At 35.2% G+C, this 60,948-nt stretch overlaps 2 protein-coding genes across 3 annotated transcripts in view; one reads left to right on the top strand and one right to left on the bottom strand.

Annotated features, from left to right (window-relative positions):
- Window positions 1-2,040: 2,040 nt before the first annotated feature.
- LOC131842791 (lysosomal alpha-mannosidase-like) lies at window positions 2,041-37,208 on the top strand. 2 transcript variants are annotated; one of them, XM_059191360.1, is made up of 15 exons: window positions 2,041-2,146; window positions 4,263-4,365; window positions 5,206-5,287; window positions 6,137-6,322; window positions 6,989-7,194; window positions 8,950-9,086; window positions 18,090-18,223; window positions 19,778-19,870; window positions 20,696-20,825; window positions 22,024-22,102; window positions 22,788-22,908; window positions 31,419-31,524; window positions 33,502-33,592; window positions 34,058-34,647; window positions 35,306-37,208. In XM_059191360.1, exons 1-15 carry the CDS (start codon window positions 2,069-2,071, stop codon window positions 36,509-36,511), a joined length of 3,342 nt encoding a protein of 1,113 aa, XP_059047343.1. In that variant the 5' UTR covers window positions 2,041-2,068; the 3' UTR covers window positions 36,512-37,208. The 2 variants fall into 2 exon arrangements, with proteins under 2 accessions (XP_059047343.1, XP_059047344.1); XM_059191361.1 differs by lacking the exon at window positions 18,090-18,223 and adding an exon at window positions 15,791-15,924.
- A 2,246-nt stretch (window positions 37,209-39,454) lies between these two features.
- LOC131842785 (lysosomal alpha-mannosidase-like) overlaps window positions 39,455-60,948 on the bottom strand; it is a 25,746-nt gene continuing 4,252 nt past the window's right edge. The window contains exons 3-18 of the mRNA XM_059191352.1: window positions 59,938-60,025; window positions 57,510-57,568; window positions 56,736-56,862; window positions 55,183-55,388; window positions 54,150-54,283; window positions 52,494-52,630; window positions 51,654-51,743; window positions 49,205-49,334; window positions 48,049-48,124; window positions 47,535-47,655; window positions 45,617-45,707; window positions 44,932-45,022; window positions 43,501-44,303; window positions 42,097-42,442; window positions 41,106-41,246; window positions 39,455-40,354 (exon numbers count right to left, since the gene is read on the bottom strand). Of these exons, the coding sequence (XP_059047335.1) occupies window positions 39,573-40,354; window positions 41,106-41,246; window positions 42,097-42,442; window positions 43,501-44,303; window positions 44,932-45,022; window positions 45,617-45,707; window positions 47,535-47,655; window positions 48,049-48,124; window positions 49,205-49,334; window positions 51,654-51,743; window positions 52,494-52,630; window positions 54,150-54,283; window positions 55,183-55,388; window positions 56,736-56,862; window positions 57,510-57,568; window positions 59,938-60,025 (3,422 nt within the window). The 3' untranslated portion in view covers window positions 39,455-39,572. The remainder of the gene's footprint in view (window positions 40,355-41,105; window positions 41,247-42,096; window positions 42,443-43,500; window positions 44,304-44,931; window positions 45,023-45,616; window positions 45,708-47,534; window positions 47,656-48,048; window positions 48,125-49,204; window positions 49,335-51,653; window positions 51,744-52,493; window positions 52,631-54,149; window positions 54,284-55,182; window positions 55,389-56,735; window positions 56,863-57,509; window positions 57,569-59,937; window positions 60,026-60,948) is intronic.

Genomic DNA, 60,948 nt, shown 5'->3' with positions numbered 1-60,948 from the left:
CAACTGGTAATTGAACTGATTTCTAATTATAGTTAAAGTGTAACTCAATAGAGCGCGGCATGGTGACCGTACTTTTTTATAATTAGCGTGACATACAAACTGACAGCTTACCTGATGATAAGAGCTAACTGCGTAAAAGGGAATAACTACAAGAAATCTTCTATATCAGGGGCGGATCTACCTAAGGGTTTTTAGGGCTACAACCCAGGGCCCCAAGGATACAAAGAGCCCCCAGTCCTCACTGAAATTTAGATTTTTTTTTCTTTTCTTATCTGCAGTCAGTCCCAGAACTATGAGCAGATTTTTTGGGTGTGGGATCTAAGAATGTAGTGTCCACCCCAGCGGGAGAATCTACTCCTTAAGCATACTGCAATCATTACACAATGTCGCTGCTTTTTGGTCGCTTGGGGTAAAGTATTTGTAGTAATTGAGCAGCCAGTTGATTTGGGTGGTCACATAGTCGCTTTTTATATTTTTCTTTACAACTGAGGATCTCCTCCTTTACTGTCAGTACGCCAAGTTCCTTGTGAATTTCGTTGTTGGTGATGTACCAAGGGACATCCGATACTGTTCTCAGTATCAGACTTTGGGCCCTTTGAATGATGTTTATATTTGACTGTGACACACTTCCCCAAAGTTGTAAGCCGTATGTCCATACAGGTTTTAGAATGGACTTATAAATCAGTAGTTTATTGTCAATAGACAGTTTTGTATTTCGACCCATAAGCCAGTAAAGGTTTATATTTAGAATGAAAAAAAAATATCTAGAATGTTAAAAAACCTATCATAAGGTTGGCAACCCTGAGATCAGTCAACTCATGCAAGGGCGCGTCTATCGAAAGGAACGGGGAATTTCTGGTCGCTTGTTTTTGGTCGGTGTATTTTTTTAGTTGTGTAATATAATTAGGTAGACCACTAAGTAGATTTAGCTCAAGACTACTTAGTACTACAGTTAAATCGTTCATTATGTATTCCATACAGAAATCAGTCACTCATGTCTGTCACCGTACAATTACGTTCCATTTTACCAGAAAACTGAAAAGATCAAAAATAATATTACTTTAAATAAAAATGCATAAACTAAAAATAAATTTATTTCTATTTATCTATGTCTTCATTATAACTATTTCATTAATATATAATATTTGTTAATGTACTATTAGGCTGAAAATGAGTTTTAAATTACAAGTAGGAGTCATATACGGAGAAAAGGAACGGCGGGATATTTTTATTGGATCGATTCGAATGGTGACTATTTCAAATTCAAATTCAAATTCAAATTCAAAAATCATTTATTCATGTGAAAAAAATAACAAATAACGTCTTTTATATATTTTCAATTGATTATCGTAAAAAATTAACGCTTTATAAATATTTTTAGTTAAGTAATATATTTTTAATTTAGTTAAAATATTTTTCGAAAAACAACAACTTTCAATACAATTTTTAAAATGGAGTTTGACTTTTTGCATTTAGACCACTGTTAAACTAGGGGCATTGCAGGTCTAACTTTAGACCATAGACGAATCACGATTTAGAGATAAACTTCATTTTGTAATAAGGAATACATTGGTGAATGGTTTATTACTAGTGCTAAATCAGGTTTATCTTTTTGTAATAAGGCCTCACAAGTTCGCGATCCGCCCCTGTTCTACATATATAAAATTGAATTGCTGTTCGTTAGTCTCGCTAAATCTCGAGAACGGCTGAATCGATTTGGCTAATTTTAGTCTTGAAATATTCGTGGAAGTCCAGGGAGGTTTAAACGGTGATAAAATATGAAGAAATTGCATGTAAAATAGTAAAAACAAGAATTATATTTTCTCACACAAACTGCTGATACCTGTCAAATAGTGTGCGTTCAGAAATTTATTGCGTAACTAAACTTCAAAAAACTTTTGACATATATAATTTTGGGATCAACTAGTAATAAATAAATAAATTACTCTGGACAATTAACACAGTTAATTAACATAATTAACAAGTGCGAGGAGTCGAACCCGCGACCATATGATCAGTTAGATGATTGTTGTAGATGGCGCTCCATCGTGTGGTCTTGCTGCTGTCCATGTGTTGGAACATCCTGGGTGTTCCACACGGTCATGATTGGAACACACCGCGGCCGGGGGAGAAGTGTGGTTATGAGGTATGTATCACTAACAAAGTATAAAACAAAGTCGCTGTCGCTGTAGTCGTAATGCTGTTGGCCGTAGCTGCCCTTTACACCGGTCGCCCCTCCGATCGATCCCCCGTTCAATTCCACATACACGTCACTTACTAATCATTACATAGTATAAAACAAAGTCGCTGTCGCTGTCTGTCCCTCTGTATGCTAAAATCTTTAAAACTACGCAACGGATTTTGATGCGGGTTTTTTAATAGTTAGAGTGATTCAAGAGGAAGGTTTATATGTATAATACATGTACATCCGTGCAAAGCCGGGGCGAGTAGTTAGTTACATAGTATAAAACAAAGTCGCTGTCGCTGTCTGTCCGTCTATATGTATGCTTAAATCTTTAAAACTACGCAAGGGATTTTGTAACGGATTTCCCTATGTGTATAGGGACGGACAACGTGAGCGACTTTTTTTTATACTATGTAGTGATGATGATAATACAAATTTGTATGTATGTCCCCGTTATGGAAGCAACGCCGCGGGATTGAAATAGTCGCTTACGAGATTGTAATACAATTTTGTATGTATGTCCTGTTATCTCTAGCAAACAAACTGAACCGTTTAGGTTAAAATGTTATCAACACTAATGTATTTATATATAACAATGTTATTGTGTTTGATTACGGTTCATTATACTATAGTATCTGGGCGACAGAGATTAGCTAGGTGATTTTTTTTATTACTGTTGTAGTTTTATTTAATAACTAGCTGTGTCCGCGACTTGGGCCGCGTGGAATTTACCTTTATTTTTCTAAAATAAAAGTAGCCTAAGTTGCTACCTGCCAAAAAAAGTCCCGTCAAAATTGGTCCAGCCAATTTAAAGATTAGCCGGAACAAACAGATACACAGACAAAAAAGTTAGAGAATTTATCTAAAATAAAAGTTGCCTAAGTTACTACTTATTATAATAGCTATCCGCCAATAAAAGTCCCGTCAAAATAGGTTCAGCCATTTCAGAGATTAGCCGGAACAAACAGACAGCCAGATAAAAATTGTAAAAACTGTTATTTTGGTGTATGTACCGTATTTATATTCATACGCCTGTAGTAAAAAACGGTTATTTCAATATTACAAACTGACACTCCAATTTTATTTATATGTATAGATTGGTCACATTTGGGGGATGCTAAATTTAGGTGGACGTTAGCAAAAGATCTATTGTAGTCAAGTTTGTCTGATATTAGAATAGTTAAAAAAATACATCTAGTATTTTCTTATATCTAGTATGTTGGTATTTCAAGTAATAACACTGTTACGAGCAATATGTGTAAAAATTTAGTTTCATAAATTAACGAATTTGATATGAAATTGTATACACCGTTGTTACCCAATATACGGTTTCAATGAGTCTGGTAGGATAAGGAACCAACAAAACTGTCTGGCAATTTAGGAAACTCAGTTTAATAGTTCTCTGAATAATGTATATAAATTTCAGCTTTAATAAAATAACGTAAGTTTATTTATAAAATAATATACTATAGGGGTGTCTGGTGGGGGGTTGGAACCACACTAAGTGTCTGGCAATGAGCAGCGCAAGTTATAATACTGTTACGACCAATATGTGAAAAAAATGGAGTTTCTTAAAATAATGAATTTGATATGAAATTGTATACACCGTTGTTACCCAATATACGGTTTCAATGAGTCTGGTAGGATAAGGAACCAACAAAACTGTCTGGCAATTTAGGAAACTTAGTTTAATAGTTCTCTGAATAATATATATAAATTTCAGCTTTAATAAAATAACGTAAGTTTATTTATAAAATAATATAGTATAGGGGTATCCGGTGGGGGGTTGGAACCACACTAAGTGTCTGGCAATGAGCAGAGCAAGTTGTAATAATGCTACGAACAATATATGAAAAATATGAGTTTTAGAAATTAACGAATTTGATATGAAAATTTTTACACCTTTGTTACCTGGTACCTGCCAAAGGAACCACGATCCAGGTTTCATGTTTGGGGATCGTTCTTACCTGTGTTGGGGACACACATACAAGAACTTTCACGTTTACTAAAATGACGTATGTCTGGGCGTCGTGGGCTCTTGATTTGTAGGGAATAATATTTTCTTTTTTTATTGTAGAGCTGCACTAAGGCAAAGGAAGGTTTTCTAAACGTTCATATAGTACCTCATACACACGATGATGTTGGATGGCTTAAGACTGTGGACCAGTACTATTATGGAAGTAAGTAGTTTTTTATATCGCTGATTGAATGCATTATGGAAGTAAGTAGTTTTTTATATCGCTGATTGAATGCATTATGGAAGTAAGTAGTTTTTAACATATAGATATACCACTTATAGATTCGTAAAAAAAAGTAAAAATATCAGAGTGAAAATTTTGATGAGCTCTCCTCTCCTCTTTCTTTGATGAGCTCTCCTCAGGTATTGGACCCGAAATAAATGGGATAATGAAGAAGCAGATGATGATGATGATGATGGTATAGTAAAAAAGTTAATGGTCCACCTGATGGTAAGTGGTAAGCTTGGTTCTTTCACACAACGCCATCTAGTCCCAAGCTAAGCAGAGCTTGTGTTGTGGGTACTAGACAACTGATATAAATAAATAAATAACCCTGGACAATTAACACAGCGCCATCTAGTCCCACGGTAAGCAGAGCTTGTGTTATGGGTACTAGACAACTGATATAAATAAATAAATAACCCTGGACAATTAACACAGCGCCATCTAGTCCCACGGTAAGCAGAGCTTGTGTTATGGGTACTAGACAACTGATATAAATAAATAAATAAATAACCCTGGACAATTAACACAGCGCCATCTAGTCCCAAGCTAAGCAGAGCTTGTGTTATGGGTACTACACAACTGATACAAATACACAGATATTTTTTTTTCGTAAATACATATTATACATAGATAACACCCAGACCGATACAAACAATCTAACTCATGAATACAAATTTTTGTCACATGCAAGGAACGGAACCCGCGACCATCGGAAGTTAAGCTGTGGGATAAACCGCTGAACTACCGTGGCCGTAACCGATATTGTATTAATTTTAGGTCGCAATGACATACAGAAAGCTGGCGTGCAATATATTTTGGATTCCGTGATCAAAGAACTATGGGAAAACAGCAATAGAAGGTAAGTAAAGTAACGTATTCTTCTTTATCCTCTGTAACGTATTCTTTTTTATCCTCTGTGTTCAAAATCTACCCTGTACCATCGTAAGCACAGATTATTATATTAGAGTCCGTTAGTTTCTGTTCTCGCGCTTTTCCTTCCCCCTCCTTACCTTGACCTATGACAGGCCATGACGCGCGCGCAGTTTTTGTATATCAAAATAAATTAAAACTGAGTTAAACCTACTATGAAACTAAAAAGCTAGCGAAAATATCTTCGAGACTCTGAAGACCAAGAAATCCGCAGAACCATACAGGTACGAGACAGACGCTTCCACATAAAGTATTTTCCCTAACACTCTGTAATATATTCTTCTTTATCCTCTGTAATGTATTCTTCTTTATCCTCTGTAATGTATTCTTCTTTATCCTCTGTAATATATTCTTCTTTATCCTCACCTCTTTCCGTTACGCGTGGTCCCAAATCTTGAGGCGCCATACATTCCGCTGGTAAGCATCGTCATTAGAACCCTTCTGATCGACCCCCTTACAATTCAAACGGGGATCGATGTTACGACGGCCTGAGCCGAGATTCGAACCTCTCGCGGTGCCCTCAGACTAGCGTCTGTAATATATATCTATGCATATATATCAGTTATCTAGTACCCGTAACACAAGCTTTAGCTAGCTTAACTTGGGTCTAGATGGCGCTGTGTTAATTGTCCTGAGATTATTTATTATTATTATTATTATATATTAATATATATATACATTTGAATATAATTGATCTTTTTTGTTTGGTTTTGTTTATATTGTAATACTAATTGTTGGTACTGAATAAATATTTTTCTTTCTTCTTTTTCTCTTTCAGGTTTATATACGTAGAGACAGCGTTCTTCTGGAAATGGTGGACGCAGCAGTCTGATGCTGTTCAGCGGAAGGTCCACGCGCTGGTGCGCCAGGGTCGGTTGGAGTTCGTCGGCGGGGCCTGGAGTATGAATGATGAAGCCGCAGCCCACTACCAGAGCATCATCGACCAGTTCACCTGGGGCCTCAAGTTGGTGCTCTCTGTTTCTTTTCTCTTTAATCAACTTGTACATAACATTATCTAATCTATCTAAATATATATAACTCAAAGGTGACTGACTGACATAGTGATCTATCAACGCACAGCCCAAATTACTGGACGGATCGGGCTGAAATTTGGCATGCAGGTAGATGTTATGACGTAGGCATCCGCTAAGAAAGGATTTTGATAAATTCTACCCCCAAGGGGATAAAATAGGGGATGAAAGTTTGTATGAAACTTTGTCAATTTTAAACCGATCGGAAAGGCTTAGGGGATGCCTACATCATAGTAGCTTTATGTATGCAAAGTCTCAGCCCGATCGGTTTAAAATTGACAAAGTTTCATACAAACTTGATGAAAGTTTGTATGAAACTTTGTCAATTATTTATCCCCTTGGGGATAGAATTAATCAAAATCCTTTCTTAGCGAATGCCTACGTCATAACATGTACCTGCATGCCAAATTTCAGTCCGATCCGTCCAGTGGGTTGGGCTGTGCGTTGATAGATCACTATGTCAGTCACCTTTGAGTTATATATATTTAGAAAAGCATCTATTCAAAAGAGCAACACAAGTTTCTTGCTCACTCCTTTTGTGCTGAATCTAGTTTGAATAGAGTTATAATAATTTATGATTAAACAATGGATCTTTCTAGAAAGCTGAACGATACCTTCGGATCCTGTGCCTTGCCCCGTGTGGGATGGCAAATAGATCCATTCGGCCATTCCCGGGAGCTTGCCTCGTTGCTGGCAGCTATGGGCTACGACGGACTGTTCCTGGGCCGTTTGGATTATCAGGACAAGCGGGCCAGGCTGGCTGAGAAACGGATGGAGATGCTCTGGCGAGGGGATGATGACCTTGGTAAGTTTTATGTAATTAATCTTATATATAAAACTAGCTTTTGACCGCGGCTTCGCTCGCGTTAATTTATCCCCTTAGGAGTGGAATTTATCTAAATCCTTTCTTAGAGGATGCTTACGTCATAGTAGTTTTATGCATGCAAAGTCTCAGCCCGATCGGTTTAAAATTGACAAAGTTTCATACAAACTTTCATCCCCTATTTTATCTCCTTGGGGGTAGAATTAATCAAAATCCATTCTTAGCGGATACCTACGTCATAACATCTACCTGCATGACAAATTTCAGCCCGATCCGTCCAGTGGTTTGGGCTGTGCGTTGATAGATCACTATGTCAGTCACCTTTGAGTTAAAACATATATATATATATATATATATATTAGATTCTCGCTAAAGTTGTGTTATGGGTACTAGACAATACAAATACATAGTAATTTTTTTTTCGTAAATACATACATATTATACATAGAAAATACCCAGACCGATACAAACAATCATGCTCATGAATACAAATGTTTGTGCCGTGCGAGGAATCGAACCCGTGACCATCGTGAATTTTGCTAGACCGCTAGACCAACGAGGTGAAATATATATATTTAGATATGTTATATTCCTCCGAAATGGCTTGGTGGATTATTATGAAATTCTATATGCATATTCAGTGGGTCTGAGAATCGGCTACAATCTATTTTTTATATCCCTAAGTCATAATGGTTGTCCACCCCTAACATTATTATTTATTTTTTGGACAAACTTTTATAAATAAATTACATACAATCCAAAATTATCACCCTTCTATCAGCAACCTGTATTTTTAATAGCGATTTTAAATTATATGCAAAACAATGTCTTCGGGTTAGGCAGTTAATAATGATCATAATAAACTCTTTATTATGCATAAAAAAAAGAATAAATGATTACAAAAAAGAAAGAAAGAATGCGAACATAAGACGGATCGCTGAAAGCGATCTCTTAATATATAATCTCTCCAGGTATACTCAAATAACACTTCATATTAAAGTCCAATATAATCTGTATATATCATGTTATAATTCAATATAAATTGAAAATAATTTAAAATTTAATTTACATTTTATATTAATATTTAGGATGATAGGGATTAGCAATTACTATAAATAAAGGTCTAGCTTTTATTTATAATAATAATAATAATAATGTCTCAGGACAATTGACACAGCGCCATCTAGTCCCAAGCTAAGCAGAGCTTGTGTTATGGGTACTAGACAACTGATATAAATACATGGATACATTTTTTTTTAATAAATACATAGAATTTACATAGAAAACACCCAGACCGATACAAACAATCATCCTCATGAATACAAATGTTTGTACCGTGCGAGGAATCGAACCCGCGACCATCGGACGTAAAGCGGTGTGCTAGACCGCTGGACCACCGAGGATGTCAAAATATAAAATAATCTTTATTCAAATATGACATTAGAAGCACTTTTGAATCATATTTTGATTCTACCATTCTACAGCTCTTTTGAATAGATGTTTTTGCTCGTCTATAGTAGCAATGCAACACGCAAGTTTCTTGCTTCTTCTTGTGATGAGTCTGCGTTTCGAATGAGTGGTAGAATCAAAATATGACTATTCAAAAGTGCTTGTAATGAGTTTATTTGAATTAAGATTATTTCTATTACGTAGGTAGTTAGGTACACTCGCAGACGTGTTTTTAGTCTTTTTTTTTTTAAGTAAATTAATATAAATTTTGATTGACTATATTTTCAGGTAAAACATCGGATATCTTTACCGGAGCATTGTACAATACATACTCGCCCCCGCCCGGGTTTTGTTTCGATGTTCTGTGCAACGATGAACCTATTGTAGATGATGTTAATTCTCCTATGTACAACGTCGACAAACGGGTGAGTTATAAGTAACTAAGTAGTAAAAGAAAGGCGACGCCGTGATAAACTATATTGTGAATATTCTATATGTGAATATTCTATTCTATTCTATTGTAGATGATGTTAATTCTCCTATGTACAACGTCGACAAACGGGTGAGTTATAAGTAACTAAGTAGTAAAAGAAAGGCGACGCCGTGATAAACTATATTGTGAATATTCTATTCTATTCTATTCTATTGTAGATGATGTTAATTCTCCCATGTACAACGTCGACAAACGGGTGAGTTATAAGTAACTAAAGTAAAAAATAATTTTGACGCCGTGATAAACTATATTGTGAATATTCTATTCTATTCTATTCTATTGTAGATGATGTTAATTCTCCCATGTACAACGTCGACAAACGGGTGAGTTATAAGTAACTAAGTAGTAAAAGAAAGGCGACGTCGTGATAAACTATTACTTCAAAATCGGGCCCCGCGGTCTGCGCACCTCATGCACCCCTATAGTTTTACGTATCGCCGATCGACCGCCAGCGCTCGCTCGCTCTCCCCGTACCACGATATCACGATCACGCGTCCGTGTCGCAATGTATCGCGTGAATCAAGTAGACGAAGCTTCGGTCCCCAATTGAACAAAACTATTACGGAGTCTGGTGGAGGTGGACCGACGATCTGGTCAAGATCGCTGGAAGGCATTGGATGCGAGCAGCGCAGGACCGATCGTCGTGGAGATCTTTGGGGGAGGCCTATGTCCAGCAGTGGACGTCTTCCGGGCTGCGATGATGATGATGATTACGGAGTCTTCCTGTTTGTTTATATAATTTATATTTATGAAGGCACATTGATATTTTAGAATTTACAATACAGTGGAACTAACTACGATACGAATTAATTATAAAGATTCTTAAAGTAAAGAATTAAATAGAAATATTGAGGTAGAGTTACATATTTGCACACGATTATAATTAACGTAAACTAGTGCTTTTATTACTATCTTTGAAAGAAACACCAAAAAATAATCTTTGTGTTTTCCGTATATATTGTAATTGGTAATTACGACGTTTATTTATTTGCCAACGACATTTTTTTGAAACAACTAGATATTTTAATGTATACTACATTAACGTACTTACGTTAAATGAAATGTGAATTATGAAATCAAACGTGTGAGTTACTTAATAACTATATTATATTATACTAGCTGTGCCCACGGTTTCTCCCGTGAAAATTATAGCCTACACGTTACTCTGATATGAGCTATACTACTTAATAGAGTTACTTAGAATAGAATAGAATAGAATAGAAAATCATTTATTCAAATAAACTTAATTTAAGCACTTTTGAATAGTCATAACAATTTGTTTTTTATCTACCACTCGTTCGGAAAGCTGTCTCATCACAAGAAGAACGAGCAAGAAACTTGTGTGTTGCTCTTTTAAATAGTGTGAATACAAACTACCAACAAGCACTAATTTTTTGGGTCAAATATAATCATGCAATAAGATTAAATCAGTCGTAGTGATAAGAGCAGACCAGTCCCTACAAGCAGCACTCGTTCACGAGTATGACGGATGAGCCAGCCATCACTGCGCTCGACCATATTTTAGGGAGCCCATTGACCCGGCCCACCACGCCGCCACATGTCTGGACATTTTATTATATACCAGCTGTGCCCGCGGTTTCTCGCGTGAAAGTTTTAGCCTATATGTTACTCTAATGTGTAAGCTATGTTACTGTAAAGTTTCATCAAAATCCGTTGAGTAGTTTGCGTGAAAGAGTAACAAACTCACAAACTTTCGTGTTTATAATATTATGAAATCAAACGGATGAGTTACTTAATAACTATATCTAGACACGCGGTAGCGTGTCAAGCCGAGTTTCAAGTAAACTGGCCTGCAGCACCGTGTGTATATTTACACGAACCATTTGGAGCCACTTTTGACCCCCTCATAACTCAAAAACTCTTTCACACAAACCTGTCAAATTTGGGTCATATATTGAGACTTGCGAGATAAATATGTGTTCCAAATTTCATAAACATATCTCAAACGGTTATTTAGATATTAATGTCCAAAAATCGTCAGTTTTATCACTGATCAACTATAGATCAAAATTATAACCCACTTCCAGATGACCTAGGAAGTTCAAATTTGGTATGCAGATAGGTAATTAGGTGAATATAAAGGAAAAAATCTGAAACTGGTAAATTGTTATCATTTTACTACAATTTTTCACTTTAATTGATTCTATTTCAACTTATACTGGACGAATACTAAAATTCTATGAAAACGTCGATAGCCACCAATTGACATTGATCCCTGGCGAAAAATCTCATCTTGTACTGGACGGAAAGTAATATTGTATGAAAACGTCGATCATTACCAATTTACGTTGACCTCTTTACATCAGTGTCGATAACTAGCAAACTTCAAATATTGCATTGAGCGGTAAACACTAGTTGCTATAATTTAGATTCTGTCTAAAATATACTCGTACTTATAACTAGGAGTATAGTCGAATTTCGTATTTATTATGTTATTAACTGAGATTTGGTATTAATTATTGTTTCAATATTTAGCGCACATCGATAGTGTAAAATCATTATTTTTATAAATAATTAATAAATAATAGGCATTTCGGTATAGGGCGCCGCAGCGGCGCCGTGTGGGAGCGGTGCGATAAAACGTTGACGCGAACCTGTCCGAGCGAATGGCAGCCGCCCTCATGTCTCAATGTCTTGTTTCTCGATATCTAACCTATAAGGTTGCGATTTATGCTACGAAATTTATAGCTTTCTTAAATTATACTTATATATTTGTAGTTATATTATTATTACATTATTTTAGTAAATACGTATGGTATAGACAATAGTTTAAACCAAAAATTAATAACAATTTTAGTATAGTTATAAGTAGGAATGTATAGTTAACTCGAGAATGAGAACTCATTGGTAACAAATTGTTTTCTTGAGAATTCAATAGATAACAGTCAATTTGTTACATAATCGTCTTTACGAACTATAACGTGTCAATACGAAGTTTCAGATATTAAATAATGTATATGTTGACAGAGAACAATTCCGTATTTGCTTAACATATGCTATTACTATCCACAAATCACAAGGCCTTAGTTTTGGCAGTCCTCTTCTCAACATAGCCTCCTCTATATTTAATAAAGGGCAGGTTTACGTTGGACTCTCCAGAGTTAAAACCTTAGATGGAGTACGTCTTAACAATTTAGATCCAAGTCACGAGAGTCTTGTAGAGTACAACCATCTGTGGACGTTATACCGCCCCGATTTGCCCAAAAATTCCTGATACTGAATTGGCATTGCACTTGAACATTTAAAAGTTACAAGAAAATATAGAAAATAACACAAAAATAGACAATTATACCCCGTAAATATACGAAAATACAGTAATTTATCAAAAATAATTTGGTATTAATTTAGTTATAAATAAGTACCTCGTATAATTTATGTACAAAAAGTAATGATATCCCATCAAAAACATAAATGTGAAATGATAGCCGAGTTTAATATTATGATATATGCCTTGATTGTTGACTTCTACGACAAAAGAGATGAGATCTAAATGGGTGCCAAGTTCAATGGTCTGTCCTGAAATGTATTTATAACAATATAAAATATCATTTCTTCTTATAACTTAGGATAATATACTGTAGCCTAAGTTCTGACTTGGCCAGTTCTCATATACCAATATTACTTTCGATTGCTAGTTACTATTAATATTAAAATAGGAACCGACAAGTAACATGTTTAGAACTTTCGAAGGCTACAGTATATTTCGTATATGAAAACTAGCCAAGTTAGACCTTAGGCTACAGTATATTATCCTAAGTTATAAGAAGAAATGATATTTTATATTGTTATAAATACATTTCAGGACAGACCATTGAACTTGGCACCCATTTAGATCTCATCTCTTTTGTCGTAGAAGTCAACAATCAAGGCATATATCATAATATTAAACTCGGCTATCATTTCACATTTATGTTTTTGATGGGATTTTATTATACTAGCTGTGCCCGCGGTTTCTCGCGTGAAAGTTTTAGCCTATATGTTACTCTAATGTGTAAGCTATGTTACTGTAAAGTTTCATCAAAATCCGTCGAGTAGTTTTTGCGTGACATCCATCCATACTCACAAAATTTCGCGTTTATAATATTGGTAATGTAGGTGAGTTCACATTTATAGATTTATACATTTTATATTATACTAGCTGTACCCGCGACTTCGTCCGCGTGGAATTTAACTTTATTTTTCTAAAATAAAAGTAGCCTAAGTTTTTTTATACCAATTAGGTGGCAAACAAGCATACGGCCCATCTGATGGTAAACGGTTACCGTAGTCTATGTATACCTGAATACACCAGAGGTGTTACGCGTTGCCGACCCTTAAGAAACCTTAATTTTTTTAATGTTTTTAAGTTACTCCTTAATACATAAGCTACCTACTATAGCTTTAAAAATTACCATTTTCTGTACAAACTTTCATCCCCTATTTTTACTTTAAGGGTAACAATTTTACAAACCATATTTATTTATACTATTTAATGAACAGCCTAAAAATTAGTTTCAAAAATGACGATATTTCCATAGAACCCTTTATCTCCCTTTTCAACCCCTTACGACCCTTTATTCGCGTTAAAAAGTAGCCTATGTCCTTTCTCAGGGTCTAGACTATCTGTGTACCAAATTTAATTTAAATCGGTTCCGTAGTTTTGGCGTGAAAGCGAGATAAACAGACACTTCCGTAATAAATCTATGTAGGTCGCAGTGCTACAGGTCCAAGCAACTGACAATACTCCAAACAACCCAATAAAAATGATAAGAAAAGGTGGCGACTCACTAATGATTACTTGAATGACGAGCGTGCATGGCAACAGTCGTTCATGCACGGGATTTTCATTTAATGTTAGACATAGACACCTATATAAATACCTATACATTGTCAATAAACTGGATTAAAAAAAATAATAATTCAATTGAGTTTCTTGCCAGTTCTTCTCAATTGGATCTATATACAGAACTGGACGGTAGGGAAAAAAATTCTAATGTAAAAACTTGACGTTCATAAGCGGCTAAAATGTCCTACATGAATAAATTATTTTTGAATTTGAATTTGAATAGTTGTTCATGCACGGGATTTTCATTTAATGTTAGACATAGACACCTATATAAATATACATTGTATATAATAATAATAATATCGTAGGACAATTCACACAGCGCCATCTAGTTCCAAGCTCAGCAGAGCTTGTGTTATGGGTACTAGACAACGTATAAATACATGGATGCATTTTTTTGTAAATAAATACATATTATACATAGAAAACACCCAGACCGATACAAACAATCATACTCATGAATATGTACCATTTAACATCAGATGGGCCGTATGCTTGTTACACACCATCGTAGTATGAAAAAATAAACTGTTTTTTTATCATATGTACTCATTTGTTTATTGTATATTAAAGAAGGTGTTACATATGAATGTGGATGGTTATAAGGGCAGTGGAAGGCCGAAAAAGAGATGGATGGACTGTGTGAAAGATGATATGGTAAGAAAGGGAGTGAATAAAGAGATGACTGCGAACAGGGATGAATGGAAGAAAAAAACATATTACGACGACCACAAATAAATGGGATAAGGAAGAAACAGATGATGACTATTTTGTTTATTGTCAAAGTCTGTGGTCAAATCCTCTAAATATATATAACTCAAAGGTGACTGACATAGTGATCTATCAACGCACAGCCCAAACCACTGGACGGATCGGGCTGAAATTTGGCATGCAGGTAGATGTTATGACGTGGGCATCCGCTAAGAAAGGATTTTGATTAATTCTACCCCCAAGGGGATAAAGTAGGGGATGAAACTTTGTATGAAACTTTGTCAATTTTAAACTGATCGGGCTGAGACCTTGCATGCACAAAGCTACTATGACGTAGGCATCCCCTAAGAAAGAAAACAAAAGTAAAGCCGTAATTAATAATAATACTTCTTAACGCGAACGAAGCCGCGGGCAAAAGTTAGGACTATATAAAGATGATGTAACTGTATCGCGGTGGTTATCACCTCACCACTGTATCGTTATATATGATGTGATGAGGTGTCGCCACATAATATATTGTTTATTGTAGTATGTAGGTAGTGAGTATACAGCTGTAATAATTGTCCTATTTATTGTACACTAGCTGACACCCCGAAATCCGTTTCGCCACAAAATTAAAAACGTCAAAGATTTTGTAGTTTAGTTACGCAATAAAGTTCTGAACGCCTGTTTGACAGGTATCAGCCGTTTGTATGGGAAAATCAGATTGTTATTATTACTATTTTACATGACACAATTTCTTCGTATTTTATGCCTGGACTTCCACGAATAGTTCAAGACTAAAATTAGCCAAATTATTTCAGCCGTTCTCGAGTTTTAGCGAGACTAACGAACAGCAATTCATTTTTATATATATAGATTAGTAAGTTTATTTGGTAGTGTGCTACATGACTTATTAGTGACGCGTACATTCCACGCGGAGTCGTAACGTGGACTGACTTTACACTGAACTTAAATCTATGTTATCTGGAGAGGTATTAATGGAAGGGTACCATGTGTTGATAGAAATATTAATATTATATTTCTATAATATATTAATATTACAAGTGTAGGCACATAACATATAAACTCATTTGAAGGTTGACGACTTTATCAACATATGCAAAAATATATCAAAAGGCTATATAACGAGTAACATCCTGATCACAATGGGTGAAGATTTTCATTACCAAGATGCAGCGATGTGGTTTCAAAATCTAGACAAACTGATCGAGTGAGTCTGCTGCATGCTTCTATAAGCATGCGTATGCATGCATAGCATGCAAGTAGCATGAAGTTGGCGTGAAAGTAGCATGCATGATTTAAACGATCGTTTAGCTTAGGGTGGGCTTCCGGTTAAGCTCACTGCTTTACTTCCGATGGTCACGGTTCGATTCCTTTCACGGTGCAAACATTTGTATTCATGAGTATGATTGTTTAGTCTGGGTGTTTTCTATACATATAAAAAAAATCTAAGTATTTATATTGTATATTAGCTGTACCTGCGACTTCGTCTGTGTGGAATTTGACTTTATTTTTCTAAAATAAAAGTCCTAAGTTACTGCTTATTATATCAGCTACCTGCTAAAAAAAGTCCCGTCAAAATCGGTCCAGCCATTTCAGAGATTAGCTGGAACAAACAGACAGACAAAAATTGTAAAAAATGTTATTTTGGTATTGTACCAAAATACGTATTTATATGTAGTAAAAAACGCTTATTTTAATGTTACAAACAGACACTCCAATTTTATTTATATGTATTTATATGTAGTAAAAAATTGTCTTATTTTAATATCAGTTACAAACACAAGACTGCTTACCAATTTTATTTATTTATTTATTTATATCAGTTGTCTAGTACCCATAACACAAGCTCTGCTTACCGTGGGACTAGATGGCGCTGTGTTAATTGTCCACGGTTATTTATTTAGTAGTTTTGCATTCCTTACGTACTAGGTGACAGAGTTCATTGAGAAAGTTCGCAATATGTCGGAGGCGTATATGACAAATAACATTCTTGTGACCATGGGAGATGACTTCCATTACCAAGAAGCTGGGATGTGGTTTCATAATTTGGATAAGTTGATACAGTAAGTTAAGCTTACGGCTAGATGGCTCTGTGTGGCTTGGGCAGTGTTATTATTATTATTTCCACATATCACAGCTATGCTGGTGATTTGTATCGAGAATGGGCTATGCTAAACCTATTGATTATTTTCGATCTGATTTGTTTTTATTTTTTTATCATTATCATCGTTATCATCACCGTCATCATCATCATCACCACCATCACCATCACTACCACCACCATCACCATCATTACCAACTCCATTATCATCGTCCTCTAATGGTTTCACAAAAATATCACAACTCCACACAACATAAACGCTAAGTGATATCACTTCAAGTGTTACTGCATTTGGGGGGGGGGGGAGGGGGATTCGGACGCCATTTTCCTTCTTCCCATCTTTTTCCTAATCCTTGTCTCTTTCTCCTACTTACACTCTTCGTTCCTAAAAACCTGCAATTTCTCTGGCGTTGGATGTGCTCATATTCATGGAGACGTGATGCGTAGGAATGAAGATAATATTTTAAGGAAGGTGTTATATGAATGTGGATGGTTATAAGAGCAGTGGATGGCCGATAAAGAGATGGAGGGACTGTGTGAAAGATGATATGGTGAGAAAGGGAGTGAATAATGAGATGACCGCAAACAGAGATGAGTGGAAGAGAAAAACGTTACGCCGATCACAAATGATTGGGATGAGGAAGAAGCGGGTGATGGATGTGATGGTATGTAAGTTGCAAATACGCTTATTCACCATGCCCTAAAAAAATATTTTGTCTCATTGCTTCCTGTCAATGTCTGTTATTTGGACTCCTCAATTACTTGCTGTAAGGGTCTCTAATTTGGACTCCTCATTATTATTATTACTTGCTGTAGGGATATATTAGTTGACGGCCTCGGCGATCTAGCTGTTTACTTTCAGTGGTCGCGATTCGATTCCTCGTACGGTACAAACATGAGTATGATTTTTTGTAGTGTTTATATTATACTACCTGCGCCTGCGACTGCGTCCGCGTGAAATGACAATACTCCATATAACCTTTCGTCTTCCCCTTCAACCTTTTACAACCCTTTTTTCTGTTACAATTATAAAAGAACAATGGTTATAAACAATCGTTTTGTTTGTTAGTAGTATTGTTATACTGTGTTAACTGAAACCCTTTCTATGTGGGGATATAACAGTTCGTTCCGGACGAAACTTTACATACAGATGCATGACATCTTAGTCATTTGGAATGGCAACGCATAGCCAACAGTTGCCACTCACCATCAGGTGGGCCGTCTGTTTGTTTGTCATTGCATTTACATCAAAAATATCTGATATTTGACAGGTGTCAGAGTTTCTGAGTTACGTGGAAACCCAGTCACAGAGATACAGAACTAACAATGTTATATTGACCATGGGTGGCGATTTCACATACCAAGACGCTTCCATGTGGTACATTAATTTGGACAAACTGATCGAGTGAGCATTCTTTATATATATATACATATATGTTAATGACCAAACCCGATTTCAGGCCAGAGTAGTGTACCTGAGACAACCGGGTCATCCTATGCATGTTAGGATACACTAGTTCAGGATAATTTAGTTTGACATTTGTTCTTAAAATATTAGGATGTAATAAATTAAATGACTATACATTTACAACACTTGTAAAACATAATCAATAAGTAAAATCAGTACTTACCACTTTTAATTCTCTTTGGATTTTACATGTAAGTCATGGACTTTTTAAAGGCAATATTTTTCAGAAATTATTCAAATAAATTTAATTGTAGAACTAAAATTATTAAAAACTGGATTTCTAAAGATAAATTACTTGAATAATTCAAAATCTGCCAAAGCCAAACTAGTTCATCCTATAATAAAATAAATCCTTTATACCGAACTAGTATATCCTAAGCCCAACTGAGTATATCCTGCCCCGTTTAGGATGATCTGGTTTAATCTAGGACGGACTAGTTTGTCCTGAAATTGGGCTTGATCGGTAAGATATTATTATTATATGCGGTGAAAAGGATATTTGTAGTTTGTAAACTGATGAATAACTTTCAAATTAATTTTGAAAGTAAGAATAAATATTTATTCAGTGCTATTCAACAATTAATTAACCTCTAAGTATAATACATCTCTCTTATTATAACATGTTTTTGGGTGTGTAATGTATATGTATTTAAATAGAAACTATTTAAGTATATCTGTCAGTAATTTATTATTCATAACATAAGGTCTAGTTTGGGACGTAGCGTGCTAAACAGCTAGGTTACCGAGACCGTAAAAATAAAAAAAAATCTCAATTACTTACGAACTAAATATTCTAAGGCATATAATTAGTAAAAATCACGGGATCTTACCACGTTTTATATTTATTGAGTTCCCGTTGTTTCAATGGCCATGATCACGGGTAGACAGACTGACAGTCATTTTTACTATTTATACGTATAATGACCGCATTGAATTTAAAACTAAATACTAATGTTTAGTATTAATACTTTCATAGGAATTTTGAGGTTTGCATGTGCTCTTGGAATATTTTTTTGTGTTTTATTTATGCTTTTGCGGGTATGGTGCTTGCTTGCTTGTTTTTTTTATACGTATAGTAATTTGTTTTGTCAATAGGTTATAGCAATTTTAGTAATATTTACCCACCTCTCCCTCTGTGACCAACTGTGACAGAGGGGGAGAGACTATGTCACAGTTGGTCACATTTTAATAATTAAAATTTAGTGTTTTAATACTAAAATTTATAAACATGTAACAAAATATGAGAGGGTTTATGATGATGGGATTGGTTCTGGATTGTTTTTTTATATGAATTTTGTTGTTTTTTTTACGTAAAATGGTTCCAATTAATTGCCTACATTCAGACTTTATCATCAGTTGAAGGATATTGGATAAACCGTTAAATTTAAGCAGTTTTTTTATGGTACCTAATGAATATAAATTTTATCTAATGATTTTTTGTGAGTTAATGAAATTTTTTTTTTCTAATATAATGATGTGGTTATAAAACAGATATACAAATTTGAAGGCCGCCAAAGAGAATTTGAATGTCACACTGTTTTATTCAACGCCCAATTGCTACCTCAAAGCTGTCAAGGACGCCGAGTAAGTACAATCTTTCATTTATTCACCTATTCATTTGTGATTTTTTTCATTAATTCATTTATTTATTTAAATATATATGTTTATTTATTTACTTTGAGGTTACGTAAGTACAATCTTTCATTTAATAATTTGTGAATTTTTTCATTAATTAATTTATTTATTTAAATATTTATATTTATTTATGTTTTTATTTATAAATAATGTGTATTACACACAAAATTTTAAAAATAAATAAGATTATTATTATTACTATCGTTCGTGAACTCTTTATTTAGTTTATAAATTACTTCATTATTTTATTAATTAATTCTTCCATTAACTCATTCTTTCATTAAATCATTAATTAATTCCTTTATTTCATTTCATTTGTTCATTTATTCATTAATTTGTTCATTTATTAATGTATTCGTTCGCTTATCATTATTCACTCACTCATCACTACGTCCGTATATTCATTTACATATCGAAAGTCATTATTGTTATTAGACCATATACGCTTATATAACAAAAAATGGAAAATGGTGATAAGGTTTTTTTATTTTTAAAACAGTTTTCTTTTATGTATGATGAAGGAATAATGCTCTCACCTGCGCTAACGATATATGCTAGCATCATATGAGATTAGCATGAGGTCAGGATGTCAGGTCAGTTAGCCCATATTGGCAATTTACCATGATGGTTTCCAGGACACGGGCTGATAGTGTCAGCAACACCCCTGGTGTTTCAGCCGTCCATAGCCTACTATTAACCGTTTACCGTCAAATGGCCTATATGCTTGCCATGTCTGCAAACCATCGTAGTTAAATATACATACATGTGTTGCAGTCCGGTGTTGCCTACTAAACAGGACGACTTCTTTCCGTACGCGAGCGACCCCAATGCATATTGGACGGGGTATTTCTCGTCCCGCCCCACTACCAAGTACTTCGAACGTGAAGGGAACAACTATCTACAGGTATTTATATATATTATACTTCATAGATATATTGAAATTCAAATTAAAAAATCATTTATTCATGTAGGTCATTTTAGGCGCTTATGAATGTGAATTTTTTTTATATTATATTTTTTCCCTACCGTCCAGTTCAGTATATAGATCCAATAGAATAGAATAGAATAGAATAGAAAATCATTTATTCAAATTCACTTTTGAATAGTCATTACATTTTTTTTAATCTACCGCTCGTTCGGAAAGCTGTCTCATCACAAGAAGAACGAGCAAGAAACTTGCGTGTTACTCTTTTAAATAATTTTATTATTACTTTACATTTTTAAGTTTAAGTGTGTGACTACAAACCACCAATTAGCACTAATTCAATTAAATACTCAAATAGAAAAATATTGAATATATAACCAACTGGTTAAACAATTAATAAGAGGAAATCAGTCATAGTGATTAGAGCAGACCAGTCCCTACAAGCAGCACCCGTTCACGAGTATGACGGATGAGCCAGCCATCACTGCGCTCGACCATATTTTAGGGAGGCCAATAACCCGGCCCACCACGCCGCCACAAGTCTGGACATTTTAGTGAGCATGACTACTCAAAACACTAGACCACGTCAAAGCTACTCACAATTGCCATCTGATAGTTATAGTATTCACATTTTATATAAGAATGCATGCGGCAATTAATACAAAACCGCTACGCTTTCATATTTCTAAAATCAATCAATTAAATCAAGAAAGCAATGAGAAAATAAAACAATTGAGAGGAACTGACAAGAAACTCAATTGAATTACTTTTTTTAAGCCAGTTTATTTACAATGTATATTTATATAGGTGTCTATGTCTAACATTATAATTATTGTATTTATTATTTATATTATATTATTATGTTGACTTCCGCTACCATTAGTATCCCCTCGATCGATCTCCCGTCCTTTACAACTTGACCAGACGGGGGACGAGTGTATAGATATCACTCCAAACCAAAGGAAGGACTTATGGAGCGGCTGAAGGCCAACTCCAACCTGACAGATACGACTTTAGTCTGAGGGCACCGCTAGGGGTTCGAACCTTTGCTCAGGCCGTCGTAATTTCGATCCCCGTTTGAATTGGATGGGGGATCGATCGGAAGGGGCAACGTGACACGTAATTTTTATATGTAAAGATAGGAAATAGCTACTAATGTAAATATTTATTTATGTAGATGGTGAAACAGTTACAAGTGTTGGCTGATTTGCCAGATCACAACCTTCCGGTGTTGGACGAGCTGAGAAGTGCTATGGGTAAGTCAGATTTAACCTCTGCCCTCAAATAATAATAATCGTTGTCTCATAAAAACTAATACAATTGCTGCTTATCTATACATCTATACATATAAATAAAATTGCAGTGTCTGTTTGTAATATTGAAATAACCGTTTTTTACTACATGCATATATGAATTAATACGGTACATACCTACACCAAAATAACATTTTTACAATTTTTGACTGAATTATGGATTCTACAGCCGGAGGTTGTAAAAATCAAAATCCAACCTTTTTCTTAACTTAAATTTATTAATATAAAATAATAATTACAATGCTTATAGTTCGATGTTAGAACAGAATATGATCGATTTATATAATTCTATAAAAATGAAATGTAACTATAGGCATGACGCGATATAGCGTGATGCTCATTGCTGATCGAGCATTTGGTGCCGCGTGCACTGTTTATTGGAGACAGTGCAAATGCAGCAGTCCTCCTATACTAGGCTTGCGTAACAACTGTCTGTCTGTTTGTTACGGCTAATCTCTGAAATGGATTCGGATTTTTTTTGTCAGGTAGCTGATGAAATAAAGAGTAAGTTAGGCTATTTTTATTTTAGAAAAATAAAGTTATATTCCACGTATTTATATGTATAGATTTGATGCAATAGAGTGTAAATATATAAACCATACTGATGGTAATATCTGGTGACATTCAGGTGTCATGCAGCATCATGACGCGGTGACCGGAACAGAGAAAGAGCACGTCACTCATGACTACGAGAGGCTGCTGGACCAAGCGATTGAAGACGCGCTGATCATCGCCAGGCAGGCTTTTAAGTGAGTTGATACTCATCTTATATATAAAAATCTCGTGTCACAGTTTTCGTTCCCATACTCCTCCGAAACGGCTTGATCGATTCTCATGAAATTAAGTGAGCGTATTGAGTAGGTCTGGGAATCGGCCAGCATCTATTTTTCATCCCCCTAATGTTAGGGGTAGATCACCCCTAATTTTTTTTTTTATTTTAAGGCAAAACAACGTTTGCCGGTACAGCTAGTATATATATATATATATATATATATAAATATCCCCTTGGGCACTTTGTGGCTCAGACGTGCCGTATAGGTAGTTTTTTGTTGATCCTTTTTCACTTGTTGATCCGGAGGCCTTTTGTTGATCTAATGCCAGATGACCATATGTAAATGTTGCTCCGTTTTGAGCCACAACTGTCACGACGAGTAATAATAATAATTAAGCGATTTATACACGATTTTATACAAATCCACCTTTTTGGCATACGACCACTTCTTGATCCAATTCAAACGGGCCAATCAGGGTGCAGCATTTGCCAAGGGCTTCCTCATTGGCACGTTTGGGCTACTACATTATGGCTACAGTAACTTAATAATGTCTAGCTAGTATTTCAAGAATAATAGTCTATCTAATCTAAATATTTATAGAAATCAGTCTGGAGTAACGTGACTCCAGATCAAACCTCAATACTTGTTATTTTTTGGACGGGAATCTTTTCTTTTGTAACAACGTTACTGAGCGAATGAAGAGAAGACGTAACGGCGGATCCAGGGGGTAGCGTCATGGAGGTCTTGGGAGTCATGGGGGGTCATAACTCTCCTCCCCATTAGGATTTAGGTAGACTACTAATTGAACTAAAAAATAATGAAACAGCTAAATTTTTTGCACGATCGGAGTGTTGGTGCAGTGGTATTAATTATAATTAAACATTGTTACTTAAAATATAACAGTTAAAGTACTATAACACTAAAAGCAAAATAAGTATTTTCAAAATACCTTTACAAAAAAAAAATACTTTTTGAGTTTTTGTCCAAACCTCAGATATTTTATTTATTTTAGGTATATCAATCATTACATAGTATAGTATAGTATAAAACAAAGTCGCTGTCGCATCTAACAAGTACATAAATAAAGAAAGAAGACTTTTTGGCTCTGAATATATTTCAAAAATCAATTACTTTTGTTAATCAATTTATATACTCGTTCTTATTTCATAGTACTTGTTTTGATCCGAATATATACAGATACCGTAACGGTCTATTAATTATGAATTTATTATACCTAACCTAGATATTTTATTTTGACGAAACTCCGTGTAGTATCCGATAAGGGTATGCGAACCCTAAGTATTATTTCAAAATGGCCAGTAATTTCGAAGAAATAAGCCTTTGAATTTCAAATCAACTTACCAAACGGACGCTCAAGGTTCGATTCCCGCCATAGAATTTTTATTATTATTTTTTTTGTTTTGACTTTATTTTATATTTTAAATTAACTATTTTAATAATTAAATGAATTTAATCGAACAAAAAGTTGTCAAGTATTAAATAAATTTTAATTTACATTAACTATTATACTTTCTAAATTGTAAAGCAGCTAACAATTATAGTAAGATCTTATAAATAATTAACACAACAACATTTAAAATGTATTTTCTTTATTATTACAAAATATTGTTTGTGCATGCTATAATAGTTAATGTCACTTAAAATTTATTTAATATTTAACAACTTATTTTTATCGATTAAATTCATTTAATTATTAAAATAGTTATTTTTAAATATTACTTTAAAAAAAAAACAAAAAAAAGTCCCTCGAATCGAACCCGGGGTGTCTGTGTGGTAAGTTGGTACACAGGTACACTCCTAACTAGTAAAATTAATTTAATACTTAACTACGTTTTTCTCGTATGAATTAATTTAATTATTAAAATATTAAATTAAAAATAAACAAAAAGAAGTAAATAACAATAGTCAATGGTGGGAATCGAACCCGGGATGTCTGTGTAGTAAGTTGGTACACAGGTACACTCCTAACTAGTAAAATTAATTTAATACTTAACTACGTTTTTCTCGTATAAATTAATTTAATTATTAAAATATTAAATTAAAAAAAAAACAAAAAGAAGTAAATAACACTAGTCAATGGTGGGAATCGAACCCGGGGTGTCTGTGTGGTAAGTTGGTACACAGGTACACTCCTAACTAGTAAAATTAATTTAATACTTAACTACGTTTTTATTATAAATTAATAATCGTATAAATTAAATTAATTATTAAAATATTAAATTAAAAAAAAAAACAAAAAAATAAATAATAAAAAAAAAGTGTAGGATTGGAACTCAGAGTATCTGTGTGGTAAATTGGTACACAGGTACACTACTAACTAGGCCATATTGGTGTTGTTTGTTATGGTGAAAAAACTAGTATATATATAAGTTACACGTACAATTTCAAAGACTTATTTCTTCAAAACTACTGGCTATTCTGAAATAAAACTTTAGGGTTTGTATATGTAATGTTTGCATATAAAATATGATTAAAGGTTACCAGTGTATTTACACTTTTACTGAACAAACAGAGTTGTTTAGTACTGAAAATATTGTGTGGAAGCCATCAATTACTTTCAGTGCACTTATAGCTTTGATCTTTTCCTAATTATTATTATTAAGTTTTAAAGTGGTTGAATTTTGCGTAGAGTGTTTTTATACGTTATTTCTAATTTACCATTTATTTTAAGTTTTTTAAACTCTATTCATCGAGACCAATCTAATGAGTCCAAACACGATATTTCTGCTGTAAGTTTTCGAAGAGTATGTTCATCATCTGATAATACTGGTGCCAGTATGAAGTCAAGGTTAACAGATAACTAATTACTCTTATTTCGTCAAAATCTTTAGATTACGTATAATAAATTCATAATATCGCTACCTATTCGAATCAAAACAAGTATTTTAGGTACTTCATGTACTAGTATATAAATTTATCAACACACAAGTAAATGATTTTTTAAATATATTCAGAGCCAAAAAGTTTTTGTGCATTTAAAAAATTTTGCTGATACGGAGTCACTAATGCAGGAAATTGTTGAAAACATATATATCGAGTACAGGTACTATCGACGAATACTTTATCTAGGGAACACGCGGGAACGCGGAACGGCAACATGTTGCCGTTCCGCCACGATACCGTTATAGTGGTAGAAAGAGAGAGACAGTGGAGTCAGCAAATGTATCTACGGGTCGTGGCTGGATCAACATAAATGTGCAAAAAAGTGCGCGTATATATATATATATATACACTTGTCTTTAATTCAAAGGAAATATAAATAATTAACGCATCACATTTAAAACAGTAATAAGTACGTAATATTATCACATTATCAAACAGTAAGTACGTAATATTATCACATGGTAACAGCACGTATTATGGCAAAAATAAACATCGGCTGATTTGAAAAGATTTATTATAGTAATAATAGTAATCTCAGCACAATTCACACAGCTTCATCTAGACCCAAGTTAAGCTAGCTGAACATTGTGTTATGGGTACCAGACAACTGATACAAATACAAAGATTTTTTTCGTAAATTAATATATATTATCTATACATAGACAACACCCAGACCGTTACAAACAATCATACTCATGAATACAAATGTTTGCAGCGTGCGAGGAATCGAACCCTCGACCACCAAGCAGGAATCAAAGCGGTGTGCTAGCTAAATCGCTAGACTACCGACAACTAGCTGTACACGCGACTTCGTTCGCGTGGAATTTAACTTCTTAAATAATAGTTTTTGACTACGAGCATATGAATATAAATACGGTACATGTACTAAAATTTATTTTTATACAATTTTTGTCTGTCTGTCTGTCTGTTTGTTCCGGCTAATCTCTGAAATGGCTGGACCGATTTTGATGGGACCTTTTTTGACAGGTAGCTGATGTAATAAGGAGTAACTTAGGCTACTTTTATTTTAGAAAAATAAATTTAAATTCCACACGAACTAAATCCCGTGTACAGCTACTCATCAATAAAAAAAACACGTAGGTATCTCTAATATATTATACACTAGCTATTCCCGCGACTTCGTCCGCGTGGTTTTTAACTTTATTTTTCTAAAATAAAAGTAGCCTAAGTTACTCCTTATTACATCAGCTACCTGTCAAAAAAGGTCCCATCAAAATCGGTCCAGCTATTTCAGAGATTAGCCGGAACAAACAGACAGACAGACAGACAAAAATTGTATAAAAATAAATTTTAGTATATGTACCGTATTTATATTCATATGCTCGTAGACAAAAACTATTATTTCAATATTAAGAACAACAGGCTTCAACATTCTCAAGTACCACAAAAAAGATGTTTTTTCTATCGAATAAACCGTTTTTATTAAAAACAAGCTGTTCCCGCGACTTCGTCCGCGTGGAATTTAACTTTATTTTTCTAAAATAAAAGTAGCCTAAGTTACTCCTTATAAATCAGCTACCTGCCAAAAAAAGTACCGTCAAAATCGGTCCAGCCATTTCAGATATTAGCCGGAACAAACAGACCGACAGACAGACAGACAAAAATTATAAAAATTGTTAATTTGGTATATGTACCTTATATATATTCATATGCATGTAGTAAAAATCGGTTATTTCAATATTACAAACAGACACTCCAATTTAATTTATATGTATAGATTTAAAAAAAGTAACAGTCATAAGGCTAGTCGTATGCCTAATATGATTTATTTATTTATTTATTCATCCAAAATAATACAAATTGTGTAGGATAATGTAATAGTAACATTACAGTAAAATTTTGTCAACAACATAATAGTAACTTAATCATCTCGGTATATCTATAGATTAGCTGGCCCCAGCGACTTTGTCCGCGTGAAATTTTATTTTATTTTTCTAAAATAACAGTAGCGTAAGTTACTCCTTATTACATTAGCTACTTGCCAAAAAAGTCCTGTCAAAATCGGTCCAGCTATTTCAGAGATTAGCCGGAACAAACAGACAGACAGACAGACAAAACTTGTAAAATATGTTATTTTGGTGTATGTACCGTATTTATATTCATATGCAAGTAGTAAAAAACGGTTATTTCAATATTACAAACAGACACTCCAATTTTATTTACATGTATAGATGTATAGATTAAAAAAAAGTAACAGTCATAAGGCTAGTCGTATGCCTAATATATATAATAATGTAATAAATTCATTTAAACAGAAATTGCGGGAACATTATTTAAATTTGATACCTTTTTTGCTGTCCTCCTTTTTTCACATCTTTCTATTATATCCCTATAGTTCTCTCTATATTTTCTGTTTTTATTACTTTCAATTTGAGACTGTACTTATAATTTGATTATCGGATCATTATGTATTTATTTATACATTTATTTTTTTTATAGAAATTTATATTTTGCTTATCTTTATTATCTTTATAAATCTTTTTTTGACATTTCTTATTTATATTAGTGCACCGCCAATTATCTTTCGCTGCACCACTCATGGTTGCCTGGTAAATAACGCGGCAAAATATTAAGTCCGCCACATGTACAAATTTTTTTGTGCATTAAAGTTAAAGAAATAAAAAAAATACAATACTGTTTAATGAAAATGCGTATTGTCTAGTGCTTTGGGATGTATCAAAATAAGGTCAACAAAAAAGTCCGTGATGGTATATGTCTATCTCTTAAGGATAACCAAAAATAACCATTTTTTATCTTTTACATTTTACGGGATTTTTTTTTTATCGTATGTTTCCCTTAAAATCATGTAAACTATGTTATTATGTCATAATCTAAAGAAATAATAATATTTTATAGTGATATATCCACTATAAAATACCAAAAAGTAGCAATGTAATTCGTTACGCGCGAATCAGCTGTTATAAGGTCAAAGGTCGGAGCACCCCGCGTATTTTATAAATAGTGCTTCTCTGGATGTCTTTAAGAGAAAATGGCAGTATGTACGTGTATATGTACAAGTCCTTAAGTGTTAAGTTTTTCAAATGTACAATAAAGAATAATTATTTTTAAGTACAGTACTTTCGTACATTAATATAATACCTACTTTTTACTTGTATCTATTGTTATCAAAATTAAATTATAAGTTCTTAACTTGACCACGACTATGTGACCCTCTCTTGGCGCCAAAACGAGTGAAAAAATGAACAGCATACGACGACGACGCAGTACCTATAGAGTGGAGCAACTGCTTATTCAGTTTTATTCAACTATTTAGTCCCTCCACCGTTACAATGAATGGAGACGGATATTACAATGTATGTAGCATTGCGAATATAAAATATCTAGATTAGGTATAATAAATTCATAATTGATAGGCCGTTACAGTATCAGAGCCAAAAAGTCTTCTTTCTTTATTTATCTACTGTTAGATGCGAAAGCGACTTTGTTTTATACTACACTATGTAATGATTGATATATCTAAAACAAATAAAATGTCTGAGGTTTAGACAAAAATTCAAAAGGTACTTTATTTTGAAAAAGTATTTTGAAAATACCTATTTTGCATTTAGTATTTGAAATACAAAACACAAAACTATTTTTGTTTTTAGAGTGACATTTCTATGAATTCACTGTTGATAGCGAGCGGTGCGATGGAAAAAGATAACCGTTTATAAAAATGCCCTGGACAATTAACACAGACTGATACTGAACTGATATAAATAGATATTTTTATTTTGTAAATACATATAAAACACCCACACCGATGAAAACAATCGATGACCGATGAGTACAATTGTTTGCACCGTGCGAGAAATCGAACCCGCGACCATCGGATGTAAAGCGGTGTGACCACCGAGGCAGTCGAAATATATAAATAATCTTATGAATTTAATTTATTCTAATTTGTTTGTGTACGCGGGGTGCGGTGTACGGTGCTCCCCCCTGCCTCCACCGTTGCTGGAGCTTGCATGTATGGAGCATTGCGAATATAAAATATCTAGATTAGTAAATTCATAATTGATAGACCGTTACGGTATCTATATATATTCGGATTAAAATAAGTATCGCAATAAGGACCAGTATATAAAGTGATCAACACAATTAATTGATTTTTGAAATATATATACAGAGCCAAAAAGTCTTTGTGTATTCAAAAAATATCTAATTTGTTTGTGTGCGCGGGGTGCGGTGTACGGTGCAGGGGGGACCCTGCCTCCACCATTGCTGGAGCTTGCATGTATGGAGCATTGCGAATATAAAATATCTACATTAGTAAATTAATAAAGTCATAATTGATAGACCGTTACGGTATCTATATATATTCGGATGAAAATAAGTATCGCAGTAAGGACGAGTATATAAAGTGATCAACATAATTAATTGATTTTTGGAATATATTCAGAGCCAAAAAGTCTTTGTGTATACCAAAAATTTAGCCGTTCGGAGCCATTCAGTCACGAATTATTAGTAAAAAAAGTGTCGAGTATATCGTACTATCGACGAATATATATGGCCGCATCGCAAAATAGAATGCGACGTTGCCATACCGCCTGAGATATACGCGATAGGTGTGAAGTTATTCAGTGCAAAAGGTGGAATCAGCAAGTGTTTAGGTTGTGGCGTGATCAACAAAGTGCCCAAAGAGGTGTTTATATATATATATATATATATATATATGTATATATAGAGCTTCATGAAATAATAATCCAGGATACTTTATCACTTTTATAATACACTATTCCTGTGCCACATGATATACAAGACTGGCTGTCCCGGCAAACGTTGTTTTGCCATATAAATTAATAACGCTATAAAAAATAAGGGTTGATGATAGAAGGGTGAAAATTTAGGATTGTATGTATTTTTATTATGTTGTATCATAAAAAAAAAGTAAACTAAAAATTTTGTCTAAAAAATAAAAAGAAAACATTTAGGGGTGGACTACCCCTAACATTTAGGGCGATGAAAAATAGATGTTGGCCGATTCTCAGACCTACTCAATACGCTCACAAAATTTCATGATAATCGGTCAAGCCGTTCCGGAGGAGTATGGGAACGAAAACTGTGACACGAGAATTTTATATATAAGATGTATAGGAGCACAATCTGTATATAACATAATACATTATAAGTGATAACTTGTAACCGCGAAAGTGATAACAACCGCGAAACTACTGTTCAGATAAAACTTGGTAAGATTGGTGATTTTTACTAATTAACATCATCATCATCATCATCGCAGCCCGGAAGACGTCCACTGCTGGACATAGGCCTCCCCCAAAGATCTCCACGACGGTCCTGCGCTGCTCGCATCCAATGCCTTCCAGCGATCTTGACCAGATCGTCGGTCCACCTTGCTGGAGGCCTTCCCACGCTGCGTCTTCCGGTCCGTGGTCGCCACTCGAGGACTTTACTGCCCCAACGAACATCTGTCCTACGAGCTATGTGGCCTGCCCTTTACTAATTATACGTATAAATAATGACCATGTCAAATTTAAAACAGTATAGCGTTAGAGTGATCGAAAAAAAATGAATAGTGTTTTTTTTTATTATTTTCACAGCAAAGTGGCACAAGGCGATGCTCTCAAACCAACGGTGTTGTCTTACGATCGGTGCCGGCTGAATGAGACCAGTTGTTCAGCGTCGGAGAACAGCAATCAGTTTGTGGTAAGTTCTAGAAGATTCTACAACGTTATAATTTGGTTATCTCATTGCTTTCGTGATTCAATTATTTTAGAAATATGAAAGCGTAGCGGTTTTTGTATTGATTGCCGCATGCATTCTTATGTAAAATGTGAATACTATAACCATCAGATGGCAATTGTGAGTAGCTATGACGTGGTCTAGTGCTTTGAGTAGTCATGCTCACTAAAATGTCCAGACTTGTGGCGGCGTGGTGGGCCGGGTCATTGGGCTCCCTAAAATATGGTCGAGCGCAGTGATGGCTGGCTCATCCGTCATACTCGTGAACGGGTGCTGCTTGTGTGGACTGGTCTGCTCTAATCACTATGACTTATTTTCTCTTATTAATTGTTTAACCAGTTGTTGTATATTGAATGTTTTTTCTATTTTATTATTTCATTGAATTAGTGCTAATCGGTGGTTTGTATTCACACACTTAAACTTAAATTGTAAGTAAGAATAAATTATTTAAAAGAGCAACACACAAGTTTCTTGCTTGTTCTTCTTGTGATGAGACAGCATTCCGTATGAGCGGTATATTAAAAAAAAATGTTATGATATTCAAAAGTGCTTCAATGTAAGTTTATTTGAATAAATGACTTTCTATTCTATTCTATTCCTATTTCAGTCTTATTCGTTCACGGGTGTAACGTGATAACGTTTTATAGTGCGCCACCTACTTTCCCTCACCCAATACTTTTATCTCCCTGGTTGTCTGTAAGAGATCGCTTTGAGCGATGAGGCCGCCTTTTGTTCGCATATATTTCTTTCTTTATTTTTTGTAATTTTTTTTTTGATGCGCTATATAGTGTTTTTATTATTATTATTATTTCTTTATATATATATTATATATCTACCTTTGATGGGGTAATAGACTGATCATTGCGTGTAAAAATCACCAAACAATGACAGTATAAATGATGAATGATGAGGATGGATAATTTTTAAGTGGAAGACAAACATTTGCGGACTCTTCTACAAGTGTTTAATATTACAGCTTTTTGTGGAAGGATGAAAGTAAGTGGGTGAAGTTGTAATATCTTGAGGCTAGTGTGTAGGGATGCTGGGATGACACCTGTGGACGAGATAATAATTGGGAGAGTATTCACTGTTTCTACCTGCCGTTGTATTTTTAGTTCTATTGCCAAATCAGTATATTTAGCAAATTTGTTCTGTATGTGTTTGAAATGAAATGAAATGAAATTTATTTATTTGCGTATTATACAGTTAGATATTATAATATGTCCAGGTTATAATATTATTGGCAACTGTTTAATTGCCCCAATTTACGGGCATGCAAATTTTGGGTATATTAAAATGGAATAATCTATAATATTATAATTTAAAATTAATGTCTTATGTACCATTCTAATTATATAGTAATAAAAAAAAAAAGTCAACAATCATCACATAAATATTCTTTGATGTCATAAAAACACTTGTCCAGCAACCAGTAATATAATCGATTTTTTAATTTATTTAAGGGCATTTTTCTCAAGTCCGGTGGTAATTTATTAAAAAATTTTTGTGCCATAAATGATACATTCCTTTGGTAAAGCGTCAAATTGCTCTTTGGTACCAATATTTTATTTCTTCTCTGTGATCTGAGACAGTCTTTTATCTGATCATGTGTGTTAAACAAGTTTGGATGTTGTTGCACAAACGTGCAGATATCAAGTATATACATACAAGGCAACGGAAGAATACCAAGTTTCTTAAATAGAGGTCTTCATGATTCTCTGCATCCGACATTGAAAGTTTGTAAAAGATTATGTGTGTTTGGTATTGCAATATCTATAATATAAACTATTTTATTTTTCTTATCATGTAATGTTATATCTGGTCTGTTGTGATGTACAGTTTTGTCTGTTATTATAGTCCTTTATTAACAGCATTATTACAACCATAAAAAAATTCCACTAAATTCTAATTTAAATTTACGAGCTGACGGTGATGTTTTAGGTGACAGTATACAATCCCCTGGCGTTCGCTGTTGACGAAACTATTGGTGTGCCGGTCCGCGACGGCGAGTATAGTGTATACGATTCTGAGGGTAAGTAACATCGAAAACAAATATAAAAACATTTATTAATGTAGGACATTTTAGCCGTTTTTGAACGTCAAGTTTTATGTATAATGTATTTTTACCTTATTAGTAAAAGGTGGTATATGGTGAAGTTATAGGAAGGTAAAAGAATTTAGTTTTTTTTACTCCTAAAACTTTCTACCAACCCTTATTTTCATTCATTCATAAATAATTTAAGAGCTACGCTCTTGTCGGTGGAGCTCTTGCCACTTTCCGCGATCTTCCATCATGCTCTTTAATTCTTGATACGACACGACTCCCATTTTGTCCTCAATTTGTTTGATGTAGCTATTCCTTGGTCTTCCCCTCCCCCTCTTTCCTTCTATTTTTTTTTATTATAGCGATATTAATAGTTATGCCAAAACAAAGTTAAATTCCACGCAGACGTAGTTGCTGGGACAGTTAATCATTCATAAAATCTTATATTTACAGGTACAGTACTCAAATCGCAGTTACTCGACATAACATCGGCCGTACTAAACATACCCACCAGACGGTCTAAAGCTACCCACGAACTGTTTTTTATCGCCAAACTGGAAGCACTATCAATTAATTCATATTACATAAAGAAAACATCCAAAAAAGCCAAAAGGCAGACAGGAAATAATAAAAAAATGGATGATATTAATGAGTACAATGCAAATATTAATAATTACTGGCGCAATGTTAAAGATAAAATAGAAATTGATATGCGAAGTCTAGAAAAACAGGACGTTGATAATACAAACAAAAAAATGGTACCAGACATCCCTGCAACTATGAATAGGGAAGATAAATTTGTAAATAGAGGAAATATAGATATTAACGTTTTGAAAGATAAAGGAGAACGTGCTAATCAAGATGTAGAGGAGTTTGAGAAGTTGCTGGAAGAGGAGAATAGAAGAATTGAGACGACGAGGCGGATAAGGGCAGGGTTTGATAAGAGTTATCCGAATTTGAATGGCGAGGAAATGAGAATGCTGTCAGATGATCCGATGATTGTGGAACAGTATGAAGATAATGAGGTCTCTATACAGAAAAATGTAAGTATAACAAACTCACTGCCATGACTGTTAGTTCAGGTGATATTTGACATGCATTTAGCTCGGATTATTTAAATTTATCGTGGCAGATCACTGCCATAGTAATTATGATAGTAATTTATGATACACGACGCCCGAAGTTTAATATTTATGCATAGAAACTAACAGAAATCAAAAGAGCAACACACAAGTTTCTTGCTCATTCTTGTTGTGATGAGTCTGCGTTCCGAATGAGTGGATTTATTCTAAAAAATATGACTATTCAAAAGTGCTTGTATGGTTTAAAGTTTTACTTGTATAGTTTGTTTGAGTAAAAATAATTTCTATTTCTAATATCAGCGCTGCAGATTTATATGTATATTTATCTGTAGCTTTATGCTGAGTTGGTTGCCCTTTCACCTTTACGACACAAGTCACTTACATTTCTTCTATTTGTATATATTTATTCTGTACCTTAATTAAGCTACATTTTGTAATTGGTGTATATACAATTTTATCTATCTATATCTCCATATCCTATATTTTCACTGCTATATCTCACCCATACATCATTCAAACAGCATCAAAGCAAGCTGAATAACAGCAGTAGTATAAGATAAAAATTTAACACAAACTATACCTTATAGTCTTGATTTTATGATTCAAAATTCACTTCCAGGGCATTCATATCGCCGCTGATAACAATGGAGAAAGAATAACCATCCAAAACAGAGATCTTAGCTTTGATTTATCCTTCTTTTACTATCCCGGTTGTTATGGAGATAACAGGGAATTTATTAACAGATCATCTGGAGCTTATATATTCAGACCGAACGCTACAGAAGCTATTGAACTTGAAACGATAAATAGATCTAAAGTAGACGGTGATATTGTATCAGAAATTAGAACTACGAGAACGCATAATGTTAACAGCGTTATAAGAATTTACGAGACCTCTACATATATTGACCATTACTTCGTTATAGGCCCTATACCTATAGAAGATGGTATAGGAAAAGAATACGTGTCCAGGTATACTTCAAATCTGCGCAACACTGGTGGATTTTATACAGACTCAAATGGACGGCAGATAATAAAAAGGAAAATTAACAATAGACCGCAATGGAATTTGACAATAGAAGAGCCAATAGCTGGTAATTACTACCCTGTAACTAACTTCATTGCAATTCAAAGCGAGGATAATATTTTATCTGTAGTCACAGATAGATCTCGCGGCGGTACTTCGTTGAAAGATGGTGAAATAGAACTTATGCTGCATAGGAGGTTGCTTCACGATGATGCTTTCGGTGTTGGTGAGGCATTAAATGAGACTGCTAACGGTATAGGCTTAGTAGTTAGAGGGTATCAAAGAATATATCCAGTGCAACCTGAAGGTAAACTAATGAATGTTAAAGCTCTTAAAAATCATTTGCATCCAATTGTTTTTGTGTCCAATGCTGATAATTTAGATATAAATGATTGGTATAAACTAAGGAACAAATACACATGGGCGCAGCGTTCCGTTGACGGAGTACATTTGCTAACTTTGGAACCATGGAATGAGAATTTGTTACTAAGATTAGAAAACATTAACGCATTTAAGAAATCAGTTAAAGTAGACTTGAACAGTATATTGAAGAATATAAAAATTAAACGTATTAAAGAAACAACACTGGCCGGGAATCAATGGCTGAATGATAATCATAAATGGGAGTGGAGAAAGGAGGGTAAATTCGTTAAGTCATTTAATGATGCGTATGGTAACGCTGGATATGATGTTAAAGCTGATGATGATGATGATGATGATACAGATGAAAAAGGTTTGATTGTAATTAAACCTAGACAGATAAGAACGTTCATTGTAGAATATGATTACGTTAATTAAATTTTAGCAGTGTAAACTTTATTATTGAATACAGTAAGGTCTATAATGATTTGTCGTTCTCGTAAAGATGTATTTAGACAGCTTTTGCACTAGAATCAATCAAATCAAAATATGTTTATTCATGTAGGTCTATTACAGACTCTTATGATATGTCAAATCTGCCGTCAGTTCGGACTGCTTTCGAATTGAGAAGGACTGACAGGAAACTCAGCTCGTATTCTTTTTAAATATTGTTTACAATAATACAGATTCATTTTTAAATTCAAATTTGGGAGAATAGAGTGAGTGCATATGCTATTGCAATTTTGTCAATAGCAAATAATCTAATCAGTGTTCGTAACCCGAACGGACCAGGTCTACAAGCAACACCAGTTCACGAGTATGACGAATGAGGAATATCGCTGCTTATTTGTTATAAGACCAGTAATTTGAATTTTTTAATTGGTCACACCTATTTTAGTATTTTTTTTTGTCTTCTATAAATGTAACAATTTGTCTCCTAACGCGGATTGCGAAATTTTGAGAACCTTTGCCTCGGTACGGGTCGTTGGGTTTGGACCTATTAATGTGAGCCCAAATGTTAGGGGTGGACAACCCTTATCATATAGGGTAGTGGCCGATTCTCAGACCTACTGAATATGCATATAATATTTCATAAAAATATGTCAAGTCATTTCGGAGGAGTATGGTAACTAACATTGTGCCACGAGAATTTTATATAAAAAAGATAAGATAAGATAAAAGATGTGTTAACAAGGAGTTTTAATTGTGAACATATCAATAAATATGTATATACACAGAGATGGTAGTGAATAATTTAAAGTATTCTAAGATGAACATATTTGACACATTGACCGCATTGTCAGCCACGGGTGACTGACACTGGAATACTCCAATGGACTATATTCCAGTGTCAGTCAGCTGTGACTGACATAGCTCCATTGGAGTATTACAGTGTCAGTCACCAGTGACTGACACTGAGTATTTACTTGCCATTTTCCAAAAAATGCATTAAAGTAAAATAAATCATCATATATCTATATAATTTATTAAATATAACTTAAAAACAAAGAATTATCCTTACTAATATTAAAAATGCGAAAGTAACTCTGTCTGTCTGTCTCGCTTTCACCCCCAAACTACTGAACCGATATAAATGAAATTTGGTACATAGTCTAGAACCTGAGCAAGGATATAGACTACTTTTTAATCCGGTAAAAAAGGGTTGTAAGGGGTTGTAAGGGGTTGTAAGGGGTGGAAAGGGGAGATGAAAGGATTTCATATTGTATGAAAAAACTTGTGACTGTGAATGTGTTCAGAACTCATTTATGAGTTAGTTTTTTAACTTGAAATTTCTAGCAGTACCTTATAATATTGCTCTATTTGTACATACATATATAAGGGTACCTAATTCATTTATTGTAAATACATTTAAATGTTCGGTGTCAAATAAAATATAAACATATCGTTTATTTGTCTTTTAATACTCTAGTTCTTTTCACGATGTGCTGACTGACCTGACCTCAAGCTCATAAATAATAATATCTCAGGATAATTAACACAGTGCCATCTAGTCTCACGGTAAGCAGAGCTTGTGTTATGGGTACTAGACAACTGATATAAATAAATAAATAACCCTGGACAATTAACACAGCGCCATCTAGTCTCACGGTAAGCAGAGCTTGTGTTATGGGTACTAGACAACTGATATAAATAAATAAATAACCCTGGACAATTAACACAGCGCCATCTAGTCCCACGGTAAACAGAGCTTGTGTTATGGGTACTAGACAACTGATGTAAGTACATAGATATATATTTTTAGCAAATTAGAAAACACCCAGACCGATACAAACGTTAGTACCGCGCGAGGTATCGAACCCGTAACCATCGGAAGTAAGTCGGTGTGTTATACAGACCATTCAAAATATTCAAAATATCTATATTCATGTAGGTCTATTACAGACTCTTATGATATGTCAAATCTACCGTCAGTTCGGAATGATTTCGAGATGAGAAGAACTGACAAGAAACTCAGCTCGTATTCTTTTCAAATAACGCTGTTAGTGCAGTCGTTGGCCGTAGCTGCCCTTTACACTGGTCGCCCCTCCGATCGATCCCCCGTTCAATTCCACATACACGTCACTTACTAATCATTACATAGTATAAAACAAAGTCGCTGTTGCCGTCTGTCCGACCCTATGTGTGCTTAAATCTTTAAAACTACACAACGGATTTTGAAGCGGTTTTTTTAGATAGATAGATTGATTCATGAGAAAGGTTTATATATATAATACATGTACACCCGTTCGAAGCCGGGGTGAGTAGCTAGTATTATATAAATGTGAAAATAGGGATGTTTGTTACGCTGTCACGCAAAAACTACGGAACCGATCATCATGACATTTTGTACACATGTTTTTGGAGGTATTAGAATGACCATAGGATATTTTTATTTAAAAAAAAAACTAATGTTTTTTATACAAAGCGAGCGAAGCCGCCGGTAAAAACTGGTATAAAATAAAAACTGGGTAAGTTTTGAGTTTATTCAACACATCAAAATTATCTTTTCACTTACACTTTTACCTAAATGTCGTTTGGCTAAAGTTAGTAATTCGTTTTATGGAAATTGCGTAAGGTTTTACAATAAAATACCAGAGTCTGTTATAAATCTGCCAGAAAAAAGATTTAAATGTTAAATAAAACAGTTCCTTTGCAAAAAAGCTTACTATAAAATTTAAGAATTCGTTAACGATAATAATGTTTTTATAGAAAAACTTTAAATCTATAGCGCTGACAATATTATCTGATTACATTAATAATGAGTGCGTAGCGACTTCTATGTTGATTATCGCATGCCTCTTACTTGTTATACTGTAATTATTTATATAAAAAAAAACATTTATTAAAAAGAGCAACACACAAGTTTCTTGCTCGTTCTTGTGATGAATCTGCATTCCGAATGAGTGGTAGAATCAAAATATGACTATTCAAAAGTGCTTGTAATGAGTTTATTTGTATAAAGATTATTTCTATTTCTATTTCTTATATTAGTTAACATTTAAACTGCTTCTTTGATATATTCGTAAGTTAATACAAATGTTCTGATTTGCTGGGGACTTAGTATTATCGGTTTATCTAAGTTTACATTATCCATTGGCTTCAAGTCTTCATCCTCACTAAAACTTATGTCTTGGGCACCGTAAGCTTCGTTAAAGTTTTTCACAAACTTTTCTTTTTTATCCCACTGCAATGGAACCCAGTCTTTCAGCCACACATTCCCGCCTAAAGTCGTCTCGTTCACGCCCAAAATTTTTATAACCTCAAAAAGATTTTTGAGCAAAACTTCTTTAACACCGTTTCTAACGTCAGATTTCTCCAGATAGTTCTCCAATCTCAACAAAATGGTACCTCCATTCCATTTCTCTAACGTTAAGATGTGGACTCCTAGAGGCAATTTCGTTTTTATAGCACTGAATTCATTGTTCTGCTTATACCACATTCGTTTCGTGTTTATGCCGTAAACAGATTTCTTTGAGACAAAAACCGTTGGTTTTAATTCGATCTCTTTGGAGAATTTCTTCTCGAAAATTCTATTGTTATTAGCTTTTGTTATATATAAATAATGTTTGCCTCTTACAATTAGACCCCGGCCATTTTCGGTTTCGTTTACAAAAGCCTGGATGCCAGCGTCGTCTGTGAATAGTTGACGGTTCAGCATTAGATCTATTTGGCCATCGCTCAAGGAACTTCCACCTTGTGCTCTGTCGTTGAAGACTGAAAATCGAATGTTCCTCTTCAGATCTTCTATGTAGATCTTCGAAGTCACCGGATAGAAGTTTCCTGGAGATATATTTATTTAATTCAAATTCAAAATATCTTTATTCATGTGGGTCTATTACAGACTCTTATGATATGTCAAATCTACCGTCAGTTCGGAATGATTTCGAGATGAGAAGAACTGACAAGAAACTCAGCTCGTATTCAAAATATCTTTATTCATGTGGGTCTATTACAGACTCTTATGATATGTCAAATCTACCGTCAGTTCGGAATGATTTCGAGATGAGAAGAACTGACAAGAAACTCAGGTCGTAATCTTTTAAAATATTATTGAAAAGAATACGAGCAATAACAATTCTCACAGCCCCATATAGTCCCAAGTTAAAAAATAGCTCGCCTTCCGATGGTCGCGGAATCGATTCCTCGCACGATACAAACATTCGTATTCATGAGTATGATTTTTTGTATCGGTCTGGGTGTTTTCTATGTATATTATGTACTAACTGTACCTACGACTTCGTCCGCGTAGAATTTAACTTTATTTTTCTAAAATAAAAGTAGTACTTAGCCTAAGTTACTCCTTATTACATCATCTACCTGTCAAAAAAAGTGCCGTCAAAATCGGTCCCGCCATTACAGAGATTAGCCGGAACAAACAGATCGACAGACAGACAGACAAAAATTATAAAAAAATGTTATTTTGGTATATGTACCTAATATATATTCATATGTATGTAGTAAAAAACGGTTATTTCAATATTACAAACAGACACTCCAATTTTATTTATATGTATAGATAAACGATAATCACCAGCCACAGGATCCTGGTTTCCCAACTCGAAGGATGCTCTGCTATTCCTTATCCTCTTAAGAGTTTGTCTCCCATTAGAGTCTGTATAGAACACACCTTTATTGTCCAAATCTGTTGAATATCTTATGAACACATCTTTACCTGAAATTCAAGCATACAATCTTATTAATATTACTAGCTTTTGTCCGCGGCTTCGCTCGCGTTAATTTATCCCCTTAGGGGTGGAATTTATCAAAATCCTTTCTTAGGGGATGCCTACGTCATAGTAGCTTTATGCATGCAAAGTCTCAGCACATCGTGGTAAATTCACGATGGTTTCCAGGAGGAACCACTTTATGGTCAACCTGACATGGTACTGTAGCGCTGTGGTTATCCTCATCACTGTATCGTTATATATGATGTGATGAGGTGTCGCTACATAATATATTATTTATTGTAGTATGTAGGTAGTGAGTACACCGGTAAATAATTGTACCAGCTGTAATAATTGTACTAATTATTAAGTTTCGTATTTATTGGTATTGGTATGTAATATTATGTTATCTGTTTGCGTAAACTATATAGATAGATACTTATTACTAAGAAAATGACATAAATATTAAAGCTACAGAAACTTGGATATTCTGTTTATCAAAAATGTAAATATTAAACTTGAATAAACTGTAAATAATGTGCTGAATTATAATATTAAACTACTTATACTATATAAATACTATAACAAGGATTACACATATATTGATATGGTGAAAGGCTCCGCGACACTGATGATGACGAAGATGATGCAAGACAATGCTTGCGGACTAAGTTGGGTAAGCAGCTGGTAACAAAGCTCTGCAGATAAGGGATCTCCTAAGTAATTTGTTCAGTTAGTAGATGTTTTTAGTTGTTTTTTAACTAATGGATGGGTCGCAAGTGTTGACTGAAATATTACAAGTGTAGGCACAGTACATTACCTCTCCCTTTACCTCTACAGCGGTTATTCAGAACTTACCAATATTATCTTTGCATGGTATAGGACCAATCAACCATTCCAATTCGATATACGGTGTCCGACGATAGAGTCTTAAAGCGAATGAGGCATAATCTGCAAATTGAGCGTGTAATTCTTGCAGTAGACCATTCTTGTAGGCTCTCATATCGTAATAGTCAGATATAACCTCTGGTTTAGGGTCCATAGCTCTGAACACGTAAGCACCTGGTCTTTTATTAGTGGTACCCATTTTGTCAGGGTCATCTGATGCGTAGAAAAGGAATTCTATATTCAGAGATATGTTTATTCCATTTATTAATTCCACTAGTTTGATTTTGCCTTTATCGTTTATATTAACTTTTATAAACTGCAATAGAGTTATTTCGTTAGTAGTTGTTATGTTGTCTTATTGTTTGATACGAACGAGGTTTAAAGAAAGAGAATTTGTTGAGTTTCTTATCAGTTCTTCTCAGTTGCCTCTGTGGTTTAACGTATCCTTACTAATTTACTAATAAAATTATAATACGAAAGTAACTCTGCTTGTCTGAATCTTTCGCACTTTCACGCCATGACTATTGAACCGTTTTAAATGAAATTTGGTACACAGATAGTTTAAACCCTGAGAAAGAACATAGGCACTTTTTAATGCGAAAAAAGAATTGTAAGTTGTATGTAAGTCTCGTAATTTTTAAAGCTAGAAGCTAGAAATTTATTTTTTTAACTATTGATTAAATATAAATAAAAATGACAACTAAAGTTTGTAAAAGGTGGTAGAAAATAAAATAGAGGATGAAAGTTTGAATAGAGATTCTTCATTTTTGTAGCTAGAATGATGAAACATTTTCTTTGACTTTTTTGGATTAGATTATTAAATATTAGACGCGCCCGTGATTTATTTCGCATTTATAATATTAATAAGATATTTTTTATTTGCTTACTAACAATCACCTTCCTCTCACTGCTGATAACAACAAGTGACAAGTCAGTAAAAAGCTCTCGGTAAATTGGTCTTGATTTGTACCAGTTGTCTTGGCAACTAATTATATTAAATTCTTTTAACAAAAATGCAACAGTATCTGCAGGTGCTCATAACAATATCCCTAATTGAATTTAAACATTAGTCTATATTTTTGTAATTATGTACAACATTTATTTCAAAAGAATACGAGCTGAGTTTCTTGTCAGTTCTCATCTCGAAATCATTCCGAACTGACGGTAGATTTGACATATCATAAGAGTCTGTAATAGACCTACATGAATAAAGATATTTTGAATTGATTTGGATTGATCCCTATATCCCCAAGATTCAAGAAACTTTGAAACCTCTCTCTGTATCTAAATTAATACATTGATCAAGAAATTGCCTTGCTCATAAATTGCTAACTAAATCGATAAGATAGTAAAAATCATATATTGAAAACTTACTCTGTTCCTTATAAAATGATCTGTCACTTCCACATATTGGGATCCTCTCCAAATTTCTTCTTTTGGATCCTCAAATTCTTCATCAGGTTTTGTTGTCGCTTCAAATTTCTTATTCGCTTTTTCTTTATTAACCTTATATTCATCACGAGATGTCGTAATGTTATCTTCTTTATTCATATTTGTTGTTATAAATTCATCAACTGATGTATTCGTTACTGTTCTTTCTTTATTCATAGTAACATTTATTATTGTGTTATCTGTAGTTACACTCATTTTATCATTAGTTTTAATATTTGCTGTGTTAATTTTAGAATCAAAATTTACAACTTTATTAATATCATTAATACCTTCACTTACTGCCTCAGAATTTGCACTCGCGACTGTTGTTAAACGATTTGAATCATTAACATCATTTAATCCTATTTTTGGTACAATACTATCAGTTTCATTATTACTCTCATCTTTGGTATCGTTAACTTTACTTTCATCAAAATATTCATAATCATTATCATTATTAAGTTCAGAAACATGTTCAAACGCATTCATAGGTTCGTTATCATCGTAATTGAATGAGTTCGTCTGTCTAACGTAATATTTCTTATTATTTCTGTTTATTTTCTTGATGATGGATCGTTTATTTCTAATCCAGCCTAGTTTGCGGTCTCTTATGTAGTACGAACGGTACCCCATAGGTGGTACATCATCAGCTATGAATACCAGTTCGTAACGGCCTCTGGATTTTCGGTATGGTATTTGACAAACCGGTTCCGGTATAGGTATTAGGGCACAACGAATTTTCTGCCCTGGAAAGAAAATGCAATAAAAAAATAAGAAGGAAAAGAAATATGTTTGTTTTATGGTATTATTATTTTAATAATTATTATTTTATTCCACAAATTGTTATTTAAATGATAATAATGGATTGTAATATTAATAATACTTATAAATATAATCTATATATATAAATAAAATTGGAAGGACAATAAAAAAATAAGAAGGAAAAGAAATATGTTTTATGGTATAATTATTATAATAATTATTATTTTATTCCACAAATTATTATTTAAATGATAATAATGGATTGTAATATTAATAATACTTATAAATATAATCTATATATAAATAAAATTGGAGTGTCTGTTTGTAATATTGAAATAACCGTTTTTTACTACATGCATATGAATATAAATACGGTACATACACCAAAATAACATTTTTTAAAATTTTTGTCTTTCTGTCTGTCTGTCCGTTTGTTCCGGCTAATCTCTGAAATGGCTGGACCGATTTTGACCGGACTTTTTTTGACCATTGATTTTTTTGGCAGGTAGCTGATGTAATAAGGAGTAACTTAGGCTACTTTTATTTTAGAAATATAAAGTTAAATTCCACGCGGACGAAGTCGCGGGAACAGCTAGTAATAAATAATATTACCGTCTGGTCTATAGACTACATAGTCACTTCTGTATGTTGGCAATCGTACAGGTACAGTGACAGGCCACGCCAGGGGATTGTATATAACTACCTGAAAAATAAAAATGTTATTTAATTAGTACATATTAGAATTTTTTTTTTACATTTATATGTAATACTAGCTGTACCCGCGACTTCGTCCGCGTGGAATTATACTTTACTTTTCTATAATAAATGTAGCCTAAGTTACTCCTTATTACATCAGCTACCTGCCAAAAAAAGTCCCGTCAAAATCGGTCCAGCCATTTCAGAGATTAGCCGGAACAAACAGACCGACAGACAGACAGACAAAAATTATAAAAAAATGTTATTTTGGTATATGTACCATGCATGTAGTAAAAAACGTTTATTTCAATATTACAAACAGACATTCCAATTTTATTTATATGTATAGATACGTATACCGAACCGGTTTTAATGACAAAAACGCTGTAAACGTTGTTTATAAGGACATTCTGTTTGTAGTAGGTAGGTATATTTAATATCAGCATTGCACCCGTGCGAAGCCGGGGCGGGTCAAATTCAAATTCAAAAATTATTTATTCATGTAGGACATTTTAGCCGCTTATGAACGTCAAGTTTTTATATTTTAATTTTTTTCCCTACCGTCCAGTTCGGTATATATAATAATTATATATAAACTCACAAAGAAGTGTTCTCCGTGTGTGCTCAGGCAACACGAAATGTTGAATGAACATCTGTAGTATACAGTTTCCTTCGGACTGTCTCGCAGTTTGCTAGAAATTAGAAAAATACTGGGTCATGATCTATTCTAGGAGATAGGGCATGCCCTATGTCTATTCTAGGCGATGGGGCTTGCCCTATGTCTATTCTACGAGATGGGACCTACCCTATGTCTATTCTAGGAGATAGGGCCTGCCCTATGTCTATTATACGAGATGGGGCCTGCCCTATGTCTATTCTAGGAGATGGGGCCTGCCCTATGTCCGTTCTACGAGATGGGATTTACCCTATGTCTATTCTACGAGATGGGGCCTGCCCTATGTCTATTATACGAGATAGGGCCTGCCCTATGTCTATTATACGAGATGGGGCCTGCCCTATGTCTATTCTAGGAGATGGGGCCTGCCCTATGTCTATTCTACGAGATGGGACCTACCCTATGTCTATTCTACGAGATGGGGCCTACCCTATGTCTATTCGAGGAGATAGGGCCTGCCCTATTTCTATTATACGAGATGGGGCCTGCTCTATGTCTATTCTACGAGATGGGGCCTGCCCTATGTCTATTCTACGAGATGGGGCCTGCCCTATGTCTATTCTACGAGATGGGGCCTGCCCTATGTCTATTCTACGAGATGGGGCCTGCCCTATTTATTTATTTATTCTTTATTGCACTTTTAAAAATTGTACAATTTGGCGAGCTTAATGCCATATGGCATTCTCTACCAGCTAACCATTAGGTAAGAACAGAAAGCGGTTGATGGGCAGTGGTGGGAAAGGACTATGTCTATTCTACGAGATTGGACCTGCCCTATGTCTATTCTAGGAGATGGGGCCTGCCCTATGTCTATTCTAGACGATAGGGCGGGCCAGCCCTTTGTGTAATCTATTAGATGGGGCTTGCCCTATGTCTATTCTAGGAGATGGGGCTTGCCCTATGTCTATTCTACGAGATGGGGCCTGCCCTATGTCAATTCTATGAGATGGGGCCTGCCCTATGTCTATTCTAGGACATAGGGCCTGCCTTATATCATCTAAAGGACGGTCCAACGCCGCTAAAGTCCCTGTAGAATGCTAACGCGACCTTGGGACTCCGGCAATAGCCCTCGTAGGTACACCGACAGAACAATTCACACAGCGCCATCTAATCCCAAGCTACGGGGGAAAGGGCATTGTTAGTAATGTGGACAAATAACCCCATAGCTGGCAATGTACCATGTCAGGTTGTACTCCACGAGGTTCCCCTGGAAATTATCGTGATAAATTTATGGTTAATTTACCATGATGGGCTAAAATGATCTGACCTCGTGCTCATCTTATCATCCTCCACTGGTGCCCCGCCAGCGTAAACCGTTAGCGCAGGCGAGTGTACCATCATTGCCTATACATATAAATAAAATTGGAGTGTCTGTTTGTAATATTGAAATAACCGTTTTTTACTACAGGCGTATGAATATAAATACGGTACATACCAAAATAACATTGTTTACAATTCTAGTCTGTCTGTCTGTTTGTTCCGACTAATCTCTGAAACGGCTGGACCGATTTTGACGGGACTCCTTTTGGCAGGTAGCTGATGTAATAAGAAGTAACTTAGACTATTTTTATTTAAGAAAAATTCTTTTAACTTAGGAAAATAAAGTTAAATTCCACACGGACGAAGTCGCGAGTACAGCTAGTATACAATATAAATATACATTTATTTTGTCTGTTTGTTCCGGATAATCTCTGGAATGGCTGGACCGATTTTGACGGGATTTTTTTAGATTTAAATTCCACGCGGACGAAGTCATATGAAAAAAAAACCTATTTACCAACCAACGCGTATGTGACTTTCCTGGTGTTTCAGGAAATATTTTGAATTTATTATTTAGACTTACTTGAAAGCCTGTCTGATCACACTTATAGCTTGCTGGGTGCCAATGTACATTTTCTCAGTGTAGTAATCTTTAACATGCTGACGCATTGCTCCAGATATTATGTTATGATCTTGAAATACTCCTGAAATAATAATAATAAAACCATGGACAATTAACACAGCGCCATCTAGTCCCACGGGGCGCAGAGCTTGTGTTATGGGTACTAGACAACTGATATAAATAAATAAATAACCCTGGACAATTAACACAGCGCCATCTAGTCCCACGGTAAGCAGAGCTTGTGTTATGGATACTAGATAACTGATATAAATACATAGGATACTTTATTTTTGTAAATACATACATAATATACACAGAATACCGACCGATACAAAAGATCATACTCATGAATACAAATGTTTGTATTGTGCGAGGAATCGAACCCGCGACCATCGGAAGTAAGGCAGTGTGCTAAACCGTTAGCCCACCGGGGCCATCAAAATGTGTATGAATGTATTTATATGGATGGATTTACCATTTATCCAGTTGTATTGTTCAAAAAACTGGTCATTATTACCCAGCTGTGCTGTCACTTGCAATTGTTTTGCCATCTATGGATAAAAAGATAAATAATAATAAAAAAGAAAGATAAAGCCAGTTGAATAATAATAAAAATCCAGGATGTAATAAGAATTAATAAGAATAATTTATTTTATTTATACTAGCTGTTCCCGCGTCTTCGTCCGTGTGGAATTTAACTTTATTTTTCTAAAATAAAAGTAGCCTAAATTACTCCTTATTACATCAGCTACCTGCCAAAACAGTCCCGTCAAAATCGGTCCAGCCATTTCAGAGATTAGCCGGAACAAACAGAGAGACAGACAAAAATTGAAATAAAAATGTTATTTTAGCGTATGTACCGTATTTATATTTATATGCATGTAGTAAGAAACGGTTATTTCGATATTACAAACAGACACTCCAATTTTATTTATATGTATAGATATTTCACTTTATTGATTCATTGTTTTTTCGATAGTTCTCAATTTTATTCCAATATTATCATATTCTAGTGTTTTCACCATTTAGTCATACTGTATGTATGTGTTCACCGATCAGTTCTGGATTTATAAATCTATATATATGTAACTCAAAGGTGACTGACGTAGTGATCTATCAACGCACAGCCCAAACCACTGTACGGATCGGCCTGAAATTTGGCATGCGTAGATGTTATGACGTAGGCATCCGCTAAGAAAGGATTTAGATTAATTCTACCCCCAAGGGGATAAAATAGGGGATGAAAGTTAGTATGAAACTTAGTCAATTTTAAACCAATGGGGCTGAGACTTTGCATGCATAAAGCTACTATGCTATGACGTAGGCATTTCCTGAGAAAGGATTTTGATAAATTCCACCCCTAAGGGGATAAATTAACGCGAGCGAAGCCGCGGGCAAAAGCTAGTGAAAGTATATACATTTTTTTGTTGTATTTATAATAAAACAAATATAAAAAAAAAATGTCTGTCTGACGTTTCTGAGTTGTAAAATTACACCAAAAATATTCCTAACATAAATAAATAAAAAATACATTCGATTCACATGATAGTGTAATAAAAATATGTTCTAATTAATGTCTCTTATTTGAAATCAGTCACAATGTAATGTAGAAGTAAAAGATTATTTCTTACCTGCAGGTATAAATGCCCTTCTCTGGCCATATACTTGATGTTGGGTCGTGAGGTATAGAACCCAGTTGTATATGTAGCTGAATCGTAGGCATAAGGTAAGAAGTCGTCTTGCTTCGTCGACAGTTGGGGACTGTAGCCAGTACCATCAGAAAATAAAAAAAAAGGAATTTAACAAAGTTTATACCTAGTAAAAACTCGTCTGCGTGTGTACCTCAGTCTCACCTATTTCTGCCAAGCAGCTTTGTAAGTTTCGGTTGTAGGGTATAGATTAGGAAGTGAAATTACAGGTTAAGAGGCTTTTTTTTTTCGGACTACTGTAATGCTGTTGGCCGCAGCTGGCCTTTACAGCTTCACCACACGTTAGGGGGCGAGTGCAGATGACACTCCAAACCAAAGGAAGGACTTATGGAGCGGCTGAAGGACAACTCCTGCCTGACGGATACGACTTTAGTCTGAGGGCACCACTAGGGGTTCGAACCTCGGCTCAGGCCGTCGTAATTTCGATCCCCGTTTGAATTGGACGGGGGATCGATCAGAGGGGCGCCCGGGCGCGCGCAGGTGCCCAGTTGAATGTGCGATAATGTGTGTTTGAGGTCGTCGTCTTCGCCGGCGAGGACGGTGTCGTGTGTGTGTGTAAAAGTGTGGTCGGGGTGGAACGGGTGGGCCCGTGGAGAGGTTACCTGCCGTTATGGGGTCGTCGGGGTCAATGAGAACGTGCCTCGGGCGACGTTGTCGCGTATGTCTGATATTACTCCTCGGTGCGTAGTCGACCGCACTGACTATAAGCGGGTTAGGGTGGGATTGGGCAGAGTCGAAGTAGCGTCGAGACGCTTCCTTCATAAACTGCTTGATGGAGAACAGATTAAGATCGCGGTGGAGATCTACGCTACGAACGAACCACGGCGCACCGGTGGCTCGACGCAGAAACCTATTCTGTATGATCTGTAGTCGGTTAATTAAATAGTAGGGTATGTGGGCGAATACGAGACTAGCGTAAGTCATGATGGGACGGATGCAAGCCTTGTATAATGTCAGCTTGTTGAGAAGCGACATTTTACTCTGCTTGTTAATAAAGGGATAGAGTCGCCCTAGTATAAAGGCGGCTCGGTCGCGGACACGCTTGATGTGAGGACGAAACGTTAGTTTCCTGTCTAGGGTGAGGATAAGAGGCGTGACATCAAGGGCGGGTCCAGCTTTGGCGCCAGGAGGGGGTCACATCGACTATGTGTTCAAGTCAAGAACTTATAATTTAATTTTGATAACAATAGATACAAGTAAAAAGTAGGTATTTTATTAATGAACAAAGTTATTATATTATATTAAATTAATTAAATATTGAAGGTATGTAGTTACATAAAATCTGTATGGTGACAAAATATATAAATAAAATTATTATGTTCAATTAGTGGTCCACTTAAGTCCTGGGCTCAGGGGGGGTCATGACCCCCATGACCCCCCTGGATCCGCCGTTGCGTGACATCTTAGTCCTTTGGAATGATAACATGAGTGATATCACGGGTGTCACATGATAACGTGATATAGACATGTATATAGGTAATGCTTCACCAACCAACCAACCAAGTCAGAGGAATTACTAGTATCTGCTGACACAATAAGTCTGAGCCGAGGTTCGAACCCATAATGCCCTCAAACTGTAGTCGTATCCGTCAGGCGGGAGTTGTCCTTCAGCCGCTCCGTAAGTTCTTTGGTTTGGAGCTTTAGATACGATTTAGTATAAAACTTACTGCTGTTCTAGACAGGCCAAGTTCCCTCGTTCCCACTTTAACCGCATATAAACATACACGTATATATGTATGTAAGTATGTATTTAATTATAGGAGCCAACAGAATATCAGTGCTGCAGACTTATCTGTAGCTTCATGCTGAGTTGGTTGCCTCTTCATCATTGCGACACATAAAGACACCTCCATTTTTATTTTATTTCGTAACATTATATTTCTGTATTATTTAATTTGTAAACTTTATTTCTATTTATATGCTTGGGAAACTACTCTGCTACCAAAATGTTAGGGAAACGTCAGTCACGTACCTGTATGGTTCTGCGGATTTCTTGGGCTTCAGGGTCTCGAAGATATCTTCGCTAGCTTTCCAGTTTCACAGTAGGTTTCACAGTTCTAATTTATTTTAATTCACAACACAATGCGCGCGCGCGTCAAGGCCGCTGTACGGTCCGTGTGTTACTAGTTAAGGGAGGGGAGGGAAAGACGCGGGAACACAAACTAACGGACTCTAATATAATAATCCGTGCTTACGATGGTACAGGGTAGATTTTGAACATTATAAAATGTATCTCATGTATGCTATGTGTTTGTAATTGTTGAATAAAGAACTTATCTATGTATATAAATTAACCTTATAAACTTATAAACTATAACAATATGTATATAAATTAACCAAATAGCAGTTCGTTAATTTGTTCCTAACTTACTAGGCATCGTGTACAGCTTTCATATAGCAGGCTGGCGTCGAGTAGAACACGTTCAATCTCGTGCCATTCACAGTAGCATTGTTCACATGACTGGAACAATATAATATATATAAAATTCTCGTGTCACAATGTTAGTTACCATACTCCTCCGAAACGGCTTGACAGATTTTTATGAAATTTTATACATTCAGTAGGTCTGAGAATCGGCTGTTAGGTCTATAATCTATATGTCATGTCCCTAGGGTTGTCCAACCATATTTTTTTTTATTATCTTGTTTTTTTTTTATTTTAAATTTTTATTTGAGTTTTATTTGTATGTATATGTATTATATAATAGAAGAATAATTATAAAATAGAAGAAAAAGATATGGAACACGGAGCTATATATTATCAAAGATTGTCAAGACATTAAAGTATAAATTGAAATTTAAATTTAGAATACAAAATACATTTTTAATTAGCCATTACAGTATACAACAGTTTGTATGAACTCATTCTAAGAGTTTGTACGAACTTATTCTATGAGTTTGTATGAACTCACACTACGAGTTTGTATGAACTCACTCTACGAGTTTGCATGAACTCACTCTAAGAGTTTGTACGAACTTATTCTATGAGTTTGTATGAACTCACACTACAAGTTTGTATGAACTCACTCTACGAGTTTGCATAAACTCACTCTAAGAGTTTGTATGAACTCACTCTAAGAGTTTGTACGAACTTATTCTATGAGTTTGTATGAACTCACACTACGAGTTTGCATGAACTCACTCTAAGAGTTTGTACGAACTTATTCTATGAGTTTGTATGAACTCACTCTACGAGTTTGTATGAACTTACTCTATGAGTTTGTCAATATTGTTGAACCAGACGCTTGCATCGAAGTATCCAAGCCGTTGACCCATCACTACCATGATATTGTTGGTGGTGTAATACGGAGCTTGTCGGTGAAGAGCACTCTTGAAGAACGCATTCACCTATTCACAATTAAATTGAACAGATATTAATTACGTAGCGGTTTCTATGTTGATTATCGCATGCCTAATCCTTGTTAATGTAAATCTACTTAAAACAACATTTATTTAAAAGAGGAACACACAAGTTTCTTGCTCAATCTTCTTGTGATGAGTCTGCGTTCCGAATGAGTGGTAGAATAAAAAAATGTGACTCATTCAAAAGTGCTTGTATTAAGTTTATTTGATAATTACTTCTAATTCTATTTTATAGAGGTTATCTTTAAATAAGGAAGATAGGTAGGTAGATATAGTCGTTTGCGGCACACCTGACGGTAAGTTGCCGCACAATAGCACCCACAACACCAGGAGAATTATAAATGCGTTGCCCATTCCACCCCATTCTACTTCATTCTACCCCATTCTGCTCCAATCTCCCATTCTACTTTCTGCCTTTTAATAAGGAATAAACTCTTCATTTAATTAATTATAATGTAACGGTGCACCCGCCTGCGCTACCGGTATACGCTGGCGGGGCACCAGTGGAGGATGATAAGAACATGAGGTCAGGTCAGTTAGCACATCGTATTGAATTCACCATGAATTTATCACGATGGTTTCCAGGGGAAACCTCGTCCACATTACTAGCAATCCCAACAGAAAGTGAGCGCTGGAAACTATGTTTCCAGCATCATGCTGAGTTGTGGTGCACATTGACTCTGTTTTTTTAATGTGCAAATTATTTCTTATGTGATTATTATCTAAAACGAGTCAACAAAATTCTATTCTATACCATTCTATTCCATTCTACTCCAATCTACTCCATTCTACTCCATTCTACTCCATTCTACTCCATTCTACTCCATTCTACTCCAATCTACTCCAATCTACTCCATTCTACTCCATTCTACTCCATTCTACTCCATTCTACTCCATTCTACTCCATTCTACTCCATTCTACTCCAATCTACTCCATTCTACTCCATTCTACTCCATTCTACTCCATTCTACTCCAATCTACTCCATTCTACTCCATTCTGCTCCAATCTACTCCATTCTACTCCATTCTACTCCAATCTACTCCAATTCTACTCCATTCTACTCCATTCTACTCCATTCTACTCCATTCTACTCCATTCTACTCCATTCTACTCCAATCTACTCCATTCTACTCCATTCTACTCCAATCTACTCCATTCTACTCCATTCTACTCCATTCTACTCCAATCTACTCCAATCTACTCCAATCTACTCCATTCTACTACATTCTACTCCAATCTACTCCATTCTACTCCATTCTACTCCAATCTACTCCAATCTACTCCAATCTACTCCATTCTACTCCAATCTACTCCATTCTACTCCATTCTACTCCATTCTACTCCATTCTACTCCATTCTACTCCAATCTACTCCATTCTACTCCATTCTACTCCATTCTGCTCCAATCTACTCCATTCTACTCCATTCTACTCCATTCTACTCCATTCTACTCCATTCTACTACAATCTACTCCATTCTAGTCTATCATCTAAGTCACTCACCCTTTCATCGACGTTTTTAAATACACTATCTGAAGTCACGATGAGTGGGTCGTGACAGGTGCTGCCAAAACAGAAGCCAGGCGGGGACCAGTAGCCGTCGAACAGCTTGTGTGTGTATATGTCAGATTCAACACCTGCAAGTAAGGAAAAAGCAAAGTTTTGCATGAAAGTGTAAGAAATACCCCTTTATAATATTAGTAAGTGGTCGGGCCTGAAAAGAATTGCCTCCGTTTATAACCTGGAACTCAACCAGGGGGGAGGGAAAAAGGTAAAAAGAAGGAAAGGCTCACAGTTGATGGCTGGGGCGATCTCTTGCAGAACTGATGTAGAAGCTTATCATCCAAAGCTTGACTACATTTTTCACGGGTTTGGTCAGCACAAACTGTTATTAGCAATTTAATTTAGTTACCGCATCTCAACGCTAAGAAGTTTTGTATCGTATTGACATCACCTGTGACGTTTCACGCCACTGTGAGTTGATGAGGGATTTTCTTGTAACGGCACATAGTAAAAAATTAGGTAAGGAATGCAAGCCAGCACAACTGTTAAGATGAAAGAATATAAATAATCGTGGTCTATAAAAAAAAACAATCATTAAAACGACGCTAAGAAGTTTTGTATCGTATTGACATCACCTGTGACGTTTCACGCCACTGTGAGTTGATGAGGGATAAAGAGTTTCTTGTATCGGCACATAGATAGCACCGCTAGTCAAAAATTAGGAGTAAGGAATGCAAGCCAGCACAGTAAGAATTGAGATTAAGAGGAAAGAATATAAATAGTCGTGGTATATAAAAAAACATACCCAAATCATCACTTCCCCTCCAAACCGACGCTAAGAAGTTTTGTATCGTATTGACATCACCTGTGACGTTTCGCGCCACCGTGAGTTGATGAGGGATAAAGAGTTTCTTGTAACGGCACATAGATAGCACCGCTAGTTAAAAATTGGTAAGGAATGCAAGCCAGCACAGTAAGAATTGAGATTAAGATGAAAGAATATAAATAGTCGTGGTCTATAAAAAAAACATACCCAAATCATCACTTCCCCTCCAAACAAACTCTAAGGCGTTTCTCCTCATCCTCGCCAGTTCATCGTCGTAGCTGATCGGATTCACAAAATGGCCGTCAAACCCCATCTGTGCCATCAGGGAAGCAAACTCCCGAGAGTGCCCGAAAGCATCCGCTTGCCACGTAACTAAGGGCCGGCCGCAGTTCAGAAAGGTTTTATTTATTTTCCTAATAAGAAACAATATTCTCTTATTCTTTATTAGCTGTGCCCGCGGTTTTACTTGCGTGAAGTGAATAAATTCAAATTCAAAAATCATTATTCATGTAGGACATATGGGACACAGTTACCTAGATACATCAAAATAATAATTGCATTTAATAATGTCTAGTAAGACAAATTCAATATTGTCTACTAAGCACTGCTGTGTCTAAACTGTGTCACCCCACCTTACATTTTCCTATTGTTATTTAGTATATGCGACAGAAATATAAGATCAATATTTCTGTCGCAACAGACACATTATTAAATTTTTTCCCTACGTCCAGTTCAGTCATCATCATCATTATCATCTCAGCCCGGAAGACGTCCACTGCTGGACATAGGCCTCCCCCAAAGATCTCCACGACGATCGGTCCTGCGCTGCTCGCATCCAATGCCTTCCAGCGATCTTGACCAGATCGTCGGTCCACCTTGCTGGAGGTCTTCCCACGCTGCGTCTTCCGGTCCGTGGTCGCCACTCGAGGACTTTACAGCCCCAAAGGCCATCTGTCGTACGAGCTATGTGCCCTGCCCATTGCCACTTCAGAGTCAATTCAGTATATAGATCCGATTGAGAAGAACTGGCAAGAAACTCAATTGAATATATATTTTTTTAAAGCCAGTTTATTTACAATGTATATTTATATAGGTGTCTATGTCTAACATTAAATGAAAATCCCGTGCATGAACAACTATTGCCATGCACGCTCGTCATTCAAGTAATCATATAGTTTATTCGTATAGACTATATGTTATTCTGATTTATAAGCTATATTATTGTAAAGTTTCAACAAAATCCGTTCAGTACTGTCAGGTGGTTGGACCTGTAGCACTGCGACCTACATAGATCTATTGTGCTCGCCTTTTATCAGAGTTCGCTACCTAGACCCATCAGGTACAAGAATTGAAGGATATTCTTAGAAGCGATGGTTTTAATGATATATAAGTAATTTAGACTAAAAAATGAATTTAATAATAATAAAACTCTTTATTGTGCATAAAGGACCGAGTCAGTATGGTTCCTTTAATATGGTTAAGTACAATAATGAAGAAAGAAGAAAGAAAGAAAAATATTTTATTCAGTGCAATGTAAAAAATAATGGTTGGCTCATTCGTCATACTCGTGAACGGGTGCTACTTGTGGGGACTGGTCTGTTCGGGTTACGAACATTAATTGCACTATTTGCTTTTGACAAAATTCCAATAGCATATGCTGGTGGTCACTCTATTCTCCCAAATTTGAATTAAAAAATGAATCTATATTATTGTACGACATTTTCCAAATTCGATTGAAGTTATGACAATGTAAATACAACCTTAGGGTGTAGGTGAAGTGGTCGATGATTGCGTGGTAGCTGGTAGTCGCTTCATCACTCATACTCCACCCCCCGCCAACGAAGTACAGTCGGCCCTGACGGAGCAACTCGTAAACCATGCGGCGAACTGTACACGATGTGATAAAACTTGGTAACTTATGTACTATATACTAATATAGTTTTTTTAATATTTGACGGCCTCGGTGGTCTAGTGGTTTAATACACCGCTTTACGTCTGATGGTCGCGGGTTCGATTCCTTGCACGGCACAAACGGTATCATGAGTATGATTGTTTGTATTGGTTTGGGTGTTTTCTGATGTCTCATTTCTGTAATCTTATATAATACAATACAACGTATTTTTTTATAGCACAGAGGACAAACGAGCATGCGGCTCACCTGATGGTAAGAGATTACCGCCGCCCATGAGCACCCGCAACACCAGGGGAATTGCAAGTACATTGTCGGCCTTTTAAAAAGGAATAAGCTCTTTTCTTGAAGGTTTCAATATCGTATCGGTTCGGAAATACCATTGCTGGAAGGTGATTCCACAATGTGGTTGTTCGTGGAAAAAGTTTCTAGAAAACTGCACTGTGGAGGACCGCCATCCATCCAGATGATCAGGATGGTATTTATTTCAAAAAAGTTATTTGCAATCATACTTATGAATGCATACGTTTGGATTCTAGGAATCGAACCTGCGACTGTTGCAAGTAAGGTGGTGCTCTCAACCGCTAGACTATTGAGGCCGTCAGTTATGATTTCATAATTTTACCAGTATCATCTCTCTGCGACCACCAGTGGAAGAAATACGGCGTATCAGATAACGTAAACCTGGCCAATTAAGAAGAAATGATAAGTTAGATCTGTAGATGCGTTCGCCAGGATTCTGTGTATACACTTGTAATAAATCAAATAAACAATATAATAATAATAATAATCTCAGGACAATTCACACAGCGCCATCTAGACCCAAGTTAAGTTAGCTAAAGCTTGTGTTATGGATATTAGACAACTGATACAAGTACATAGATATTTTTTTTCGTAAATACATACTTATTATACATAGAAAACACCCAGACCGATACAAACAATCATACTCATGAATACAAATGTTTGTGCCGTGCGAGGAATCGAACCCGCGACCATCGGACGTAAAGCGGTGTGCTAGACCGCTAGACCACCGAGGTCGTCAAATATATATCTATCTAATATTTCTATCAACACATGGTACCCTTCCATTAGTACCTCTCCAGATAACATGGATTTAAGTTGAGTGTAAAGTCAGTCCACGTTACGACTCCGCGTGGAATGTACGCGTCACTAATAAGCCATGTAGCACACTACCAAACAAACTTACTAATGTACAATAAATAGTACAATTATTACACCTGTATACTCACTACCTACATACTACAATAAACAATATATTATGTGGCGACACCTCATCACATCATATATAACGATACAGTGGTGAGGTGATGATCACAGCGATACAAATGTATAGATAAAGAATTTTGTATTACATTCCAGTGTTTTTTAATCTGTGGGTAATAAAGTAAAGCTGGCGAATTAATAATAATAATAAGAGGCCATCTCCTCTCCTTAGGAGGGGAGATGAGAATTTTGTAAAATAATAATAATCTCAGGACAATTCACACAGCGCCATCTAGTCCCAAGTTAAGCTAGCTAAAGCTTGTGTTACGGGTACTAGATAACTGATACAAGTACATAGATATTTTTTTTCGTAAATACATACATATTATACATAGAAAACACCCAGACCGATACAAACAAGTGCCGTGCGAGGAATCGAACCCGCGACCACGTACGCGGACGGACGTAAAGCGGTGTGCTAGACCGCTAGACCACCGAGGTTGTCGATAAAACGATAAGTTAATTTTAATCTTCGGATATGTTCGCTAAGATTCTTTAAATATCTAATTATTACATGGTCTGTCCCCGCCTGCGATCAAACATTCACGAATTAATAGAATAATGTAATTTAAAAAAAAAATTGCAGTTTGTATTCACACAATTTTAAATATGTAATTTAATATAGCAACACACAAGTTTCTCGCTCATTCTTCTTGTGATGAGTCTGCGTTCCAAATAAAAAAATGACTTAACAAAAATTTTTATATTACTTTTATTTTAATAAAGATTTCTATTTTATTCTTTATTTTTAATAAAAATAAAGATTGAAATTACAACGGCCTGAGTCGAGGTTCGAACCCCTAGTGGTGCCCCCACACTAAAGTCGTATCCGTCAGGCAGGAGTTGGCCTTCAGCCGCTCTATAAGTCCTTCCGCGGGTTTAGAGTACCATCTGCACTCACCCCCTAACGTCCGGTGAAGCTGTAAAGGCCAGCTGCGGCCAACAGCATTAGTAGTCCGAAAAAAAACAATTTTAAATATATAACGCTGTACAACAATTATTTAAAAGAGCAACACACAAGTTTCTCTCTCGTTTTCTTGTGATGAGTGTGCGTTCCGAATGAGCGGTAGAAAAAAAAATGTGACTTTTCAAAAATATTTATATTAGTTTTATTTGAATAAAGATTTTTATTTTATTCTTTATTTTTAATAAAAATAAAGATCGAAATTACAACGGCCTAAGTCGAGGTTCGAACCCCTAGTGGTGCCTTCAGACTAAAGTCGTATGCATCAGGCAGGAGTTGGCCTTCAGCCGCTGCATAGGTCCTGCGGATTTGGAGTGATATCTGCACTCGCCCTTATCGTTCCGTGAAGATGTAAAGGCCAGCTGCGGCCAACAGCATTAGAACGGTTCGAAAAAAAACAATTTTAAATATGTAACGCTGAACAAAAATTATTTAAAAGAGCAACACGCAAGTTTCTCGCTCGTTCTTCTTGTGATGAGTCTGAGTTCCGAATGAGCGGTAGAAAAAAAAATATGACTATTCAAAAATATTTATATTAGTTTTATTTGAATAAATATTTCTATTTTATTCTTTATTTTTAATAAAAATAAAGAATAACGATCGAAATTACAACTGCCTGAGCCCAGTTTCGAATCCCTAGCGGTGCTATCAGACTAGTCGTATCCGTCAGGCATGATTTTGCCTTCAGCTGCTCCATGTCCTTTCGCGGGTTTGGAGTGCCATCTGCTGTCCCTATCGTTCGGAGAAACTGTAAAAGTCAGCTGCGGCCAACAGCATTAGAGTAGTGCGAAAAAAAACTTACTTTCTACGTTCTTTGGACCACAACTCTGTTATTGTGTAGTCCAGAATCCTCTTCATATTTATTTGACTCTGGTCGAAATAGTCATCGTCTGAAAATGGAAAATAAATAATATTCTCTTGAATGATATAATAATAATAATATCAGGACAATTCACACAGCGCCATCTAGACCCAAGTTAAGCTAGCTAAAGCTTGTGTTATGGGTACTAGATAACTGATACATATACATAGACATATATATATATATATTGTAAACACATACATATAAAACACCCAGACCGATACAAACAATCATACTCATGAATACAAATGTTTGTGCCGTGCGAGGAATCGAACCCGCGACCATCGGTCTTAAAGCGTTGTGCTAGACCGCTAGACCACCAAGGTCGTCACATTACGGTCATCATTGGGTCATTGGGCCTTTGGGCATTGGGCATATTATAAGACCATTATGTACACATGTTCCAGTAAATAAATTGAATTGAATTGAATTGAAATAAATTGGACGGTGTCCAATGTAGCCGTTGTTCATCTTAATTTTGTAGTGCAATCGTGTTCAAAAAATTCAGAATTCAAAATTGTATTGAAAAGTTCAAAATTGTAAAAAATGTTATTTTAGTGTATCTACCCATGTAGTAAAAAACGGTTATTACAATATTGTAAACAGACACTCCAATTTTATTTATATGTATAAATTACACTGGCAACATTTTTTTTATATTTCATTCATTAATCATATAAACATTCTGCCGAATTTCCATTTCCGCCCATAGTCTGCATGACTCCTGGCTTGTACGCTGCAAATTCTCGGAAACGTCATTTAAAGCTTAAAAAATAATATGTTAAAATAAGTTTCCGATAAAAAAAACCGGTATCTCAGGTACACCACTACCCCGCTATATATGGTAACATTATTTAAAAGTTTGACATTTATACCTGTCAAAACAGACTATATATTTTTTTTTGGTTCGGTTTTTCCCATTTTAGGGAAAGGCAAAAGGACTCAGCCCAT

Source organism: Achroia grisella, unplaced genomic scaffold, assembly GCF_030625045.1.
Source record: "Achroia grisella isolate CSIRO2021 unplaced genomic scaffold, CSIRO_AGI_Agris_v1 utg2471, whole genome shotgun sequence".
NCBI classification, from domain to species: Eukaryota; Metazoa; Arthropoda; class Insecta; order Lepidoptera; family Pyralidae; genus Achroia; species Achroia grisella.
This window is presented reverse-complemented; position numbering and strand designations above follow the sequence as displayed.

What these genes read in the sequence shown, in the direction of transcription:
- LOC131842791 (XM_059191360.1), top strand. Translation starts at nt 2,069, where the DNA reads ATGTGTTGGAACATCCTGGGTGTTCCACACGGTCATGATTGGAACACA. An exon ending in TGGGAAAACAGCAATAGAAG is followed by an intron (nt 5,288 to 6,136) that starts GTAAGTAAAGTA and finishes TTTCTCTTTCAG; the next exon opens with GTTTATATACGTAGAGACAG. An exon ending in ATCGCCAGGCAGGCTTTTAA is followed by an intron (nt 22,909 to 31,418) that starts GTGAGTTGATAC and finishes TTATTTTCACAG; the next exon opens with CAAAGTGGCACAAGGCGATG.